This window comes from Denticeps clupeoides, chromosome 18 (genome assembly GCF_900700375.1).
Source record: "Denticeps clupeoides chromosome 18, fDenClu1.1, whole genome shotgun sequence".
Classification (NCBI taxonomy): Eukaryota; Metazoa; Chordata; class Actinopteri; order Clupeiformes; family Denticipitidae; genus Denticeps; species Denticeps clupeoides.
In genome coordinates, this window is record NC_041724.1 from 2,775,572 (window position 1) to 2,845,888 (window position 70,317).

At 43.8% G+C, this 70,317-nt stretch overlaps 5 protein-coding genes across 7 annotated transcripts in view; 2 read left to right on the top strand and 3 right to left on the bottom strand.

Annotated features, from left to right (window-relative positions):
* Window positions 1–6,274: 6,274 nt before the first annotated feature.
* On the bottom strand, window positions 6,275–9,963 carry LOC114768320 (myozenin-2-like). 2 transcript variants are annotated; one of them, XM_028960538.1, is made up of 6 exons: window positions 9,852–9,963; window positions 9,612–9,708; window positions 8,587–8,747; window positions 7,965–8,115; window positions 7,716–7,899; window positions 6,275–6,754 (listed from the first exon to the last, which is right to left on the bottom strand). In XM_028960538.1, the coding sequence occupies exons 2-6, from the start codon at window positions 9,700–9,702 to the stop codon at window positions 6,571–6,573; spliced, it is 771 nt and encodes a 256-aa protein (XP_028816371.1). In that variant the 5' UTR covers window positions 9,703–9,708; window positions 9,852–9,963; the 3' UTR covers window positions 6,275–6,570. The 2 variants fall into 2 exon arrangements, with proteins under 2 accessions (XP_028816371.1, XP_028816372.1); XM_028960539.1 differs by having other exon boundaries at window positions 9,612–9,711; window positions 9,852–9,933.
* A 925-nt stretch (window positions 9,964–10,888) lies between these two features.
* LOC114768361 (soluble guanylate cyclase 88E-like) lies at window positions 10,889–18,182 on the top strand. Its single transcript, XM_028960589.1, has 18 exons — window positions 10,889–11,008; window positions 11,151–11,291; window positions 11,667–11,806; window positions 12,350–12,484; window positions 12,577–12,700; window positions 12,817–12,936; window positions 13,063–13,147; window positions 13,231–13,317; window positions 13,465–13,582; window positions 13,942–14,071; window positions 15,540–15,686; window positions 15,983–16,129; window positions 16,213–16,369; window positions 16,530–16,639; window positions 16,745–16,834; window positions 17,435–17,581; window positions 17,694–17,834; window positions 17,952–18,182. The coding sequence occupies exons 1-18, from the start codon at window positions 10,889–10,891 to the stop codon at window positions 18,099–18,101; spliced, it is 2,289 nt and encodes a 762-aa protein (XP_028816422.1). The 3' UTR covers window positions 18,102–18,182.
* Window positions 18,183–18,674: 492 nt separating this feature from the next.
* On the bottom strand, window positions 18,675–22,793 carry LOC114768135 (ADP-ribosylation factor-like protein 3). Its single transcript, XM_028960261.1, has 7 exons — window positions 22,666–22,793; window positions 22,238–22,381; window positions 21,590–21,706; window positions 21,445–21,495; window positions 20,893–21,078; window positions 19,411–20,628; window positions 18,675–19,087 (listed from the first exon to the last, which is right to left on the bottom strand). Exons 1-6 carry the CDS (start codon window positions 22,681–22,683, stop codon window positions 20,581–20,583), a joined length of 564 nt encoding a protein of 187 aa, XP_028816094.1. The 5' UTR covers window positions 22,684–22,793; the 3' UTR covers window positions 18,675–19,087; window positions 19,411–20,580.
* A 5,868-nt stretch (window positions 22,794–28,661) lies between these two features.
* Window positions 28,662–37,627, top strand: LOC114768624 (regulator of G-protein signaling 14-like). Of its 2 annotated transcripts, none has more exons than XM_028961001.1 (14): window positions 28,662–28,856; window positions 29,452–29,473; window positions 29,552–29,706; window positions 30,770–30,862; window positions 31,518–31,661; window positions 31,747–31,908; window positions 32,682–32,745; window positions 34,261–34,364; window positions 34,750–34,977; window positions 35,508–35,581; window positions 35,663–35,789; window positions 35,876–35,957; window positions 36,342–36,410; window positions 36,516–37,627. In XM_028961001.1, exons 1-14 carry the CDS (start codon window positions 28,812–28,814, stop codon window positions 36,917–36,919), a joined length of 1,773 nt encoding a protein of 590 aa, XP_028816834.1. In that variant the 5' UTR covers window positions 28,662–28,811; the 3' UTR covers window positions 36,920–37,627. The 2 variants fall into 2 exon arrangements, with proteins under 2 accessions (XP_028816834.1, XP_028816835.1); XM_028961002.1 differs by having other exon boundaries at window positions 34,264–34,364.
* Window positions 37,628–70,167: 32,540 nt separating this feature from the next.
* Window positions 70,168–70,317, bottom strand: part of LOC114768155 (alpha-2Da adrenergic receptor-like) — a 1,699-nt gene continuing 1,549 nt past the window's right edge. Inside the window, exon 1 of the mRNA XM_028960296.1 lies at window positions 70,168–70,317. This exon is cut by the window's right edge and continues 1,549 nt beyond it. The gene's annotated coding sequence lies outside the window, so the exon portion shown is untranslated.

Below are 70,317 nucleotides of genomic sequence, written 5' to 3' on the forward strand. Positions count from 1 at the left end.
GCGTGGCTGTGAGCAAAAAAGGCGGTCGGCCGCTCACTTTTTCTTTCTTATCTTGCTCCATGCAGACGCATGTGTCCGCGTGTGCAGGCGTTGGCAGTGCCTCTGGATTAAGCATTTCGGTGGCTTGCGCCGCAATTCCGGACCTGAGCCTTTCACACCCGCGAAGGAGAGATGCAGTGGCTGGTGAGGAGCAACAGGGCTTTCACTGCGTTCGGCCTTTTTCTTTTTTAAATCTGGCAACGTGTATTTCTGGAGATAAAAACTTGATGAAGCATTGCCGTGCCCAACCTAGAGAATAAACGTGTTATTTGTGAGGCAGACGAAATTCGGTCTGACAACAACAACAACAACATTTATTTCTTATATAGCCCAAAATCACATACAGTACGTCTCAATGGGCTTTGACAGGCCCTACAGTTGACACCCCCCACACTTGACCCTTCTGCACACAAGGAAAAACTCCACACAATAAAACTCTGTGATAGAGAGAGGGACCCCCTTCCAGGGTAGAGTGAGCCTGCAAATGGTGTCAGTGCAGGGTTGGGGATGATATAATAATAAGTCCTACAGTTGTAGGGTTGGAGAAGTCCAGGATGTAGTCAGTGTCATGGTCTAGATTACGTGTCCATAATGATGTTACTGGTCCATGTGAAGATCCCTGAAGCTGTAGTTGGTGGTGGTGGTGGCTGTGGTGACCCTCTGGTTTGTTTCATTGTATGTCCTTGTTTAGCAGTTGTCAGGAACCAGGATTTATTTGCTGGTCTCTTCACTTACGTCTTCTTTAAACAGACCTAAGGATTCGTTCAGATCCAAATTTATAAATCCAAAAATCTCAAATTTCAGAATGACTACACATCCCTGCTAAATACGCCTTCGTACGTTCCCCATTTTCTGGTCTGTTTGGCATCGTCTACATCCCAGAAGAGCGGGTTTAATATAGCCATTGGCCAGAAAATTGTGAAACTCAGCTGTCCAGCACAAGTATAATGACTTCCTCGCACCTCATCTCGGGCCAGATTGACTTTGGCTCAGCGTGCAGCCTGGCAGCACCAAAAGAAAAGAACCCCAATGGCAGAGCATTTTACTTTTCATTCATCATCACTCATTATGTGCCTAACAGCTGGTGACATGAGGAATGTGTCCTCATGGTGACGGATCTCTTCATCCACGTCCGTCTGCTTCGGCCCATTAGCCCTGGAGATGGGACAACGTCTGCAGCAAATGCCTTCCCGGGGTTTCGGTAATCCTGCCCGTCTTCCATCCCCGTTCGCTCCGCCTTCTCTCGGCGCAACACTTGCGTACGTTTCCGACGGCCATTCAAACAGATGCGAAGCCGAGCCATGAAATGTGGAATCATCGCCTCTCTGGTGGAAATAAAAATGCATATTAAATCCACATGAATGTTCCTCATTTCATGCTGGACTTCGGGACTTCTGGCACATTAAAAGGCTGAGGGCCCATAGATGGTAAAATATTGGTTTTCTAGCAGCAGCATTGGCAGTCTTTGCCGTACGGACTGCTACAGATCTCAATGGTTGATTTAACATCCTATATCGCATATCGCCCCCCCCCCCTACTAATTTATTCATGGCCTCACCAGGAAAGCATCCTCCGAAATGCGCAATTGACCTTTAAATCAACTCTTGAGTTAGACGCTGAAAGGAATCCCGGTTGGTGGCAGCACGGGTGAGCTGCTGGGTAAATGTGCCTTTCGGCTCTCTTTAAAAAGCCAAAAAAAATTGCAGTGAAAAAAGGAACAAAGAATGAGGTCCAATTCTGATGACTAGATGTGTTTTATTTGGAGGTGCACGGCAGTGGAAGATTCCACGGATCTGGGGAATCAAATCCTGCCTGTGAGTTAGATCCAGAGAAAGAAGGCCGAGGGCTGCTGAACCGCGGGACGCTTTTTTGGACCGGGGACAAAAACAACACAATGCGTTCACAGCGCATTTGCCAAAATATTTCAAATCTTTCGTCAAATCTGAATACAGAACAAGTATATCGCCAGTTTGGTCTTGTGCATGCACATATTGTCAGGCGTACTAACTACATTAACATGTTTTTACAGAAAATCGGAATTACCGTGTCCTTCTACGTCCAGTCGCGACGTAGCTTTAACTTTAAAGTTTTAATAACCTGACAGGGATTTACGGATCTCACCATTTAAGGTTCACAAGGTCAGACGAGAGAACAGCAACACTTTGAAGGATCTAGTTCCGTCAGAGTTTCTTCTTGCAGCAACATCTGCAGCAGGATCCGTGAAATGAGTCTTCAGTCTTCAGCACGTGCGGTGTGGTCCATCTTGAGTGCACTTCACTTCCTGTCACTAGGACTGTTGGTCTAACGGTTAACGCGACGGACTTGTAAGTGGACGGCTGCGGGTTCGAGTTCGGTAGCCGGCACTGAGTCAACGTCTGAGTCAAAAAAAGGTCGCCGGTTCGAATCCCGATCCGCCAAGGTGCCACTGAGCAAAGCTGCTCACTCAGGTGACGGGTCAAAAGCAGAAGACATGTTTCTCAGTGTTTCACAATGACAATCACTTTCCTGGTAAATCTGCCGCGTGAAAAGCAGGACACGGGTTTCTACTCTCTTCTACAGCGTAGCTTTTCCATCCGAAGGAGCCTCATCAGCGAATCTCCACCAGTTTGGACCCCTCGATCCCCCCGTGCCTGAGGGCTTGCGCGCCAGCCAAGCGGCTCAGAACCCTCCAGTAAAGTCAGCAGAAACGGAAGAGACTTGGGGCCCGGCTGCGCTCCGGTGTTGAAAGCGCGCTGGAAAAGTGGCACGTTTCGGGCGACCCGGCGGCCCGGGTTCGGCGTCTGCATATAAAGCACAATCGCGGTCCCTGCGGTGAGCGGAATGTTCTGCGGCCACTTGGCTTTTCGTGAGCCGGAAACTGCGGCGAGAAAAAATTTGCATTTCCATTAACGGGCAGTGGCAGGGCGCAGAGCGCCAGAGTCCGAGCATGAAAGGCCGCGCGAGATGTTCCTCTGGGACTCATTAGCATCCTGGGCCTGAGAAGCACCCGCGTGGCGCGGAGACGGTGAACGGCGCATAATCACCTCTGATTATGAAAGCCTTGTTGACCTTGCGCCGCTCGTCTGACAGGCCTTCGGCGATACCGCACACTCCGGCAGAAGTGCGAGGCTATTTTTTGATGGGCGGCAGATGGTTTGATGAATGCGCTCGGCTGCATCGGGGGGGGGGGTGGCGGCACGACATCGGCAGGACGGCATGTTTCCTCGCCGTTCTCGCACCTACTGCTTCAGTGTCAGAGGTTCTGCAGATGGAGCGCTGAGCATTGGGAGGATGGGGTGCGGATGAAACAGCAGCAGGGTCGTGGAACGGGGCGGCGGAGAAGTTATTAGCTCGGTGGAATGGGATGGGCGACGCCCGCCACGCTGTTTGGTAACATACGCCGCAAGGAGCCATCCTGTCATGAATGATGGCTGCCTGGGTCTGCATATTCACTCTGAAGTCTTGTCTACTAGGTTTAATATGAATTTGAATAAAAAAATATCGCCCCGTACAATTCAGCGATCAACTCATAACTAATCAGCATTCATCAATAAAACACTGTCTCTGCTTAACGAGGTCTATTTAAATACTTGCAGAAGGAATTATGGCCGATAATTAGAGTGCTTTATGGGCGTCACTCCTCAGGGGTTTTATGGGAGCAGGAACGCTATATGGACCTGGACGTTAACCGTAGCGCCCTCTGGTGGCCGAAACTCATCTACAGCTCCATCGGGGTAATTTATCAACAAAGAAAAAAAAATTGCGCTGCAAGCATGAACATTCATAAGTCATCCATCTCAGTGGGGTTTTACCTTTTTACACAAAGCACATCAGGGTATGTAATTTATCATTATACAAAACCAGCTGTGACGTTAAAAAATACACACAAAGACGTTTTTAATATACTATTGTGAATACCAACACTGGGATTATATAATTTTTTTTTTCATATAATATTTTTGGATTATTGCCCAGCCCTAGTATGAAATCAGTGTTTAGATGATATATGCACTCATTGTTTGGTGATAATTAGCATTTTTAATGGACTCCATGGCCCATGATGACCCTTCTAACGTAGTTCTGGAGCAAATGGATCTTGACCTTGTGCAGTCAGCAGGCTCCTGTGTTCCTGCTTCACAGAGTTACACTGCGAATCAAAGACAAATGGAGGCTGGCGAGGGACAGAGCGTCTCCCGCTGACAGACAGACAGACGTGGATCTACGCAGATGCACACTGCAGCAGAACCTCCCCTCGTACATCAGCCATTTCATGTACCTCGCTGCTTTCCCAGGAGCGGCTTCACTGTTTTCATTTCCGCCTGCGCGCCACATCAAACATGAGCACAAACGCTGGGAATTGCAGTCTGGGGATTTCATTTTTAATTTTTTTTTTTTTTCATATGTTGCTCCTTTTTTTTTTTTCTCTCCCAGCAGAACATCACAACATCACAGTTTCCAAGCGTATACTTTAAACCGAATTTCCTCCAGAAACCACAGTAGGCCAGATATACTGTGTATAAAAAAAATGCAGAGCTTAACCCAAAACCTGGAATTCATCTTTAATATACGGCACCCTTACTTAATAATAGGCATCTTTCTGATTTTAACTTTTTTTAATCAGCAGCAGTAATGGAGATGATGAGAACAGAACAACATCTGCTCGTAGGATGGCGAAATGACATTCAGAAAGCATGTTCATTCGGAACCAGCAGGGGGGAATTTAAACCGAATGAGAGAGAAGCGCTTCACTTTCAACAGATGTTGTCCACGATTGCCCTGAAATCGCGATATTGTTGATTCTGCGAAGAAGAAGAAGAATATCAGTAGCCTTCTGTATAGCTTTTAAATTATATATCCATAAATCATGTATCGCTAGACGAAGCACCACTATTTATTACTTTCTCAGCTATCAGAAAATCAAGCATTACATGTTTGGTATATTAATCATGTAATTTAAAATATTAATAGTCATTAATAGTCATGTAAATTAATAGCAGAGCAGACCATAGGTGTTTTTTTTTTTTTTTTTTTTTTTTTTTTTTAATAATAATTGGCCCATATTTGGTCCAGTGTGAACGGAATCAAGCACCATCAGGTAAATTGGAAGAAAATTAAACTGAAGCTTGTTCATCTGCAACGGACCATTATCCAGCATGTAATGAGAGTGGCGTTGTTTCGTTGCAGGCCGTGTGTTTTAACCAAAACAGCTGATTCTACACAACTTTATACCGAAATGACGCCACATGTCCACCAAAGCTCAGTTGAGATGCCACCATTTAACAAAGTCATTCTCATTTATTGAAGTAAAACCTCATGTTAGCAAGACAGCTCCAACTTAGAAAGCCTTTTTGAAAGATCTTTTGTGCGAAATGTCTCTGGCCTTGTGAGCCTAGCGGAGCGCCATCTGCTGAACAGCCCTAGAGCGGCAGTAAAGAATGGGCTGGGGAATTGGGGATGGTAGTAGCCTAGGGGTAACACACTCGCCTATGAACCAGAAGACCCGGGTTCAAGTCCCGCTTACTACCATTGTGTCCCTGAGCAAGACACTTAACCCTAAGTTGCTCCAGCGGGACTGTCCCTGTAACTACTGATTGTAAGTCGCTCTGGATAAGGGCGTCTGATAAATGCCGTAAATGTAAATGTAAATGTTTATTAGTGCAGATTTTAACATCAAGTGTGGAAATGAATGTGGAATTGTAACATTTCACTTTTTTTTCTAATAGGTAGATATTCAATGAACTTAAGTTATTTTACATTTGGAGGTGAGGGCCACTTGAGTGTGAGGGCCTCTTCATTTGAATTATTTTGGTAATTCCTGAAGCCTCCTTTATTTCCTTCGGAATCGTTACATCATGTAAATTAATCACAGTTTTTGTGTCCCTTTAATGTTAAGTAAGAATTTTGATCTGTTTTGATTCTTTGTACTGGTTAGGCATAATTGATAGTAATCAATTAATGATATTTAAATTGTAAAAAATGTACATGGGGAACATCAATACATTTAATTTTTTATGTAAATCTGGATCCACTCGTTAAAAATACACCATGCTATTGTTCATTAGTGGGATTTTGAAAAAATGATAGAAATCTTTGCAGTGTTTAACATTAGACCATAGGTGGTGCTGTTTGTGAGGCTAGCTGAAAGGCATTGTCTAATGATTTAATCTCTTTACATTCCTGTATGATTTTATCCGGTCTTGAATCAAATGTGGACATTGTAAGACTTTGTATTATCCATTTCAGGGACACATGAAGGTGGTATGACAGGTCGGCTATTTATTTATGTCACAAATAAATACTGTCATGCTGTTAGGAACATTTCAAATACATTAAATGACCCAAAAAAAACATGCATTTATCGTAAAAACTTTGATGTCAAAAGATGACTCTTGAAGAAAGTTTTATACTTTTTTTTTTTTTTGATGGCAGAAAGATTCATGCCAACAGTGAATAAAATGACAGTTTATGATGGAGCCGTTGGGCTCAAAACACGTCTCCCAATATTTCTGGGTGTTTGTGAGAACCCGGCTGCAGACTCGGCTTCAGTCACAGTCACAGATCGGTGGACTCGGGGTTGTAGTCTGTCCCCCATCCCCGGGGGGCTCTGTTAAAGTTGGGCCGCCGAGCCATGCGGTCCGGTGTGAAGCTGGGGAGGTTCTGAGTGTCCAGCGACTCGAAGGCCATTACTGGGACCACCCTCTTACTGGTCATGGGACCTCCGAAGGGCGTGGCGGCTCTGGGGGGATGAAGAGATGAAGGATAACATTTAGAGCGTTTACCAGACGCCCTTAACCAGAGCGACTTACAATCAGTAGTTACAGGGACAGTCCCCCCCCTGGAGACACTCAGGGTTAAGTGTCTTGCTCAGGGACACAATGCTAGTAAGTGGGATTTGAACCTGGGTCTTCTGGCTCATAGGCGAGTGCGAGTAGGCTAGGCTACTTGAGTAAAACCAGGACAATTGGTGCACTTGCGCTCAGGACAAAACTGAGTGATGACGAAAGACACTCAAGCGATCCCAATTCTCATCGTCAGGAAATATCTTCCAGATTCCGGGCCCATCTTGCAAAGTTTGGAATACCGAGTGGAAATGTGGCCTTGGGTCAGTAGACGCTGGCCGAAGTGCTAATTGTGACGGTAATTTGATAACCTTTCACAGTTCTCATCAAGTCTATTTTCAGCGTATGATGGCAGGCTGCTGAACAGCCCTGAAATCTGGAGAGGTTTTTTTTTTTTTGTTGTATGGAATTCTAACACAACATTCCATCACGATTCAAGATTCATTTGTCACATGAATAGTTCTAGCATTACAACATGAAGTGAAATGCATCCTGAACTGCTCTGCTTTGGCTGTGCATAGTTAAAGTCATATGATCAAAATAATATTTTAATATAAATAAAATAGAATGAATAATGAAAAATATATATATCAAGCTAAAATGCAAGCAAATCTGTTTTTTTTTAAACACAGACATCACTGGCTCCTGGTTATGGACTCTACCAGTGTAGCAGTAACTGATTGAGGGCAGTGACGAGAGAATCAATTCCAAAAATAATTCCATTTGAAAAAAAAAAAAACACGTCCTGTGGTAGTCCCAGTTGCAATCAACCGACAATATTGGGTTGATACAGAGCCCGATTCACCACCAGGGTAGGATCCTGGACGTTCAAGAGGGACGACCGCACTGCCACCTCACCTGTTGAAGCACCTGTAGTTGGCGGCCTGCAGCGCCTGCTGCGCCTGTGGGAGCTGGCCGTTTAGAGGGGACAGCAGCTCCACGTCGTCTCCCAGCGCCTCCTGCCAGGGTGAGCAGTAAGACTTTGGGATGACGGTGGCGTTGAACTTCTCCCGGGGGATTTCCTTCAGAGGCCCTGAATAGCCTGTGAATGAAATGTATGGATTTCATCTCCTTGACGATTCCAGACTGAGACAGGAGCGCTGTTACCTGGAGCGAGGACGTTGGGACTGCCTTTCTTAGCCACCATGTTTTTTAGGGTCGTGACAAGGCAGTGCTTCCCGGGCACGATGTTGGCGAGATTCTCCTTATCCACTCTCAACTCGGGGACGATCTGTGTTGGATTCAGGTTTTGCTGCTCCTGCAAAAGGCATGGAATGTGCTGTTATATATAGTTTAAACGTGAAATTCGAGTTCTTTAAAAAGAAATGGGTCAGCGGTTAAAGTTAAAGTGAAGTGATTGTCACATGTGATACACAACAGCAGAGCACACGAGGCACCTCAGTGGATCGGGATTCGAACAGGCAACCTTCTGATTACGGGGCCGCTTCCTTAACCGCTAGGCCACCCCACTGCCACCACTGCCCCACTGGTGGCCTAGCAGGTAAGGAAGCGGACTCGTAATGGGAATGTTGCGATTCGAATCCTTGACCAAGGCTCCTGGATTGAGTTTAGTCCTAGACTAGAAGCATTTTTAAATGGTAAACACAAACACATGATCCACAAAAACTCCAAAAACGGTCACTTTCTGAAATTTCCCGTCATTTCTGTTCATTTTTTTTGCAACCTTCCATTGCGTCCGTGAGCTGCGTTATGAAGTGCCGTGTCTTACATATATACCAGCGGCTGGGCCCGCTGTGCTTTCCAGGGTGAAGCGCTCCACCCTCCTCTGCCTCTCCTGGAACATCCGGGATCCTCTGTTGGACGACAGGTTCAGCTCTTCCATCTGCAGGTCTTTGGGCGTGCTGACTTTCCTTCCCAGGTCCAGCTTTTCTGATGCACACAGTTGCACAAAAGGCCACTTATTCATAATTCGGGAATAAACGTCACAGCGTTACGAAATAAACCCTGACCTGCACCTTGAACTGGGTATTACCGCGTCTGCAGGGTCTTTTAATTGCAGATGCATCTCTCAGGGATTAGGACATTAAGACGCGCATGATTTAAAATGGCCTCGGCGGATTGTGATGAAAAGCCGCCTCGTGTTTGTTGTGGATGTTCTGTTGCCTGGACGGCCAGCGCGTCTATAAATAGGCCAACGTGGTACAAGAGGAAGTTTGATGGTGGCAGGTTTGGCACATTGGTTCCTGCAGCCTCATCAGCAGCGGCGAGAAAAATGCCACTGCTGTCGCCATCTAAACATCTAAAACTCAGGAGGTCATTTATCAGGAAAAAGAAGGTCTGGAGACACACAGAACGACCGAGGTGACATCATCTACTGGCTCAGGTGGCAGCAGTGAGGGGAACGTTCAGATGTTTCTAGCCAACCTACGTCACCAACAAGAATAGCCACAGTTGACAGGTCAACATAGTGAATTAAATAGAAACCCCTCAAGACGCGTTTGGTGCGTCTACTGCAGAGGCGGGTTGATTTGATTTGAAACTCACACGATGTCAATTATCCAGACTTTTTGAGTTTGGTGGGTTTTATGGTTGAACCCAAAGTCAATCAGTTGGACAGTAGATAATGAGAAATTTACAGGACTGCGCCTAGATGATGGTCATCATGGCCCAGTTTTAAAATCCTTTTCCAAATGGTCGGTGATGCAATGCTGGCAGAAGATATTTGAAATTGCTCTTTTCGGGAACACTGCCTGGAGAAATATAATAGAAATGGCGCGGAGCAGCATGCCTCACCTCCTCGAGCCTCTCTGCTGAGCGCCAGCGCCTGCTGCTGCCTCCGCTTTGCCAGGTCATCGTGCATCCCGTGCATCACCATCGTCGCCATCGGCCGCTGCTGAGGAAGAAACATCTGTAACTGGGCCGAGCAGCTGAAACCGAAGCTTAATGGTGGCGCGACGTGGACGGCACTGCAACAGTTTCCATGCAGCTCTGCTTTGATCATGCTTAATTACCGACCCAAACCCAACTCCGTACCTGTGCCTCCGTCTGGGGTTCGCCTGGCCGGGTTTCTGGTGTCTCCCAGACCTGCCCCTGTCACGCTTTGTATAGTCTTGGCATCTCCTGAGGCTTACATCACCAGGGTAATTTTAGCCTGCAGGGGGGGCGAAGGAGTAGGGGCGGGCCGGGATTTACACCCCTGTAACCCCATATCCCCGAAAATAAAAATCCGATCTGGAGAACAGGTGACGGCGCCTGGGCCCAGTGTAGCCGTGCTTGTTTGTGTGTGAGGGCAGTCAGCCGTAAGTCCAGGTATTGGTGACCTCTGAACCGCTGTCACGCAGGAGGTCGTGACTGAGGTCGCGTATTCGCAAATTCCATTTTGCGGCCCGAGACTCCAGCAGAATTGATGAGAGTGTAGGAACAGACGATGAACCAGACATGGGGGGGGGGGTTCATGCTGCCTGGTGAACAGAGCCGCAATAATGGCTCAGAGTGAATGAGAAGTTTACTAGTTTACAACAACCTTTATTTCTTATATAGTTGGTTGTCTATTGTTACTCCAAGGTTGCAGGCTGTTGTAGATTTCTGATTATTCTTGACACCCAGAAGATGACATTTAATGATGTTCTTTGTGAAAGTTTAACGCTTAGAAAGGTTGCTGTGTTCTGTACTCACCTGGTTCTGACCTGCACTGACTGTAGGAAAGTTTTCTCCAGAGAGCAGGTGCTTCTGAGACCTGGTCAGAGACCAAGTCTGCTCCTGTCAGCTGGGGGTGGAGCACTCAGCCACCAGGCCGTGGCAGGTGACAGCGGGGACAATGCCCCACCGCTGACGCTCAAGTGCTCATGTCAGTAGGTTGGCTTTTAAGGAAAAACCTCTGTGTCTGAGTGAAGCTGAAGCACTGATTCTATTGAGGAGCCGCTGGGACCGACCGAAGCCGAGGTATCTCTCGTAAAAAAAAAACACGACAGCATGTTTCACACGTCTGCTTTCCCTCCTGACCGTTCACGATCGTGGCTAAACTCCGGAGACCCCTGTCAGGTATTACATGTGGCTTCGCTCCCCTCAGGATGTACGGGCTGCTGTGCGAGAGCTTGCACGACTTCATCAAGGAGTCGTATGGGGACGACGTCTGGAAGCTGGTGAGGGAGAGGGCCGACGTCCGGCTCCACTCCTTCGTCACCCACCAGGTGAGGGACTTCCATGCCACCGCGCCCAGGATTTAATTTTATCCCACCCAGATCGGTATCCATCGCTGTCGTCAGTGGACACTTCAACAGTTACTCACATGTCTCCTATTTATGTGACATAATTGGGTTTATTTGCGTGCAGGTCTACAGTGAGAGCGTGATCCCCCGCATTGCCAAAGCTGCGAGTGGCGTGACGGGGACGCCGTACAACGAGCTCATGAACTCCTGGGGCGTTTACTTCCTGGGCTTCGTGGGGAAGTACGGCTATGACAGGATCCTCAAGGTGGGCCGAGAACAGATCGGATGTTCACACACACCAACAGTAAAAAAGAACGGGTTCAATTCGTTTCAGACCGTTTCTTGTCCCTCAGGGGGCAAGTTTACAATAAATGTTCCTGATAATAAGTCCGATAATAAGTTATTAAAGAACATTACAAAAACGACAAAAGTGCAGGCCATTCTTGCAGTTGTGTTTTGATGTCAAAGTTAAAGTTCTAGGCCACGTTGGGTGTACTCTTAGCAACAGTTAGAACAATTGAATGGGAGGTTTTCTGAAAGTCAATGGCCAAATCTTTCAGACGTGCAGATTCTGATTGGTGGTTAACGTGAAGAGGGCATGTGGGCGCGATTTATTCTGTGTTGTTCCGTCCGGGGGCAGGTGCTGGGTCGACATGTCCGCGACTTTGTGAACGGACTGGACAACCTCCACGAGTACCTGCGGTTCAGCTACCCGAAAGTCCAGCCACCCACATTCTTCTGCCAGGAGGAGTCGGCTACAGGCGTCACGCTTCACTACAGGTCTTGCAGGAGAAAAGAAATAAACTACACAAGACCAATGTGAAATGATGAAAATGGTTGTTTTTGTCATTTCCCTGGTGAACAGTGTGAAAGGCGCCCGGGGAGCAGTGTGTGGGGACGGTACCTTGATCAAGGGGGTTCAGGATTTGAATGCTTAAAGCTGTTGAGAAGATTTATTTCCTCCGACATTGTTGATTTTTTCTGTAATTTGTTCTGTCTATCGATGAACATGATTGCTTTAGGGTGGTAGAAGCCTAGCGGGTAACAGACTCTCCTATGAACCAGAAGACCCAGGTTCAAACCCCACTTACTACCATTGTGTCCCTGAGCAGGACACTTAACCCTGAGTGTCTCCAGGGGGGGACTGTCCCTGTCACTACTGATTGTAAGCCGCTCTGGATAAGGGCGTCTGGTAATGCTGTAAATGTAAATGCTTTGCACCACCATGGTAATTTATCTCTAGCGGTTGTGTGGTGACTGTAGCAAGTTTGCAGTTAACGCAGGAGCATGATTGGTTGACTGATCAATGACGAATGTTGGCAGGAGTAAGAGGAAGGGCTACCTGCACTACGCCATGGGGCAGCTGCGGCAGATGGGCAAGCAGTTCTACGACACGGACATCCACGTGGAGGTCCTGTCCGAGCAGCTGGTGGGAGACTACTCCCACGTCACCATGAGGTCGGTTCTCCTGCACCGCGCATCGCTGGCAGACGCTGACCGACAGCAGCATGTGTCAGACAGTGAACCCTGCGCCGATTCTCCATTCGTAGATTAAACTTTGACAACTCCGCCTACCGCTACATTCTGAAAGAGGATGAGGAGGAGCAGGAGATCCTGCCAATCACCAGTGATTTCTTCTTTGAAGTTTTTCCTTTCAACATTGTCTTCAGACAGGTATGGTTGCTCTCTGATCTCTCCATTTTCCTCCAGTTGTTTTTATATATATATACCATATATATCCATATATATATATATATATATATATATATATATATATATTGACTCTGCAGGACATGGTGGTTCACAACGTTGGCTCAGGTCTAGCAACGGTCTTCCCGGATCTTGATGGAAAGAAGATTAACGATGCCTTTCTGCTGGCTCGGCCACTGGTGGAATTTACCTGGAACATGGTGAGGAAATGCTGGCCCTGGCAAGAGCGTTTTATGTTGAAACATTTCAACAGATTTCTCATTGGTTATTTGCTTTTTTCAAGTTGGAACAACATTTAACAGAAATGTGTTTTTTTTTTCAAACAGATTATCTCCCATCCCAACAACCTGTTTGAGATCATGTCCAAGGAACCAGTGAAAAGGGAAAGAAACCTTCACAACCGAGTCCAGAGTGAGTTCAGACAATTTGAAAAGCTTTAGAACTTGCAGACGATGCAAGGATAACAGGGGTGGTTTTTTTCTCCCATGCTGAAGACTCTGATTACGAGAACGCCAACCGCACAGCAGACGTGGATGTGGAGCTCATGGCTTTCCAGTCCATCATTGGCGACGACTACAAAGGTAGCTCCTGTACTGGGAAGAAACCAGTCAGTGGCTCTGTTTAAAGCTACAGCAGCATGCTTTAGTTGTGCCAGTAGGACCAGGAATAGAGATGGAGTGGAAAGTTATGTATCTCAGGTCGTATTTTCCTGACTCTCCGCTTGTCAGATGGGAACAGTGCCAACGCCATGGAGAGCTGGGGAGATGGGAGCCGCTGTCTGAAGTTGAAGGGTCAGATGAGATACATGCCTGAATGGGAGTCCATTATTTTCCTCGGGACCCCTGTGTAAGAGAGAATCATCCTTGCCTGTTGACTGATCACAACTGCTTTGGATTAAAGTTCCCATGACACCGCAAATACCCCCTCAACTTCTATAGGCCGCTCTCCTCCTCGTCCCACCTCTCTCCTCCTCATTAGCATTTAAGGCTAATGGAAATCTTGTTGTGGGACTGGATCAAAGTTGCTGTAATTCTGCACCACGCCTGAATTTCGGAAAGAGCCTTCAGATACAGTGTTAGGGGACACTAAAGCCGATATAAAAACATAAAAAAGAAATGGTTTATGTCATGGGACCTTTAAGAGTCTCCGAAATGTGCGTTAACAGGAAAGTGAACATGTGTATATGTGTATATTTGTGTATATAGGATGGAGAGCCTGAGCGCCATGTTTAAGACGGGGCTCTACATTAATGACCTCAGCATGCACGACTCCAGCAGGGACCTGGTTCTCGCTGGCACTCAGCAGTCGGAGGAGCTGAAGAGGGCCCTGATCCAGGTGTGGTTCCTGAGGTCTCCAACAATTGCACACTGCACTTTGATACATCTCTCACCACCTCACACTGTGCTGCTGTGTTATTATCATTATCACACTATCATATGACATATTACTATTACTACTACTTTTATTATCATATAATATTATATACTGTATATACTAAATATACACAGTGTTGGGGAGTAACTGAATACATGTGCCAGCGTTATATATTTAGAATACAAAATATGAGTAACTGTATTTCGTTACAGTTACCGCTTAAATGAGTGATAATCAGAATACAGTAACTTTGCTGAAATAAATGGATTACACGGCGGTCTGATCCGCTGCCACCAGAATGACCCGGCGTAGGCAAAAGCCATCTGCCCGTTCCAGAGCAAGCACAAGTGTGCGTAATAGTTCACGTAATAGTGCCAAACGTTTTTGCAAAATGTTCAATTTTCTCCAAGTACACATAGTATGAATGCGAGGAATAATTAATTCATGCATTTTTATAATCATTTTTATAATAAACATCTTGGTATTGTTCACTGCTAATGCTCGTAACCTCATTCTTTTGTAAACTTAGTGTTTGTTTTTTGCAAGCATTAGAAAAGCAGCACCTCATATGTTTATGGCAATTGTTAGCCAATTATTGCATTTTGGGGGGGGATTTCAGTTTTTCAACAAAACAGTTCAGCACTGACACCTTAGATGGATCTTGCTGCCTTTGTTAAATGGCCATGAAGTAATGTTGCTGGGTTGGGTTGAAACATATATTGTCTTGTGTTTAAAATTATATCTGGTGGCAAAGTTTAAAGTGCATTTTGTCATTGTCAAGTTTAAAATATCTGATTTGTATTGAAGGATCTTTAGTATTTTTTTTTTAATTATTTGTGGAAAAATAATATTGACAGTAAATGCCAAAAATGTAGATTTTTAATTTTTGAGAATTGTTTTATATATTACCTTTTTTGTCCTAATCAGGAAGAGGGTCATTGAAAATGCTGATTTTTTTTTAGTGACCATAACTGTAAATACTTTTCAATGGCCAATTTTATGTTTGTCTAATACTCTTCCACTTTTCAGCTTTATAAATAAAGAAATGTTTTTTTTTTAACTGTGATTGCTACATTTATGTAGTTGGAAAAAGCATGACAATATACTAAGTAATCCAAAGTATTCAGAATACGTTACAAACTACATTCTGGGGTGTGTATTCTGTAATCTTTAGTGGAATACATTTTAAAAGTAACCTTCCCAACACTGAATATACACCATACACTGTTATATTATGATATTGCTGATTCTTTTTCGTCTGGTTTGTCTTGACCTGCATTATGTCTTTTGTCTCTCTATGTACTTGGTGAGATGATAGTAAAGTTCACTTAGCGGAAAAATCTTTAGTTCAGCCGGTTTTCGTTTGAGGTCAAAAAATGTTTTTGGACGAATCCATACCAGAGACGACTGTTTTGGCCTTGCTCCACAGGAACAAAAGAAGTCCAGTAAGCTTGAGGAAAGCATGAAGATGCTGGACTACGAGATGAAGAAGACAGACGACCTCTTGTACAGGATGATCCCCAAACCGGTGGCCAAGAGGCTTCGTAAAGGCGAGCCGGCCGTCAACACGTGTGAAGTGAGTGAGTGCACGAGATTACCTATAACTGAACTCTGATGGGGGTGGTAGTAGCTTGGCAAGTAAAAAAAACTCTCCTATGAACCAGAAGACTACAAAGTCACAGGTTCAAACCTCGCTTACTACCATCGTGTCCCCAAGGAAGACACTTAACCCTGGGGTCTGTCCCTGTAACTACTGATTGTGAGGTGTTCTGGATAAGGGTCGTCTGCCAAATGCTCGAAATGTCAAAAAAGTTAAATATCGCATGGTGGCTTGTGAGGAGAATTTGCATGTTGCTGTGTCTCGTCGCGAAGGTGTTTCCCGACGTGACCATCCTCTTCAGCGATGTGGTGGGCTTCACGCGCATCTGCAGCCACATCACGCCCATGCAGGTGGTGTCCATGCTCAACACCATGTACACCCTCTTTGACACGCTCAGCGAGAAGCACCGCGTGTTTAAGGTCAGCTGTGTGCACATGGCCATTTTCATCTGGGTGCCGGGCTTGAATCAGGTCAGTTTGCATGACCCCACATCCTGTTTCAGGTGGAGACCATTGGTGATGCCTACATGGTGGTGGCTGGAGCCCCTGAGAAGACTAAATACCACGCCCATAACATATGTGACATGGCCCTGGACATGGTGCGCTCCATCGATCACCTTAAGGACCCTTCCAATGGCAATAACATCCAGATTAGAGTGGGTTAGTGTTGGGCAGTTTGTCTTTTGGTGAAAAGCTCTGCAGCATTCTTCAGAATTTATAACAATTGGCCTGAACAACTCCAGGAATAGATGCATTAGAACACGACCAATGGTGGAACTGTAGACATTGTTCAGTGTGTTTAAGTTGGAGTCTATTTCAGGCATCCATTCTGGCATGGTCGTTGCTGGGGTTGTCGGGCACAAGATGCCACGCTACGGCCTCCATGGTGACACGGTTCACACAGCATCAGCCATGGAATCCAATGGCAAGGTGAGCGATTCATTGAAACCACCAGGACCACCCTCAGACGTTAATCATCTTTAAATCCGTCTGAATGGTAGCAGGTTGTCATTTTTTTCCTTCATGCGTCAACAGGAGATGCACATTCAGCTCAGCAGCGCCACCTATGAGCACCTGAAGGGCAGCCACTTCATATTTGAAAGACGAGGCACCATCACAATCAAGGTCAGTCTTCGTCACCATCTAACACAGTTTAAATTGCCCTCATGTACCAGAATAACGACAAATGTAATATGTGTAATATGTACATTGATCACAGTATATCATAAAAAAACAAACCTGGTTGTAACAACCTTTGTTTTATTTATTACTGTGATTTAAAAAAAAATTAGGTTATCTGTGGCAAGGTAGATGCAAGAAACCAAATAAAAATCTCACACGTGCGCGTTTCATATTCATCACATGTCTAAACTCAAAGTCACAACAATAATTATAAGCGTCTCTGTCAAGGCTCAGCAGATTCTGATTAACACGCCGATTATTTCCCTGCCTCCGCAAATTCCATTACCCACCGTCCGTGTAACAATGGGTTTAATTCTGCATAACAAAGGGTTTAATCAGCCGAGCTGCAGGAAACGGCCGGGCTACAGGCAGTCTGATTCACTGCCGTTCTTACGTGCAGTATGATGTGATTCAATAACGATTTCACTACGACGCAGAACAGAATCCTAACTTGAAATTTTCCCAGTAGGGGGTCTGAATGCAGACAAGATGTAAACATCTATCTATCTAACTATCTGTCTGTTTGTCTGTCTGTCTGTCTAGGGTAACGTGGAAATAGAGACATACTGGTTGAAGGGGAAGAGGGATAAGGATGGGAACGCCCAGGCTGCCTGTCCCCAGTTCGAAGCCCAGACCATTAGCAAGGCCACCATCTCAGCCCCAGAGCCCCCCACTGATGAAGAAGTGCTGGCATGTTTCATTTCACTCCTTTGTCTCTGGACGTCCCTTCCATTTAAAAAAATGTCCTTTGAAGTGGAAATGGGTTTGAAGTTCCATTGACCCGTTGGACGTTTTGTCTTAGGTTTTCCCCTCCGTGGCCGGGGAGGATGAGGATGATGTGAAGTCCATCCGCTCACACCGCATTAAGTTGGAGCCTTCTGGAAACTCATTGGAAGAGTCCATGGAGGAATGCCGGGTGGAGGAGATGTCTGTCAACAAACAGGTGAACAGATGTCTGGAACCAGGCTTTGCACGATGTCCACCTGCAGTAATTGTTTCCAGGAGACGATAGAAAAGTGTAGATGCTCCTTTATCTGGTCTTTCCTCCTCCCACCTTCAGTCTCATGGCCTCCAGGACAGCAGCCTGCAGGATCCTCACGCCGAGCTGGACTCCCCTGAGTTCAACGGCAGGCACTCGATCTTGGAGTCTCCGGACGGGTCATGTGACTCCCGCAGCTCAGACAAGAGTGCCATGTGTTCCGTGTCATGAAGTCACCCGTCTGCTGACCCCGAATTGTACACCGAACAGCGGGTGCAGCTGTGTGTTAAAAAATAAAGCACGTTTCAGATGTTTCTTTTCCTCCGTGTCTAAATGGTGGCGTTTGGTCTGCAGGAGGAGATTAAGAGCACTCATTTAGTCCGGCACAGTGCTGTGCCCTGGAACGCTGATTTATCGGCGTAATGCTGGGTTTTTAAAAACAGAGAGATGTGAATGGCCTGGAGCTGCGTGATGAGATGACAGAAGCAACGATTTGCTGCTTTCATTTCTGGGTTCCGTGGTTGGTTCTACATGCCTGCGTACAGATAAATAAGCAATAATAATACCAAACATATGAGATGTCTTTTCCAGAGGTTTATTTTCATCATGACGCAAAGAATATTGAAAATGTAAACATGGGTGGATAAAAACCCGATAATTCCCCAACCCATACGAAATCCATGGCCAGATACAGATCTTCCATAATCTGGTTCTTTTTCATGAACTAAATCGCTACGGTTTCATTTATTTTAGTGCTTTTTTTTGGTGCTATAGTAGGTATATGAGGTAAAAGTTGCTACACTCTTCTTCCATTGGGCAGGAAGAAGGAGATGGATTTTTTTTTTTTTATCCAGACTCGGGTTGCGCTTGGTGCGGTTGTGAGAGCGTTCCAGCCCTGGGGTCAGATGGCATTGCCCAGCGATGTGCATGACGAGCTGCGGTGGTAGGTGGCTTCCTCCTGCTCCAGGCTGAGGGTGGGGTTCGGGCAGCCTCGCTTCGGGGTGGGACTCAGGCTGCAGCGGAAGTAGAAGGTGTAAAAGAAGGTGGCCAGCAGCAGGACGCAGACCGCACAGAAGATGACGACAATGATGATGGTGTGCACTCGCAGGAAGCCATCGTCCGGGGAGAAGCCGGTGTGGTAGGTTGGGGTGGGAGGGGCAGGGGCGAGATCCACTGCACTGGTGGAGAGGTGTGGCATGATCGTCATGGCCTGTTACCTGAAGTAGGGTGAAAGTAAGATGGCTGTCATGTCCTCCTCCTCTTCTCCTGACCCTCAACAATCCGTTCTATGAGACCTCATTCAGCAACAAAATATATGTTTTTTTTCTATGACATTACATAAAACAAACTGTTTTTATTTAAGCATCGGCTCAACTGCAAATCGCATTTTGTCAATTAGACACAACAACTGTGACACAGCAAGTGAACAAGCCAGACAGCATCACATCTTTAATCTCATAACCCCTGAAGCATGCAAGAATTATTAAACAGTTGATGATGAAAGGAACATTAAAAAACACCAGCTCTCAGCCTCACCCACCTCAGATCTCCGGAACGAGGATCCAGCGTCTTGCCTTTGTTCTCTGCACTGGAAGGGGAAAAGGGGATGGAGAGCGGGACGGAGAGAACGCAACAGGCTAGGTTTCCATGGCGATGCTCACGGAGTAGCAGAGAAGATGAGAGCGACATCAGCACTATTGGGTCAACGGAGATACAAGGTTTAATAAAAGGTTGAGACTGCGAATCACACTTGAGGCTGTGCGGGTAAAACCATGTTTTAGCTGGAAGAGGTAACTTCGGCGGCATGGGGACGAAATTAATGCATGATTAGGGTGAAGAGATTACAGTCGATTAGATCATTTGCATCTGAACAATGATATCCTCATCAGGAAAATGACAGTCATTTTTTGGTTTTACTGCCACCTGCTGGTTTTATGTGGAAATGTTCTAATGGCTGAATGAAACTCTCAGTCTGTGATAATTTAAATTAGACTAATTTAATTTAGCAAACTGCAGATCATAAAAAATCCCCAAAACTTTAGTGCAATACCAGTGTTTTTTTTTTATCTCTTTTACTGTGTCACTAATTTCTTAATAAGCAGTAGATCTGAATACAAGAACATAATATTGCCTATTTAGTTGCTCTCAGGTTATTTCCTTTCTTAATTGGGCATGATGATTAAATTACAGGCCTCTCACCAGCAGGTCAGTGTTTTCTAGGTATTTCTTCCAGAAAGGACGTATTTGTGCTTTTAGGCATTTGAATGTGCAGTGTGTGAAGTTGCATAATAACCAGTTTATGGAATTGCATCTTAGTTTGTGAAACTAACCAAGTTGGATTATTTTAATAGTATTTTTCTTCTCAAGCTCAGTTCATTAGACAAAAAAAATATGTTCCAACATGCAAAAACGTGCAAAAGCAAAATAAAATAGGCTAATGTATTATTACAACTACTTTAAATGCAATTGCTTTATTTTTTATTAGTAAATTGTATTGGGTCATTTAATATGAAACACCTCACTGCAGATCAATGTATAATTAAGGTGCCAAATTATAGATCAAAATAAACCATTATAAAAAAAATAAACCCAGCTATATTGACTATTGAGATGCAGTTTAATGTGTATAACAATAAAAATACAGCAAAAAAAACAAAAACAATATCAAATGATGGCGCATCAGAGAGGCTTTTATTTTGAAATGTCCCACTCATTTCTTCTGATTTACTAGGGTGCTGCATATCCAGTTCATCCCATCCTGCGGAGGTGAGAAGAAGAAATAGCAGGGTTACTGTAGACATCACCATCAGATCACCATCATATTACTCACACCAATGTGATAAATTCATTTAATGTTCCATCCTCTCACTTCCATTGACAAATTGTAGATATTTCATTAAAATCAGTTTGTTCTGCGATGGTACCCTGACACTTGTTACTGAGATGACACTTGGTAGTTAAGTGTGATAGTGTCATGTTTCTCATGTGACAGGAGAGATTCCACCAAAGTCCCATTTTATACCTGCACTCCTTCTCCTGAAACGGCTGAACACGCCTGTATTTGCCAGATGCGGTCCCGGTACGTGTGCAGGTTCAGACCTTCTGCAATCTCACTGGCCGGAGATGCTGCTGCCAGGTCCTGCTTGTTCGCAAAGATGAGCACTGGAACACCTTTGAGGTTTTCCATGTCAATCAATTCTGCTAGTTCCTTTATAGACACACACACACACAAATCCATATAAATTGATATATGTATATATGAAAAAATCCATAGCCATATACTGATATTCTTTGCACAGTGTGTTTTTTACATTTACGCCATTTGTGAGACGCCCTAATCCAGAGTGCTTTACAACCAGTATTTACAGGGACAGTACCCCTGGAGACACTCAGGTGACACTCACTCAAGTGTCTTGCTCAGGGACACAGTGGTTTGAATTTGTGGTCTTCTGGTTTATAGATGAGTGCCACTACTACCCCACAACGATGGCCAGAGCCCATAAACTGACCATCTACGCTGTCTCTCTGCTACAGACAGCAGCATGCTAATGCTACATGGATGTTAATACATTACCAGCCCAGTTTCTTCAAACCTCTTCTTGTCTGCACTGTCTATGACGTAGATCTGAATACAAGAACATAATATCACCTGTTTAGGTGCTTTCAGGTTATTTAATTTTTTTTTATTGGGCTCGACGATTAAATTACAAGCCTCTCACCAGCAGGTCAGTGTTTTCTAGGTATTTCTTCCAGAAAGGACGTATTTGTCTCTGTCCTCCTATATCCCACACGTTGAGTTTCATACCATGAGAAGCTACGCTCTTTATATTGAAGCCCTGGAAAGAATTAAGCAACCCACAATTTAACACACAGAATGTGCAATTATCATTCTAATTCTATATTTTGTCCATTGTTGAAACTGTGGTTTATTGAACCAAAAGTATTTTGTAAGCGTGCAGTGCCGCATTTGACCACGTGGTGGGCCATCCATTAGGGGGCAGTTTATTCTATTGGTTTCTACTTCTATTGTCAGAAACAAGGAAATGCACAGAAACCCCTTGATTTTCTGACAACTTTTTAACACATGGGTGTCAGAATCTTCAAGATGACAAAGAGGAGGTCATAATAGAATTGTAGACATCTCATCTTTACACTACTTTACACACCAACAACTCACTATGACCTCTAGAGGCCCGCGGTGGTATTACAAGGCAGGGCATGGAGATGCTAGCTGATTAGCATGAGAAAAACTCAAAATGTTTCTGCAACGCATTTCTTCACATTGGTTTTAATATTACCTGTTCTGAAATCCATACACACAGCACCTGAAGGCATCGGAAGGCGTACATTACTGCCATTTCCCTCACCTGTGTTGGCATAATGGTGTTGACATCCTCCGAAGCTAAACTCTTCAGTAACGTGGTTTTGCCAGCGTTGTCCAAGCCCAGCAGGACGATCCTCAGCTCCTGTTCTGTTAATCCCTTTAATTTATTAATAATTGACAGCAAACCCTAAAAAAAAAAGGGGAACAGCCACGGGTTAGACTGGCCATTATTACATTTATAATTACTTTCACCTAAACCAGGGTTACATGAAATGGCTCCTTAAAACAGATTAAGAATCTATTTTGCAAATTCAGACATCTTTAAAGAGAAACTGTTCCTCTGAAAGTAGCCGTACGAGACAAAGTGGACCATTGCCGCCAGACCTTTAGCATTTCCGTCTGAGCGTGATGTCGGCATATGGCCCTTACCGCATTATAAGTGGGTCTAATCTGAACGGGCGAAGGACCTACCTTCTGAGTTTCCCCCATTGCGCCGCAGGTCAAAGCTGCATTCTCCAGTAAAAATGAAAGAGGGGACCTCCGGATGAGGAGTATGTGACGTGTGAAAAAAAAAAAAAGAAAAGAAAAGTGAAACGCGGTGTTCTGTTAGCTGTTCTGCTGGAGAGTGGGGTTGGGCCGGCGAGGGGTTTTGGGATTAGCGGGCCAGAATTAGCTGCTGTCTGCCTCCTCCTCCTCTGCACTCTCCTGGATGAAGTTTTAACCTGGATTATCCTCCCACCAGCTGCTACGCCGAGCATCCAGCCCAACGGGGCCGGCCTCCAGGTTCCTCAAGCAACGCGAAGCAACACCAGTTTCCTTTTTGTACATTTGTTGCACTTGAGAGTCTGAGTTTACCCAAAGTTTTTTTCCCCAGTTTCTTCCCATAGACCACCATTGCACTTAATACACACAAACCCATATCATTACCAGTCTCAGACGACTGATGCTGTTTGCCACAATCTCAGAGCAATGTGCAATAATCTCAACTACTTACAATACGTGCATCTATTTATTCCCCTGCTGAGTCTTTTATGTACAAGAGTGATTGTAATGCGCGTTATTGCAGTCCATAACTTCATTTCTGGTGTTTACCAGATATACTTTGTTTGTCCACAGTCTGTATTTGTTGTTTTGCACCGTTACATCGCCCGTTGTGTAATATTTGTAGTATCCTGCTTATTTAGTTAGTTAGCTATTTTTTTCTGGGTTTCGGAACCTAACCTGGGTTTCAAACTGCCTGTGTGCTTGTGTTAACTAAGCAGATTATGACCCCATGACCTCCCACACCTTTGTAATATTGCTAAGGTGGAAAGATAGGGAGAAGAAAACAAGCTTTGCTAAACAAAATGGTGAGACATAGAATATTCTGACCTTTTAAACGGATGAAATGAAAATTGACATTATTGTCTGCAAACCTGCTGTTCAATAACCACTGAAACGAAGGTCATGAATGAGATGATTGACTCTCAACAACATTTTCTTATATTCATTTTCTTATACGACTGGATCCAAGCACCACTGGTTAAAAGCCGCCTTATCACAAAATACTGTAGCACAATTCTGACTAAAAGCAAGATAATAAGGAAATGAGCCAGGCACGTAAATAATGCAGGGTGTTTACGTGAATTATTGCTGGGTGATAATATCTTTTGCTTGAATTTTTTTACGCCTAGCCCAAAATCATGAAAGTGAAAGTGATCGTCATTGTGAAACACTGCACAGCACACAGTGACACAACAAAATGTGTCCTCTGCTTTTAATAATCACCCTTGGTGGGCAGTGGGCAGCCATGACAGTGGTGGCACCTCAGCGACTCGGGATCCGAATTGGCAACCTTCTGGCAACCCACTGCCCCAATCATACCTGCCATGTGTGTATGTGAGTGTGTGTGTGTGTGTGTGTGTGTGTGTGTGTATAAAATGCTCTATCAGGAAGGGGAATGTTATGTGGGAATAGAGGGAAATCCCATATTATCTTCTTCTGTTTCTTGCCCCGTCTGGCCATGGTGTCAGCTCCTTTTGTGCTGTCTGTTGGCTGAAGAAGGGATTTGCACTCAGGATTACAGCAGGAAAATGCAAAAATCATTCAAATCTCTGTGGATGCAGATTATTTTTATATATCAAGGTGTGTGAACCACATGGGCCTAACTGACATGTTTTTTTTTTTAACTCCATAACTGTGTTTATGTGTTCATTCATAGTTTTGATGCCTTCAGTGAGAATCTACCAATGTAAATGGTCATGAACATAAAGAAAACACACTGAATGAGAAGGTGTGTCCAAACTTTTGGCCTGTAATGTATATATTTCCTAAATTTCTTTAAACTTAGTCACATGTGCCTTTTGGCACCAACTGCTCCCGTGTGTTCAGTGTTAATCGTTTGGTTTTTGCTTAATAACCCTTTTACCAAGAGATCAGGAGTTTTCATTTGATATGAACTGTATTCACTCACAGTTTCACCCAAAATTTCACTTACGCCTATTTAGGTCTCACCCCATTATGTTATTTTTCAAATGAATGTCTGACATTGTTGTCCTTTTCACGATCTTTGTCCTTTTCTTAATCTTAATTGTAATGATATTATTATCCGGCGTGCAGATTTTAGAGGAACTTCTCACCACACTCTCAGATTTAGGAGTTACAGGAACCGTACTAAATTGGTTCACCTCTTATCTTCACGACAGGTCTTTCAAGGTATCATGGGGAGGTGAGACATCTGTCCTCTCTAGGGTAACCACAGGGGTTCCACAAGGCTCTGTCCTTGGCCCCCTTCTATTTTCAATATACACTCGCTCCCTTGGTCACATCATCCAATCACATGGCTTCTCTTATCACTCTTACGCTGATGACACCCAGGTCTATTTGTTTTTTCCCACCAGAAGATGCCACTATTGCAACAAAAATTTCGGCCTGTCTCTCAGACATATCGGCATGGATGTCTGAGCGACACCTCCAACTGAACCTATCCAAAACTGAGATCTTTCCGGGTAACAACTACCCTCAGCAAAACCTCTCAATTCAAATTGACTCGTTACTGTTAACACCCACGGCGTCTGCAAAAAACCTTGGAGTTTGGATTGACGGCAAACTGAGTCTGAACCATCATGTTGCTGCGATCTCCAGATCCTGCAGGTTCACTCTCTACAACATTCGCAAGATTAGGCCTTTTCTCTCACAACAGGCTACACAGCTCCTCGTCCAGGCAACGGTCATCTCTAAACTGGACTATTGTAACTCTCTCCTGGCTGGAGCCTCTGCAGTCACCATAAAACCACTCCAGATGATCCAAAATATGGCAGTCCGTCTCATCTTCAATCAGACAAAATACACCCATGTTACGCCTCTTCTCACCTCTCTCCACTGGCTCCGGGTAGCCACTTGCATTGAGTTCAAATGCTGCCTACAGGGCTGTTAATGGAACTGCACCCTCCTATATCAATACAATACACTACTAGCTGCACGCTCTCTCAGATCTACAAATGAAATGAGACTGAAAATTCCCTCTTCATGGGGTCTCCAATTCCAATCAATTCTCCGTTGTTGTCCCTGGCTGGTGGAACAACCTGCCCTCCTCCATTCGACTAGCCCAGACTACCACCACCTTTAAGAAGCAGTTGAAAACCCGCTTATTCAAAAAGTATTTCAGACAAAAACTAACAGTTACACACGCACATGCACACACACTGCACAAAACAATACACAAAAAAAATGTTTTCTTCGTCTAGCACTTAACAATCTCCGAGCATGTTCTTTGCTGACAAGTTCGGCCTTATCAGGGCTCTTAGTTTTTGTAAACTCAAAATCTATAGATGTCAGGATCCGGTCCGAAATGGGGTTACTCCGGTCCGGAACAGGATTCATTGTTGTCATGTGTAATTGTCATGTGAATTGCTGGTGTCTTCCTCCTGTAAGTTGTTTTGGATAAAAGCGTCTGCAACATAAAGTAAAGTAAAAGGAACTTCCAACTCACCGACGTCTCTCTTCAGGATCATTTTCATGACTACTATGAAAATTAAGATGAGAGCCCCTGCAGACCCCAAGCACACCAGAACGACCAGGATACCTTTCTCTATAGGTTCCCAAAGAAAGGAAAAGCCTGAATGGTAGAACTTTTACTGCTTTTACTTCTCGGTGGGCTGTCGCTTTTGCCCGGAATGGACACGTTGTTCTTCAGTCAGGTGAAGGTGTCGACCTGCAGCAGGTCGTGCACGCAGCTCACGTTAATGACGTCCCCCCCATTAGCAACCAAGTCAGCAGGGTGCAGGCTGACTTGGCCCCCTGAAGGCCAGCAAGCATCAGATTAGGAGCTGCTGTTTGTTAGACGTGATTTGATGGGATCTACTTGCCTACAGTGCAGTTCGCTCGCGCAGGAAAAAATAAATAAATTATATAACAGCTCTGTCTGTCGACACAGTACATTCTTGTGGAGAGAAAGGTCAAATGGGCTTTAGAAGAAGCTGAGAATACATGATGTCGCCGACCTGTGGTGTTATCTGCCAAAGAACTGGTGGTGCACAGCAGAGGAAGACAGGAGAGGGCGCCTGAAATCTCTCAATGCTTTGAAGAAATATTGCAAGAAATATTTTTAAAAAATAATTGTCACCCGTTCCTGCACTTCTGAAAGTTATGATGAGGGTAGATCAATTTTCAGTGTGAAAATATAGATTAAGTACATTTATGAAACGTAGCAGGCAATGAAATCATGCTGAAACTAAATGAATACAACAATTATTACAAACCCTCCATTGGAGAGAATAAAACTTACATGTAGAAGCACATATCTTCCTACCGAGCAGATACAAGCAAAAAGCCAATGTGTTATTTCATTTAATTTACCGGTTAAAGTAAGTAATTTACCAGGCTAAAGTAAGATGTATGGCTTTACCTTTCTTTTGGGAGCTTCAACTACTTTTAAATTGGAGAGCGACTTGTACACTGGTGTGCATGCAAATCAAGCTCGGTGGAGCCTCTGACATCACACAATATCTTATGCCCATGTCGTGAAACCGGGACCAGCAAAACACAGAGGGCCACTGTGCACGAGGCCATACATTTACATTTACAGTTTCATTTACGGCATTTCCCAGACGCACTTATCCACAGGAACTTGAAATTGGTAGTTAAGTGTCCTGCTCAGGGACACAATGGTAGTAAGTGGGGACTTTGGGGTCATCTGGTTCAGAGGTGGGCGTTTTACTACCACGCTACACTTCAACAATTGTTTTCTGAATTAAAAAGATATTGGGTGGCTAAGAAGTCCTGACATTGTTCATGTTGTACATGAGGCTGGAAGCTGGGAATGTATGATAATGTTGGGACATTTGAATACGTGTAAAAAGGACATTTATCAGCAACAATTAATTTTGAGATACAGTGGAGTGCTGTGTTCAGTTACCGAATGTCTCTTTAAAAGCTTCACTCATTATTAGAAAATCCTTTTAAATTATTTTAGTACGGCTGAAAACAGTTGCGTGGATAAAAAAAAAAAAGGAATTACACCGGACAAGTTCAGCATTCATCATTATTTCAAACAAAATTGTAATTTATTATATGTAATTTAAAATTGCGTTGTGTAATTTATTTGTAACTTGTGCTGTTCATTCTGCAATTTTACTATTCATGGAAAAACAGGGGAAAAAATCTTATATATTATTGATACATATTACCCCAAACTTTGCACGTTCACATCAAGAAATATTTACGAACCTAATCGCGACATGAACCATTCATTTTTCATCCTTAACTATCACGCAAGAAGATGACCGCCTGAGGGCGCTGTTCAGTCACAAAAGCCCAATCGACACGAAATGCTTTCGAAATTTAATCAAATATAGACCACAAAGAGAAATTGTATATTTTAATCTGTCTCTGCGCACTAGTAGTGTTGAAGCGGTTAATAGTTTAATAGGTAAATATATTTCCACCGCGTTAACCAGCCGCGGACATTGATTCAATCAGGACAGGCGACGCGCGTCCGCCGCGGGAACAGGGTGGCGCGCACGGCGCCCGAAGCCCCTGTATTTTAGAAGAAGGAGAAAAAAACATGTCTCTATGCACATATGCCTGTGTTTGTTAATGTTTTGCAGAGAATGGTCGCTCTTCGGGCTTTAACCGGGCGCGTCTTCGGTCTGCCCGCGTTGGCTTTCCAAAAGCTGGCCAGACGCAAGGAGCCCAAGTCGGTCGCCCGCAAACCTGCACGCACCTTCCGGGTAGGCCTTCCGTCCTTTTCTTTTAAGGTTTTATTTTGCATTTAACCACTTGATCTTGATTTGGTGTGAGAGGGACTGTGGCTGAGGTTTCCTCCTGCTTTTGGGATAAAAAAAAAAAAGAGGAACGAGTCTGGGCCTGCAGGTGGAATGGCTGTCAGGATGAGCCTGGCTGCAGGTCACACCTGGTGTCACACGTTCAGGGCGCGGTCATGGAGCGTTTGGGTTGCGTAACCTCACATTACTCAAGAGAAAGAAAGAAAGAAAGAAAGACAGAGAGAGAGAGAGAGAGTCAGAGTAACCACACTTCCCTCTTGCGGTGTGTTGCCATGGCGTGACTTCCCTCTGACACAGGAAGTGAGCGTAAGACCTAAGTGAAGAGGGTGGTGAGTGTCTGTCAGTCCAGCCGTCATGTCGGACACGATGAAGACTCTCCGCGTCCCTGCCGGGCACATGGTACGTTTGTGGCCTTCCGTTCCGCTTCTATCCAGCATGCGGGTGGTCCATCAACAGAAGCTCGGATCAACTTTTTGTGACTTTTGACTGGATCTTGGCTGTTTAACCCGGCCACAAATCTGTCATCAGACAGATTTAGATGATATGCATTGTTTCTTAAAATGGAAAGTTAACATCATTCTTTCAGTAGACAGGTTTCGTATCGTTCATAATGTTCTTTTTTTTTTGTTGTTTGACACGATCATGGATGGATCATAATTAAAGTTCTCTGTATCTGAGTGTGGGAGCATCATCACACCGCATATTGGACTCAAACCCCTGAGGGGTCGAGCAAGAGACGGAGAAATTATTATAATTTTTTTTTTTACGGTCTTGCGAACATGGCGAGTGCAGAAAATGAAAGTGTGCGTTTGTGAGACTACACAGCTGGAAAGATGGAGACGTTGCTATGTTTATTAAAGGAAAAATACAGGAAGTTTACGTTTCTGTTCTTATTTTCTGTGTATGCCATATCCCAACGTTAGGTGGCGCTGTTGCTGCAGATATTTTTGTGAAGATTTATTAAATACTTAATTTTTTTTCCGTATTCTAACAGAGTCAGGCGGTGTCAGATGGAGGTAAGGCTGATTTTCTGGTCATGGACATTGTTGTCCCCGCCCGAGAACGTGTCACTCAGGAGCCCCGTGTGTCCGCAGTGCTCAACTCTTCAAGCCTCTCGGCCGGAGGCAGCAGCCGCAGTCTGGGCGGGAGCTCCGCTTCCGTGGCGGAGGGTGGTGCCAGCAGGGTGGTCGGCTGGGCCGTGGGCATCGAGAGACTCCTGGAGGACCCTGTCGGGGTGGAGCACTTCACGGTGAGGAGGAGACGTCGTGAAGTGTTTTAGTCGAGCTCTTCTGTGTTGAATATCATTTACAGCATTTACCAGACGCCCTTATCCAGAGCGACTTACAGTCAGGAGTTACAGGGACAGTCCCCCCCTGGAGCAACTTAGGGGTTAAGTGTCTTGCTCAGGGACACAATTGTAGTAATGGTAGTGGGGTTTGAACCTGGGTCTTCTGGTTCATAGGCGAGTGCATTACCCACAAGGCTACTACCACCCTATATCCCTATATCGTCATGCCTCTGCACTGGAGGTGTGTCCATCTGTCCATGCAACGTTCCACAAAGCACTGTCCCAATTGTAGATGCTGTAGAACCCTCCTTTACCTGAAGACAGCACGATCCTCGAATAGTCACCAAAAAAATGCAGAACCGAGAACGAGGAGACCGCTCATGTATGACGATTTATTTTTACATGGGACCGGTAAGAATAGAGTAGGTCAACTTGCAGAAGCAGCGGTGCAACATTCATGTCCGCTCTGCACGCTCATGCCTATTTATTTTTAGATTCCATACGATTTTTATTGCGCATCCAAATGTACTTTGATCCGGCGCCTTGGGCGCATTGAGCAATGCTGTCCTTTAATCTTCGGCATCTCCGCTGTTGTGTTGAGTTTAACGTGTGGGAGCAGACTAGTTCTGTGCAGTACTGTGGTACCATAGTGCATCATGGGAGGATGGAGGAAACCAAAAAAAAAATTTTCTTTCAGCCGGTCTTCGCGGTAAAAGGGTGGTAGTAGCCTAGTGGGTAACACACTCGCCTATGAACCAGAAGACCCAGGTTCAAACCCCACTTACTACCATTGTGTCCCTGAGCAAGACACTTAACCCTAAATTGCTCCAGGGAGACTGTCCCTGTAATACTGATTGTAAGTCGCTCTGGATAAGGGCGTCTGATAAATGCTGTAAATGTAAATGTAAAAGGCCGTGGTGGCGCGGCACAATTCTTCACCCGGCCGGCGCCTGTAGCGAAATGGGGAGTCCAGACGGCCGCCGACTCCTCGAACGACGTCTCATTTGACTCCTTTGCCCTCCAGGCGTTTCTGAAGTCCGAGGTGAGCGCCGAGAACATCCTGTTTTGGCAGGCCTGCGAGAGGTTCCGGCAGATCCCGGCCAGCCAGGTGACCAAGGTGCGTCCCGGGTCGGGGTTTCTTCACTTCTCCGTATGACTTCACGCCTCCGGACCCGCAGACGCTTATTTATCATTTTGGGCATGCTGATGATTCATTAGCAGTCGTCAGCCAAATTTCCACGGAAGCTTGTTACGACTTCTTCCAGGAATATTAAACCGTAACACTTCCTGTTCCTACCCTCATGTTTTATACCATCCCATCATGCAAGTTTTATTAAAACAGGAACTACAGTACATTTACATTTACACTATTTACCAGACGCCCTTATCCAGAGCGACTTACAATCAGTAGTTACAGGGACAGTCCCCCCCTGGAGACACTCAGGGTTAAGCGTCTTGCTCAGGGACACAATGGTAGTAAGTGGGACTTGAACCTGGGCCTTCCGGTTCATAGTCGAGTGTGTTACCCACTACGATACTACCACCGTCAAACAGTACATTTGGGACCGACTTGTTTCGTCTTGTTCCTTCCTTGCGTTACGAAGTAACTGCAGTGATTTGGAGGTGAACGGCGGGGTTTATGGATTTGTGTGTATTTGTGCTCTTTTGGTGGTTGTGTGTATTTTTATTTTTTTTTTATTTTTGGTGCTCGATGGTCGTGCGTATTTTTTTTGCGTATTTGTATCGTGTGTGTGGTTCTACTTTTTCCGCAGCTGAAGGAAGAAGCGCGCTGCATCTTCGACACGTACCTCTCAGACAGTTCGCTTAGTGCCGTGAACATCGACGACGCGGCTCGCACACAGGAGGAGGACCTGGAGAACCCGACGCCGGAGATGTTCCAGAAGGCCCAGCAGCAGGTCCGTGGGATCCAGGTCCCCCTCCTCATTCGTGTGTTGTGGCAATTTTTTTATTTTTTTTTTTAATTCTGCTTCTTCCTTTTAGATCTTTAAGCTGATGAAGTTCGACAGCTATGCGCGCTTCGTCCGCTCTCCCGTTTACCAGAGCTGCATGTTGGCCTGCGTGGAAGGACGATCTCTGCCTGGAGTTGGCGACGACTCGAAGACTCTGTGGCGCGGTGCAGCGTCAGCAGGCGACGGCAAGAAGGTACAGCGCTTTTATCTCATGGCCAGCGGATGATGTGGAGGTGGAAACTCTCTGAGCCTCGGGTTCCCTTGCATGGATTAAAGCTGGTCCTAGACCAGAAGACTAGGCTTAATCCATGAACGCGATACTGACCACAAGTTGCTGGACAAAGAGTGGTGCTTAATAATAAATAATAATAAAGTGAAGTGATGCACACAGTGAAATTTGTGCTCTGCATTTAACCCATCACCCTGAGTGAGCAGTGGGCGGCCATGGCAGGCGCCCGGGGAGCAGTGTGTGGGGACGGTGCTTTGCTCAGTGGCACCTCAGTGGCACCTTGACGGCCCGGGATTCGAACCGGCAACCTTCTGATTACAGGGCCGCTTCCTTAACCGCTAGGCCACCTCTGCCCCAGCACTTCAGTCTGATGGAGTGACGATCAGATGTCCCTTGGTGCATCTGATCGTCACGTAATACGTGAACTGCAGGACACTTCACGTATTACGTGCAGATAACTGGCCGAACATAAAATGTGTGAAGTGTCCTGCAGTGATTTCAACAAGCTCTGTCTCAAAAATTGCACCAGATTGCACCATTGCTCATAATATTTTCAAACTGACACATTATTTCTTTTCTTTTCTTTTTTACTTGGTTGAATTGGATTGTGCTGAATCACAATTCATTAATTCATGTCTTAAGTTCAATAATGAATGAACTGTATTTATGAGAAGAGTTGTGCTGACCGTTAATTTGAATGAGAAACATTTTGTCCTTTCTTTTTTTTTTTTGAGCAGACTTCCACTCCAGACAATAAAAGTATGAGGAAGAAGAAGCTTGAGAACCGAGGCTCCTGGGGAGGTACTGGAAATGCATGTCGTGATGTACCAGATCAGCCATTATAATTTTCATTCACTGTATAGTGCAGAACACGATGGCCATTAGTGACCGAAAAGTAGCATAAAGAAGCTGTACCCCGTGTCGGTCGACCTAGACCATCATGCATTGTGGTCGGTTTTGTGCAGAAAAAAAAGAAGAGCCGTCAGACACTTGGCTGTATGTTGAAACTGTGGGTGTGAAACTGCTGAGAGATCCTGGTGTGAGAAGGACCATCACCCGTGCAGCACTTTGTCTCCTCCTCCCGCCTGAGAGAAGTTATTGTGTTTTTCGTTGAGAAACTCTTAAAATGCTTGTGTGAAAGCTATAAAAAAAAAATTCCGGACTACGCTACCTAAAATAAAAAGTGATGCGTGTAGACATATATATTTTAATAATTATTATTATTATATAATTATTTTTTTCCAAATATCATGAAAATGTCACTTTGTTTAGATTATTTTAAGATTACTACGAGTTCCCCCAGCCTGTCTATGGTCCTGCAGTGGCTAGACATGGCGATAGGTGTAAAGAGTACTTTCGGCTTCACCAATCATAGAGCGGCAGCTCAGACAGTCGGGTCTGGAATTTTTCCCTTTATGATGAAAGGTTACCTGCCATTTCTCACGCTTTTTCCGTCCAGAGACTCTCCAGCCTCTCCCCTCCCCTAAAACATTAACTCCACCGACCATCACGGCTTCCAAACGAGCAAAGAATTGCAGTTACTCGGTGATTGGATGTAAAAATGAGCACAAATGTATTTTTCTTCAGTTCCATCACACGAGCTTCTGAAGAATTGTGGGACTGGATCAAAGTAATTCTGCACCTTGGATGAATTTCGGAAAGAGACTTCAGATACAGTGTTACAAAACCACTAATACTTACATTAAAGCACAAAAAAGTCAATATCAAGGGATATGAATTATGTAACTTTCACTTATCCAAAATTAGCCATGTTTGGTGCTTCCTCTGTGCATATGTTTCTCCGGGACTGTGACGGATTAAAAAAAAAAAGTAGTCTGGTTGCATGTGGTTTGTTTCTGTTTTTAACAGAGGAAACACAGGCAGGAATTGTTAGTGCTGTTCTCTCGTGAAGGCATTTCTTTATCTGAAGAATATACCACGAGGGTTAACACCAGTGTTGCCCAATGTAGCTCATTCCCTGTGTGCACGCAAAAGAGATAGAATAAAATACAAAAAAACCTTTTTGAAATTATGACCAAGCGTTTGTGCGCGTCACTCATACTCAGTGGAGAAACGTGAAAAACGTAGTAATTCGGGACATATCATGACATATAGATTATGCTTTTTGTGTGTTTGCTCCCCCTTTTCCATAAAGCGTGCATCACATGAGCTGCAACATCATGCAGTTTTTTTACATCCAAATAGTGTCATGTTTTTTTTTTTTTTTTTTTTCAGCTGTCTGCCCCTATTCCCCCATATTCTGAGTGCATGTGTTTATTAATTCATGATATAACGTTTTATTTGTTTCTTTTAAAGCAGACTTGTCATACCAGCGTGTTGCCGTCACTCGAAAAGAATCTCAGATTTCTGTGAAATCGACCAGCAGCATGGAGCTGGGATCCATTTCCGGCAGGTCAGAGGTAGGTGTTCCCTTTCAAGAGCATCCGTAACGTTAGGCAGGCAGGCGTTAATGCACTTGTCCACGTTATCTTGAAAAAGCACGATTCATCAGACCAGGACAGCTTTTCCCATTTGCCCGTGGTGCAGCTCTTATATTTTTTTGGTAGGAGCCTTGTAGGAGCCATCCGCATTATTCACTTCATGTTGTGGATGATCAGCGACTGTTTATGATGTGCAAATATGTACTTGTGCAGCTCAAATCTAATTGAAATATTCATTACACATACACTGAACTAGTGTTGTTTTATGTTGATTATTGATCTCAAATGTCCAAATCCTGAAAAGCGTCCTGTTATTTGAAAAACTATGAAAACAAAAAGTCATCTTCCAACTGCCTTTTTTAAGAACGGCCGTTCCAGCATGTGTGACCCCGGTCAGGGTTCGGGCGGCGGGGGTCAGGGTCTGGTCTCGGGCCCAGCAGAGGGGTACTGCTGCGTGTACCTCCCCGACGGCACCGCCAGCCTGGCCCCGGCGAGGAGCGGCCTGCTGCTGCGCGACCTGCTGAGTGGGCTGTGCGAGAAACGAGGTCTTCCTCTCAAAGACGTCATCATCTACCTGCAGGGCAAGGACAAGGTATGGTGGAATAAAAAAAAAAAAAAAAAAAAGCTTTATACGTATAAAATATTTACACACAATGCTCTTTCATCTCGAAGTCTCACATCTTTGAAGTCTCAATATATAAAAATTCCACATACATTTTTCATGGACTGTGTGTTCATATGATGCTGCAGTAGCCTGATATGGAATGAATACAGTGAATGTGCTTGACTGTATTAATAAAACAATGCATGATATGATGCACGTATCATAACAATTTATATTGAGCCCAGAAAAACACAGGCTGTAATGAAACTCTATAGAATTCTTGACGGGAAAATGAAATTCTTTGGATCAAGCATTCTAAATTAGAAGACCACAAAGTCCCAGGTTCAAATCCCACTTACTACCACTGTGTCCCTGAGCAAGACACTTAACCCAGAGTGTCTCCAGGGGGGGGGACTGTCCCTGTAACTACTGATTGGATAAGGCCGTCTGATAAATGCCGTAAATGTAAAATGCTTGTCACGTAATGCAAAGTTGGCTAACGTTCGATGCTGCTGCAGCCCCTGTCCCTGGATCAGGACAGCTCAGTGCTGAGGGATCAGCAGGTCTGTCTGGAGCTCCGAGTGACAGTCGTGTAAGAGCCAAATACATGAGATGAATATTCACCACACACACACACTTTCATTGCTGAAATGTGCATCGTTTTTGTGTTAAGTGTGGAAGTGGTCTTCACTGGTAACACTGTGGGCATCATGGCGAAGTCCGGCAAGACGTTACAAGACGCTGTCGCTGCTATTTTGCAGAAGCATCAGCTGCGCCCACAAGACTCCATTATCACTGTGGTGAGCGAACGTGTTTGTTGGTGTGGACTGCTTCTCAGGCGAGCTTTTCTACTAGTGTACAAAGTTTTTCCTTTTGCTGTTTCCAGAAAGGCTCAAAGGATCCCCTGAAAATGGACACCAATGTCTTCCACCTGGCCAACAAAACCCTGTGCCTTGACCGAGTCAGAGGTGAAATTTTCTGTTTCGTTATTAATACTCTGTGTGTGTGTGTGTGTGTGTATTATGGCAAGAACCATAATACAAGGTCAAGATTATTGTGGATTTAGCAACGAGAAGCAGCGGGTGCAACTCCAGGGCGCCCTGCGTCTAATGCGTAAATGAACTGAAGTGATGGTGTCATTCGTTTTGATGAATAACAATATACTACAAATATACAGCAGTGCAGTAGTGACTGTGGGTCAGGGTGATGGAGCTGTCTGAAGGCTGGTTCTGCTATGAATAACTGATAATAAATGAAGTGATACCAGCTGAACGTTGCCGTAATGTGGCTGATGTAAAGCTCGGCTCTCTAGGTTTAGTTTTGTGTGTTTGACTTGGTTGTTTTTCCTGCAGTTCAAAGTGTCCCACAGGAAACCCGATCGAAACCCCTCCCCAGAGCTGGAAGGCCTAATGAAATGGACGGTGAGACCAGAATAATGATGTTTCCTTTGTAGGTCGGTCGTCTTCTGATGCCTCTTTTTCTTTTTTTTTTTTATGTTTGTGTTCTCGCCGCCTCTGAACCCCCAGATCTAATGGAGATGCTGTCGAGAGCCCAGTGCAGTCGGGTGGACGACCAGCGGGGCCTGTTGAAGAAGGAGCACCTGGTTCTGCCTGCCTTCTTGAAGGTTCCGGACCACCACACAGATGAAGATCCTGAGATGAAGGGGGAGAAGCACAGCTCCGTTGAAAGACCAGTCCAGCCCACTTCTGAACTCAAGTCCCGCACGGTTATGAGTGACCCCAGCACTATGGCCCAATCCACCCTGCACAGACAGGGGTCGGGGCCAATCACAGTCCAGAACTCTCCACAACGACACCTACCCAACTTGGTCTCAGCCTTCTCTGGCGCTGGAGCCCAAGCAGGAACGGCAGCAGGAATTGGAAGAAATTCACAAAGTTCTGAGTATAGAGTGTCTATAAAAAATACATGACGGAAGAACATTTGAGTAGAACATTAACTTCTATATATTAATTCTATGTTTTGTTTTTTTTACAAGAATGATTTTTAGGTAAATTCTGTATAACTGAAAGGAATCACTTTTTTTTTTTGTATCTTGACAGTTAAGAATATCAGGTGTACTTTAACCAAGATTATTATTTACATTTTTCTTTATTTGCACTTTTCTCTCTTGCACTTTTTTTTTATAAGCACCTCACTAACCACACAAACCAAATAAGGTAAAACTAAAATTTATAGCTATACGTTTCAATCTGAAGCTTTCCATACGCCATCTGGAGAGAGAGAGAGGGAGATTCCTGATTTCTTCACCAATAAGTCTGTTTTTGAAGAGTGATGCTGGGTTTTGTATATTTGAAAACTAATTTATTTGAATTCTTATTGTGTGTGTGCGCGTGTGATGAGGATCACTCTCTCCCTTTCAGCAAGGCATGGGAGTTTGAGGATGAATTTTCGGCCCTGTCACTTTGGCCTTGGCTGCCCAAAGCACTGGGAGGTTTTGTTTTTTTTTGGGCGGGTGGGGGTGAGTTATTCTGCAGGCCCTGTTCACACGCATGCGCCTGCGCTGATGGCATTTTACATCTGAGATGTTGTTATGGACCCATGATGAACAGGTATCTCATTTCATTGGATGCATGTTTGTATGAAGATAAGTGAAAAAATATATGTACATGTTTCTGTATAAGCTGTTGCTCTTCTGTGTTTATTATGGATGGTTAATGAAGAGAGAGTTTGTGTGTGTGTGTGTTCGTGCCCCATCACAGCGCATTTAACCTGGATGAAAGGACCTAAAGCAGGTACGGTACCAGCCTTCCTCCTTCATCGCCCATTTGATGAAGATGCTGTGTTTAGGGAGTGGCTGGAGAATAATTCTTTGCTGTGATTTTAACTGGTAATACTGCTGCAGTGCTGAATGCTCTTTGGCTGTGTGTCACAATGTTGATTCACTGAATCCGGGGCTCTTTAGATATGTATGGCTATACTGCCTCAGGATCATGTACAGAGGAATAAGTGCGTGTGTGTGTGTGTGCAATGACAGAACATTGGACACATACCTAACTAATGAACAAATTTAAATGATTTTTTTTTCATGTTTCCTCCAGCTCTGGGAAAATTAGACTGCTTTAGAAGGTTTTAAAAAGGCTGACTGGGCCCTTAATCTTTGTATCTGTTACCCAAGCAGCTTCTTCCGCTCTGAAGAAATGCAGTTGTGCACTTGCACAACTCCCATTGCATCTTGGAATTGTCATTATTAACGCACAGGATTATACTAAACCAAACATTAAAAGCAACCACTGCGTCAAGACCTCTGAATGAGTGTTGAGGTACCTGGTGCCGAACCATCAACAGGGATCCAGTTTATCCCAGTGCATTCTCCAGATCTCTACGTTTATCTGTTCGGTGTGAACAGCTTTTTCCTTTGCTCCATGGTCCAGTTTTGATGGTCATCTGGCCAACGTGGGAACTTGGACTAGTTTTAGTCTGTACTAACCGTTGCTCTCAAGCTCTCACCTAATCTTAACCCGACACACTTGTCCATTTTCCCAGCTTCATTGCTTCAAGGTTTCACATCAATAGTATGGTTACAATGCACCTTGGTTGTCATGCAAGTAGGGGCTGGTGTACGCGTGTGTGTGTGTGTGTGTGTGTCCGTTTCACTCATCCCTATGCAGGTCGTCCATGTGTTTCCATGGTGACAATCTCTGTGCCGTGTCTTGCACGGATCCTTACCATGCAAGGTCCTCTCCCTCTCTGCGCTCAGCTCTGCAGGGGGTCACACTGAACTCTGGCCTGCAATGACATCAGGGCCCTGGGGGGAATTTTGTAAACCTCGCTGTGAGAGGAAGCCTGGGTTCATGACCCCCTGTCTCCACCCCCTCTGGCATGGTTCACATATGGACCCATGAATAATGTATAAACCCTTGCTGTGAGGAACCTCTGTTGCTCTGACGCTGACTTTCCTTAAAATGTCAGTTATAAGAAACCAACTTGCAGACCCCGTAGTGCATTCTCCCTAGATGCCGACCTCAGAGATCACATGACACACACAGAGGACACATGGTCTTAACCCAGCGGTTTTAACTAGTCCAGGAAGTGCCAGTTATGCCTACAGACCCAGCCCCTAAATACATTACATTTCATCTTCATCTGTCAGAAATAATTACACTCCATCAATGGGGCTGGAGGGCTAGTTCGTTCCTCCTCCAACATACATATAGCTATTGCTTTATTTCTGCAAACCCAGGAGGCATAAACATTGATCCATTCATTTAATCTCTTCATAAACCTCCTCTTCTCACCCCTTCTCACAATAGGCGGAATCCATCATGGATAAGAGTGTAAGTGCATGTGGAGAACATTTCTGTTTCCGTGTTGGGCTGGATGTCCATTTTAAACTGACTGCTGCTGTTGCCCGACGGTCCCCCTCTCCTCAGAAGACTCCGGTAAAGAAACGGTCCAAATCTACCGACAAGCTCCAAAGAGACGAGAAGGTGAGGACCAGATCTTCACCCACATGACTCATTCAGAAGTCCTTAAACATCAAATTATTCTATCAAATTATGCTCAGGCCTTCATCACAGCCCAGAAATCCTTCCCTGGTCCTTTAGGCATGGATTCCATCTCACTCATGAATATTTGAGGGAAGAGGAGGCAAAAGGGGGTTTGTAATGATGTCGTCTCTGTGCATCTCAGTGCAGGAAGGTCCCAGAAGTTCCTGAGGAGTTAAAGTGACTAGGAGAATTTCGTTGGACCATAAAAAAATACATGAACTTTTTAAATAAAGTTGCAATGTGATAAAGTGCCCCTGTGTTTATTTCTTTTATTATTAAACAGTTGAGTGATGAAAATATCTTGCACCTCAACATTAAAATTTTATTAAGTGTTTCATAGTGTTTCGCTGTTTAAATATTTAACTTTATGGACAATGGAAACATGAAATAATGACTGTTTATGTAGCGGCAAATGTAGCTCACAAATGTGTGTTCACAACTTAAAAAAAAAAAAATCTGATGTTATAAGCTGTGTTCATGTTCAGTGTTAATTTTTTCTCTCTTCAATTCTTTGTAGTTTTTTTGGCACCAACTGCTACTGTGTTTAGTCATTTTTGTTCACTAACTACTATCATGGCCCGATTGGCAGGTGCCATGACAACGCAGTGGAGGCCGTGCCGAGCTCTTCGTCATTAGGGACGCTGTTGTGGCGGAAGGGTTATTTATTTATGTATTTATTTATTTTATTCATCGATGTGGATGCCGAAAAGTTGACGCACCCATGCAGATGCAGACCGGAATCTGGGGAGAAGCCACATGGCGGTACTGACGTGTAGCCAGCCGTGGTAGTGGCTCTCGTGGCGAGTGAAAGACTTGTTTCTTCTCCCGGGAAGGGGGTTTGCGTGCTCATTGTACTGTTCTTTTTTTAGGAGTAGGCAGACAGCGAACAGAGCCGGTGGCTGAGGCGAGGATGCGACCCAAAGCTTCCCTATAGTTAAAAGGAAGTGTCCGTGCTATTTGGTATAACGTGTGGACCATGCAAGAGCTGTGGAAATGGGTCACTGAGCTTCAGGACACCCTTGTGTAAGAGGTTCGACTGAGCCGAGCAGAGCAAGAGAGACGTCATTCCCCCCGCAGTGCTGAGTTCCCTGACCCGCCGGGGAAAACGTGTCCCCAGCAATTCAATGAAACTGAGGGGGACAAAGGCCAGTTCATATGGTGAGGGCTTACCCTGGTGGCCTGGTGTGGGTCTGGAAGCAGCCCTGACCTCGAGGTGCTGGTAGCGGGGAAGCTGGTCCCATGTACTGTAGACACTGGCTCACCAGCTGTTCATGCACTGGGTTGGAGGGGGGAAATTGAACGGGACCATAGAGATCCCATGCCTAAACCTTCATGTGGGGAACAGGTTGTCCCTGCCACACATGGGTGCTGGACTTCCGAGTAGCAGGAGAGATCCCTCAGCATGGGCTTGTGATCGTGGAGGACCAGCACCCACCAGCCCTGTATGGTATTTTGGAGATTAATGTGATCAGATATTGCTGGGAGGTGCTACAAGCATGTTCATTTAACCCCCTCTAGGAGTGGTCGGTGAGTCTGGGACCAGACCTTCTCCACTTCGAGAGACGGCTCCAACGAACAGATATTCTTGTAGCTCATATTTTTACTTTTTATTTGTGGGCAGTTGACGATGGTTGAATTTAGTCTCTGGCCGATGGGAAAAGGAGGGAGTTTGGCCAGCGATGGAGAATTTTCTGTTCTTTTTGTTCTTTGTCTGATTGATTGTCTGTCAGTACAGGTTTTGTGGAAGAGCAGCTCCGTGGGACAGGGTTTATTCCCCCGACATTGTTTCATTGCTGTGTTAGGTTTTTCTTATTAATGTGTGTGTTTCTAATTTTGCTCTGTGTGCTGTGTACATTACCAGTGTGATCACCAGGTTTGCTCCCTGGGCACGTGCGGGTGGGGAGGGAAGTTCTGCATCTGTGGGAAATCTCTTAAGAACCATGTAGACCCCTGGGAAACAACAAAAGTAATTTGGCTGTGATAATTGCTTTAGCTGCCAGTGTGTGCGCGCTTCGTCCTTGGTCCATTTCACCAGGAGCTCTTGAGCTTGTTAGTGGCCAGTGCCACAAAGAACCACAAAGGGAAACTCTGGTTGGTAATTGCCTGGGGTGACATGGGGGAGACAGCACAACATATCTGAATGTCACTTACACCCATATGGTTCTCACCAATCAATATTGCAGAACATAGGAACATGCAAGTCAGAACGTTATAGCTGATCAGTGTAGAGATGCGTTCTTTTATTTTATTCTATTCTTTATACTCATGCAAGTAAAACGAATGCACCTTTGCTGTTGTAAAACGTTTGGCCTCATTGTGTGTCCAATTTAGATTTTTTTTTTTTAGATGTACTCTGCACCCAGGAACAGACAGAAGAGTTTCTGTGCATTCTGGGTGGCGCACAGCTGGGTGGAATTAGCAGCCAGAGCGCAGGCGATAAGAGGGATTTTCCGTGGTGTGTGTGTGTGTGTGTAAATGAGATGACGGTGCATTGTCCTGGTATCTCCGCTGTACCGACCTCCTCATTTCGCCCAGCTGACATCACACGTTCTCCGCCCTCAAATCCTCCAGAGGGAGAAGAGCCAGACACACACGCACACACACACACACACACACACACAGCTATTTACCAGCTATTAGTTATGTAACAGTGTGTGTCAACATTAATCTGACATGCTCAGGCTTGAGCGTGCCGACTGTAGATGAAACTTCAACAGCGCGGCACATAGGTGTGAGTGACTTCTCTAATGTTGAAACATCTAGCACGAAACGCCTATCTAACCAGGAGAGCGAGTACTACACTTTAAAATCCATGCACGTGATGATGTAACACTTTTTTCATGTTTAGAAGTGGTACTGTGGACTAAACCCGGGCACTGGGGACACATGTGACCATTCGTTTCCTGGCGCCGGTCCCAAGCCTGAGTAAATGGGGAAGTTTTGTGTTTGGAAGGGCATCTGGTGTCCTTTTGCAGACAACCAGACTGGTTGATCCAGTCTGATACAAAATGCAGCAGCACGACTGATCTTCAACCTTCCCAAATTCTCCCACACCGCCCCTCTGCTACGTTCCCTTCACTGGCTCCCAGTAGCTGCACGCATCAGGTTCAAAATACTGATGCTGGCCTACAAAGCCAAACATGGAGCAGCACCATCCTACCTCACAGCCCTTATTACACCCCGCACTGCACCTCGTTTACTCCGAGCCTCCAGTACTGCTCGCCTGGTCCCTCCATCTCTGAAGGTAAAAGGAAAACATTCATCTAGACTCTTCTCCATCTTGGCCCCTCGGTGGTGGAATGAACTTCCCCTCGAGGTCAGAACAGCTCAGTCACTGAGCACCTTCAAACGACAGCTCAAGACCTTCCTCTTTAAAGAATATTTAGATTAAATTGTAATTTTCTTGTTGTCGAACTTTGTGTACAGAATCTACAACAGAGTGAATTAAATAGATGTATTCATAGTTGGGGTCCTAGTGAACCGGAATTGATCTCTTCATCGATGGTAACTTGAAAGCACGTTGTAAGTCGCTCTGGATAAGGGCGTCTGCCAAATGCCGTAAATGTAAATGTAAATGTAAATGATCCACTACGGCGACCCCTAACAGGAGGACCCAAAAAGGGACAAGAACTCTCCTATAAACCACATGAACCCAAAGCTGAAGATTCAAACACCACATATTTATCTATTATGCCTCTGAGCAAGACAATTAACCCAGAGTTCCTCTAATGATTAAACTCGCTCTTTTTTCACTTTTTATTTTTTGTTTGATAAAACATTTATTTGCAGATTTGTCACTCATCAGCTGCAAGTCGCGCGATGCTGTTCATGTAAACAATGTCATCAATTTGAATAAATTGGACATGCAGTGAATGAGATATCATCGCTCCCAGAAATCTTCTCAGCCAATCAGAATGAACTTCTGTATATAACCTCATTCAACCACAACCAACATCATCGCTGACCAACATGCAGAAAAATAGAACTTTCTCACAAAAGTGTTCACTCAAATATTAACCATTTGGGCTCCAGAGACATCAGACGTTATGAGGGAATAAAATGTGGTGAAGCTGTGGTTCAAAATGGAATGGGAACTGATTGTGGGAGTATGCAGTGAGGTATTTTCACTTTGCTTCATATTAATTTTTACTGCTCAGCGTAGTTTGGCTGTTGGCAGGATGTCTTTGGGCTCTGAGTTCTCGATTCTGTGTTTTAACCATGCAATATTCATCTAGCGGTGCTCCTGTATACTCTCTCTTACCACAAGATGTCAGATTTGCATGCTCCTCCACAAGCCTGCAGTGGATCCTTCCTGTGCGCTGAACTGGTAGCGACTGGTCCTAGACACATGCATGAGATCCAGCCCAAGACCAGGCTTGGTATTCAGAGCCTGCCTCACTCTGTGCTTTGTTTCTGTAACAATGCATCCGTCCCGTGCCTCTGTATGAAGAACACGCCTCAGCTCTTGAAGCTATAGGTGAATTCTGAAGGCCCTGGCTTCTTATTTCCCATGAATATTAGATTGTTTTGCGATGAAATAAAATGATGATGACTGCTCTGCATTTGTCTGACGAGCAAGGATATATTATCATACAGAGCAATTTCACTGACATTTAGGCTTATTTGCTTTTTTAGAGTGCATTAGCAAATCCTTTATTGCCAGCATATATTATCTATATTTTTTGTTTGACACCAAGTAAAACATCAACCTTGGCATGAAAAATGCATTTTCAGTTGTCAGAGCACAACACCCCAGAATTGCTTTTAATGACAGAATTGGGAGCAATTAGCAGACGGACCAGTTCTTTTTTTTTACTGCCACTTGGGAACAACGCTGTCTGCTCCGCTGCCAGACAAGCGTTTTACTGCCAAGGTCGTAAAGAGCAAGTGAATTCGCAAACAAATCATTACTTACGACACGATGCTATTATTCCGCTGATATTGGGGGAAAAAGCACTTTAATCTGTCTGTACATGCATTATTGTCTTTATGTAAAAAGGGATTTAAATAAGTTAAGGATTTTGTCCGGTTTTTATTCCAGTTTTAATTATAGCCACGGGATATAGAACAATTCAGGTCACGTTGTCTTTGGGGATGTAAAGGGTTTTTTTTTTTTAGTAAAGCTCTCTTTCAGAATTCCCCTCTTCAGTCCAATTGACAATCTTTCCAATTCAGTCACACAGATTTTTCTCATTACAGCAAGTGCTGTCGTGTACATCTGAGAATGTTACTTGCTATAACCTATATTACGAAGTATTGCAGCATTATAATGCTGCAAATAATCCAGGGTGGTAGTAGCCTAGTGGGTAACACACTCGCCCATGAACCAGAAGACCCGGGTTCGAATCCCACTTACTACCATTGTGTCCCTGAGCAAGACACCTAACCCTGAGTTGCTCCAGGGGGGGACTGTCCCTGTAAATACTGATTGTAAGTCGCTCTGGATAAGGGCGTCTGATAAATGCTGTAAATGGAAATAATTTGCTTCGAGTTGTGATTTTACTTGAGAATCCATGTGTTTGGTTCTCAGCATGCAAACAACCATCTTTGTGCAGGAGCGTTGTGTCGGTGTGGAGTCGGCCTGCACAGTTTTACGGAAACGCATTGCTTTACGGCGCCATCCTGTCACAGCTCTGCAGTGGTGCAGGCGGTGGGCGTCCAGGTGGCTGTTCTGCTCGTCACCTCCTCCGCCACCGCCATCATCCTCCTGTCATGCATGTGTCAAAAAAAGTGGGCTTTCGGCGCGTGTGAGAGTGTGACTCATGGAGTAATCCACCGCGTTGCAGTTGCCGGTGGGAAAATAAGATAAAAACGCGCCACCTCTTTTCATTCATTGTTTGAAGTTGTAGGACTGGAGTGAAAGTGACGCATTTCGTAACGAAAAAACAAATACGAGGGCTGTGAACTTCTTTTAAATTGTACAAGCAACACAATAGGTGCTTCGGCACACATCCCATCAGCCTCCATAACTGCCTACACCTTCCTGAGGTTTCCTCTGATGCGCCGAGGTCACGACCCGGGGTCGGTCGGATCTGACAGTTTCACCAGATCCACGTTGAAACGATGCCTCTATTTCCATGGGTAATTTCAGGGAGAATGAGTTATAATTATGGGTAATTAACAAGCAGAACGGATCCTCCGACACATTCAGGCTTTTCTGAAAACAAATCCACTGCAGTTAGAATTTTACACCACAAATCATCTCCTCGCTTGATATTTTGGCAGACAGGAGGCTGTCATCATCCCGTCCATCACAAGCGGCTCAATTGTGTTTAATTTGAATTAAAATATTTTTTTCTGGCGAAATGCAGTGGAGAGATGGACGCGATTTTAGTAATATTAATGAGTCACCAAACTGCAGTCAAAATTGAGATCAGATCTGAAAATAATGAGTTGTCACAGCATTTATAACAATCACTTACAGACTGAACAAAGACCTCATTGTTACCCTGTCATTTGCGTTTTTTTTTTAATGTAGATTCAAGACGTCTGCAAATGCGAATGACACATTCAAACGTAAGGTGGTAGCAGCCTAGTGGGCAGCACACTCACCAATGAACCAGAAGACCAGAAAGTCGCAGGTTCAGACCCCACTACCATTGTGATTTTCCCTTGAACTGCTGAGTGATAAATGGTGTAAATGTCAATGTACGGATGTAAAACTCAATATGTAGTCAGGTGCAAAATAATTCTGCAAACTCGGAATGCTTTGAAAAATCTTCATTAACCATCTTCAAAATGCAAAGTGACCAAACCAGAGGGAAATCTGAATCAAATAGTTTCTAGCCTTTGCCTACCATCATTTCTTATAGGTACTGAAACAGAAGCAGTTGAGCAGAAGGCTTACAACTTGGTGGGGAACAGACCAACTCTGTTACCAAGGTGAGGTTGTGGAAGAACCATGGCAAGACAGAACACGGCAACAAGACACGAGGTTGTTATACTACGCCCAGCCAAAGAGCTCAAAGCAGACTGCCGTTTAATGGTCTGCGGTTCAAGCTCTTCTGAACAAGCACAACAAATCAGGCAATGTTGAGGATCGTAGATGGTGCTAGTAGCCTAGTGGGTAACACACTCGCCTATGAACCAGAAGACCTGGGTTCAAATCCCACTTACTACCATCGTGTCCCTGAGCAAGACACTTAACCCTAAGTTGCTCCAGGGGGACTGTCCATCTAACTACTGATTGTAAGTCGCTCTGGATAAGGGCGTCTGATAAATGCCTTAAATGTAAATGTAGATGCTTAAAATTTACCCTACCAGTCAAAAGTCTGGACGCACCTACTCTGGTTATGTTGGGGTCATTTTGAAGAATCCAAAATAAGAAGCCTGTTTAGAATTTGTTGTGTGAGGAGGAAGTGAAGTATGTTTGATGAATCTGTTTTTCCCTGTTTTACCATCATGGCTGCTTTGTTCACCATTGTCAACATCAAAAGCTGCTTGATGAGGTTCTCAGTAACACGAGTGAATGATAAAGTGTTGAGGATCCCCGTTGTCCAACTTAGGGTGGTGGAGAGAAGACAAGAGTGTGAAATTGCCTGCAGCTGGGCTCCACACCGGAACCCAATCCTGACGCCCCATAAATGCCGGAAGTTTCCGCCCGTTCGGGGTCGCTGGCATTTTCGTGAACTTTAGTTGGTAACACTGTTCGTAATTTGAGTTCTGGCAATCGCCACACGCCTACGGGTTAGTTTTAGTTTGTCTGTATTTAAGTTAAATCGTTTTCGGCCACCGCGCCATTGTTTATTTGTATTTCTTTATTGTTTATTTGTTAATAAAATCCCCTTCCCAACATGTCAGACCTCTGCGCTTCCTTCCCCCGTAAGTCCGTAGTCGTGACAAGTGTTTAAGGTATGTGTATGTGTGTGTATAAAATAAATACATTTAGATGTTCTATTTAGATACAAATATATTGTAAACATTTAACTTCAATTGTTCAACATAGAAAACTATGATCGCAATCTATGTACAGAGATGCGTTCCTATATGAAAAAGGATAGAAGTCATATCTATATGATAATTATTTTTTCTTTCTTCAGCAAATGCAGTCATTCATTCATGTGGAAATTGTGTCCAGTTTCCTCCCTGATGGTCGGGCCCTATGCCCTCGATCACATCCTGTCAGTACGCGTTGTTTCATAGTTCTGAGTTCTGTCTGCTTTGTCCAGGGGGCTCTGAAGTCTCGTGTGAATCAGGGCGGACCGGTTCCGCCGTTCATCTGTGGATCTCCCGTCTGTCACGTCTGGCCCCGGGGCTGATCCTTCTGCTCAAGTTCCTGGCTGGGCTCCTCACCTCGCAGGTGCTCCCTGTCAAAATGTTCAATTCCGTTCTCGAAGGTCAAGTGGCAAAGGTCAAATAGGACAGCGTCGGACCCACGTCTGATGTAACAGAGCATTTGCATTTTAACCTGGAATAAAAAGCGAAGTCTGCAGTGCTGATTCAGCTTTTCAGTGTCAAATACGTCTTTGAAACACTCTTATTTAAACAAATTTAATCAATTCTACAGACTATGTACGGCCCATCCTCCGTGACCTAGAACACGGCTGGCTTGGCACCATTCTGGTGAGCAAATGAAATGAAAGCTGAACGTGACCTCTGCACTGACCCCAATCACACATTAATTTCATTTGGACGCGTTTTGTTAATCACAAGGTCAGTGAAGTTATGCGCCTCCATCATCAGGGACACAGTCTCTGAATTCATTGAGGTCATTTATGCCCCTAAAGCACCAGCCAGTCCAGTGCATCCACGAGTTCTCATTACTGGGCACAATCAATTAAATTAACAATTTTACAAAAAGCGCTTTAACCTTAGCATCATCAAGATGATGGAATACAGAACACATTTCATTTATTAATGAACTCACCTGCTGCCAAGCAGTATACTATCAGTTAAACCTGTCAGTTAATTTGTCATTACACCAACAATTTTACTACAGTTTAATGTTTTTTTACACTGCTCATTTATTACATTATAGAAGTGTATGTGTATCCAAAATCATCCTAAATGTGCTCACCAACAAAACAGAATAATTCTCAGTACGTTAACTCGATTCCATAAAACAGAGTAAATTTTGTGAATCCCTGTGAATAAGTGCATGCCGTGGAGTGGATAACTGCACTGCAATGCATGATCAAATATAAAGTGTTCTCATTTAGGTGAACTTGGTTTGAACTATTTATGCACACCACCACACAGTTATGTAAGTTCCTAGCACATATAATGGTTTATTTTACTTTTGCTTCTCTGGCTATGAAAAAAATACTCCACATATGCACACAGGGGTATATTGGAGAAGTGTTGAAAAATGGATCGACGATTTAATTATCAATATTGTGATTTTTCCTATGTGTGTGACATGCAATGGATTTCTGGATTATTTAGATTTTAAATGTAATTACCATATAAATTAGTCATGAATTGAACAGCCCAACAGATACATCAGTCAAAACCCAGAGAGTGTCTGGCCTTTGCATAAATGTCAATTTTCTGTTCAATTTTGATAAATCCTCCAGCACAACATAAGGTTTCTAAAAAGCAATCACTTAATTCTTAGAAAAAAATAGCTCTATGTTTTAAAACAATTTTTAAATAGCAGATATCAATAACAATATTTGTAGTGAAAAGTGAAGTTTTTTTTGTTATACACAGCAGCACAGCACATCGTTACACACCAAAATGTGTCCTCTGTATTTAACCATCACCCTTGGTGAGCAGTGGGCAGCCACGACAGGCGCCCGGGAAGCAGTGTGTGGGGACGGTGCTTTGCTCAGTAGCACCTCAGTGGTACCTTGGCGGATCGGGATTCGAACCGGCAACCTTCCGATTACGGGGCCACTTCCTTAACCGCTAGGCCACCACTGCCCTATTTTCTCCAATACTCAACCAGGAGACTTAAAGCAATTTATTTAGTTTAAACATCTCAGGTCTCCATTTTATCCTCTCTGCCTCTATCTTGATGATCTTTAAAAAAAAAAAAAACATTTTGCAAACTATATGTGGCTGCATTTCATTTTGTAGCGCTGATGTGAAACTGATGCAGGCTGTCGCCACTTCCATTTACTTCAATTATTAATGGAGGGGAAACATATAAACCAAATATGCATTAAATTGTGCATTTTTCAGTGTGGATCATGAGAAATCTTAACCTCCATTGCCCTTGTTTGCTATTTTTCAGCCTGTGCAGTAATGCGTGCTGATAGCCTGTGCCTTCTGACTCACAAATCCAATGTGGGTGCTGCCACTGCCACGGAGCGTGCCAGCCTGCTGTCTGCCAGCTCAAGGGGCAGAGGAGGCGCAAAGCGGGGAGATGGAGGTTGGGGTGTGATGTAGTGAAGCTGAGCGCTTCTAGCAGTACTTGCACATTACCACAGTAGCATTTGCAATGTGGTGATGCACGGTGGTCTGAGCACCATGAGTGATAGTCCCAGTTTCTGCAAAGGACAAAAAGCAGATCTCTTTATTGAATTACTGGAATATATTTCATTTTCATTGGAACATAGTTACGTTGCCCCATTTTAGTAGAAACCGTGTGTCACATTATAAGTCATGGTAAAACCTGTATTGATTACTGTGATTAAGAAACATACCATTTATTTTTAAATGAGCACACATCTTCTACCATAATAATGGATGAAATGGTACATTAAATATCAAAAATATTTACTATTCTATCCTCCTCGATCTGCTATATCCACAAAATTAATTTTACTGTTTATACTCTTATGCATTATGTTTAACCACTTATAAATGCACAGCTAGGTTTCTTACTGTAGAACATTAAATGCTTCATTACTCCAACAAAGCATCGGCCTTGCAGATTTTCTTTCCTCCATAACAAACATGGATATGACCCCTCGGTCAACATCCTTGTTTCCAAACTAGGAGGGGGTAGAAGGCAGGGGGTGATTCTTGTTATTATTGTTATGTAATATTCATATTATTATTATTATTACTGTTGTGTGTGTGTGTGTATGTGTATGTCAGATCAGATTTGTTCGGAGGAGTAGCACCTGCCTGTCTGTCAGCTGTGACCATGACAAGGCTTCATCTACACCCTCCCTTAAGTAGGCTTAAATGAATAATTAAGCACAAAAATGACTGAATCACGTTTACTGGAAATGAGTATCCATGCCGTATATCATTTATACAGCCACTTGTGGAAACCTTTAGATATTATTTATGGCTTGTGGCCTGCAGCCATTTTCAGTGAAGATGCTCAATAACACTTTGCTTATGTTCTAAATCCTCCTGATAAAATTTAATGAAGAGCAGTGGAACGTGGAGCAGATGGCTGTAAGTCTTTTCCTAGAACGGCCGCCTGAAAACGGCCCAGGGCCTTCAAAAACAGAATTGTCTCTGTTTCATGCTGGAATCAGTGGGGTTTCACTATACTCGTGTGAATTTATGAAGCATGCTTCAGGCAATCGCAGACTAGGGTAAACGTACTGTTCTATACAATATCCCCCATTGCACTGTAAAAACAGGAAATTCATCCCATAATGCACTATTCTCTGAGGTACTTTAATATTTAAAACCACCCACACAGAACAGCTTCAATCTGAACAATAAGTGGTGCATAATATCATAAGCGTGCAGCAGCTACATGAAAGTGACTGATTGAGACAAAAAGTGTGCGTGGAAAGTGAAGGTTAAATTCAGTTTTGGGGATGGTTCGAGTTGCAATTAAATGATGCTTTTTCAGATGAGGACATTGTTGCAACGACTCTGCATTGAACCCTTTTAATGATGTTTAGCCTCATTTTTAGCAATATTTGTATGCAAATGCACACTTTACATATGGCAGACACCTTTAACCAGTGCTGACTTTCAATGTTGCATTCAAGTTTTTTTATTAAAGTTAGTTTGTTTATTTGTTTATTTACTGTATTATCACACATTCAGAGAAATCGATCTATGTTCTGCAGCTTTTCATGGAACTCTTCCGCTACATTTCACATTCTGCCCGTGTGAACATTGTAAAGCTGAGGTCAGGCCTTCCTTCCTGCTGCCGTGTCAGTGGGTCACGGATGAATGTTCCTCCGTAAATAGTGTCCCTCCCTAATTTCCATGTTCACTTTTGCTCTGCTAATGAAGCATTACATGCCATCCAGGAGCCGGTGTGTTTACACCCGGGACTGGAAAAAGAAATAAATGCCCCTTTAAAACAGTCTGCTGCACACATTGTGAGACAGTACCTCCAGCATAATACTTTTTGTCTCCCATTGAGTGCTCTGCATGCAAAACCCACACTGAACATAATCCTGCGTTTACAGGCAGGCAACTGTGGAATATGCAGGAGCTTTTAAAGGAAGGAATAAGCGGATTTCCTCATAGCGTCACCCTTGTGACGCTATGTGATGGCATGACGGGTCCAGCAAATGTAACACATCGGTTTTCCAAAAAATTCTGGATGCTGATGCTCAATATCTAAAAAATGTAATAAGAATTCCTGACCTTAAACAATTGTTTTAATAGATATATAGTTATATACAGATCAATCCATCCTTTATTGTCATCCTTATTGATGACAATAATGATCCACATTTTGGTTTTGATTTAAACTAATTTAACTAGTTAACAAAGAACAGAACAGTTTTTTCGAATTTCACAAAATAATCACATGGCACAGGGAGGCGGAGCAGGACTTACAAGGCAAACATGGTGTCGGAATAACATGCTTTAATGAAACTGTGCTTATGAAATGTCATTATTTGCTCGTGTGTATTTGCACAAGACCTGCATCCCTGTAGCTTTTCAAGTATTCATGTGAGGAGAATGTTCTGTTGTGAATAAGAACTTGGCTCATGAGATGTGCAGATCATCGAATTCTGTTTTATTCTGTAGGAACTCTGCGTTTGGTCTTTAGAGTCGTCCCACACCTCTCCCACTCTTTTCCCACCGAGATGATTTATCGAGGAATAAAGGAGTTAAAACGGTCCCACGAGGGGCAAATACACTAGAGGAAGGATGTGGCATGCTGAGGAGTTATAAAGGTCAGGGGGCAGCAGTTTGTCTTGAACTTTTAAAGCCTCTCTCTCTCCCTCACTATGAACATATTTACACAAGGGAGGAGCACCGGGCGAGCAGCTCCAGCGTGGAAGTTGATTTCAGTCGAGTCCTGGCTTTCGTAACCCCCCCCCGGATCCACCAAGCCCTCAGCCTGGCATCTTTCCAGAGGGAGAACGCGCGGAATGATGCACGAGTGGCGTAATTACAGCGCCAACGTCTGCACACTGTCATGTCCAGTTCCAAAGTGATTACCATTAGCGTCGAGAATCTGCGATGCTGAATTTCAATAAGTCGCCTCAACTCTCCTCTCCTCCCTTGTCATCTTCCATCCGCTCGCTGTAAGCGATGACTTGTCGGTGACAGTTCCCGTGGCCCCGGCGGCTCCGGCAGGGTGTCGTGGGTTATGCATCAGAGCTGTACACCTGATATGCATTTCCAATGAGCTCATGCACTGACCAGAGTCCCTCAACGCGAGGCCCGAGTGTCACGCTGCCACCGTGACTTCATCTCGGCCTCATTTAGTGTCCCAATCTGCCAGGGCGGCTATTAGCACATCGGATTACGGCGGACGGGCTGGCACCGGCTTCCTGTCACGTTTGTCTGCCTAAATTAGACCATCTGACTTCTGCTCGGGTGCAGAGCCAGAGTGAGAAGGCGTACAGCAAGCACCACGCAGGCATGTGACGGACGCCACATACACAAACTGCCAGTCCTCTGGAGAAATTCACAGAACACGTACTGCAATTGTGCCAGCTATTTTCTAAATAATTAAAAATGTGACAGAGCGTTTGTAAATGTGCCACTAAATAGGCCACGCCCAGAAGTAAAAACTGATTGTTTTTATCTGATGATGAACAGCACACGGTGACACAAAACAAAAATGTCCTTTGCATTGAACCATCACCCTTGGTGAGCAGTTGGCAGCCATGACAGGCGCCCAGGGAGAAGTGTGTGGTGCTTTGGACGGTGCTTTGATCAAGGGGACCTCAGTGGCACCTTCATGGTTCAGTTGAACCCACAACCCTTTGGTTATGAGTCCGGTTCCTTACCCGCCTCGCACAACTGCCCACAGAGCTCCTCCACGGAATGTCACCCGCCATCGCAGACCATACAAACAAGGCTCTCATCTGGGGGTCCCAGAGAATGAAATGAGTTTCCGACCATCATCAGAGCAGAATATCTCGAAATCTCATCACGACAGCACCTGCTAGACTTGTACTTGCTCACACTGTTTGTATTTGCTCTTCTAAGACACTGCATGCACTTTAAGTGCAGATCATATTTGACCAACCGATATCAGTTTGTGGACATCAATGGTGTTTCGTCTTCACATAGTAAAGTAGAGTTTGGAGTTCCACAAGGTTCTGTCCTAGGTCCGTTACTTTTTTCTCTATACATGTTACCTTTAGGCGACGTCATCCGCAAACACGGTATTAGCTTTCATTGCTACGCTGACGACACACAGCTGTATCTGTCAGCAATGCCAGATCAGAGGCAGCAGCTGAACAAAATAGAGAATTGTCTGAAGGACATTAGACAGTGGATGCTCACCAACTTTCTCCTGTTAAACCCTGACAAGACAGAAGCGCTTGTACTTGGGCCTCAAGCAGCCAGGCATAAACTGGCTGACTACACAATAACCCTGGATAGCCTTTCTATCTCACCGAGTATTGACGTTGTAAGTCGCTCTGGATAAGGGCGTCTGCCAAATGCCATAAATGTAAAATGTAAATGTAAATGAAGTAAAGGATCTAGGTGTCATCATTGATGCAGGTCTCTCATTCAGTTCGCATGTAGATAATGTCACTAGAATAGCATTCTTTCACCTTAAAAATATTGTGAAAATAAGAAATATCATTTCAATGCATGATGCAGAAAAGTTGGTCCATGCATTTATTACATCAAGGTTAGATTACTGCAATGCATTATTGTCTGGATGCTCTAGTAGGTGCATGAGTAAACTCCAGCTAGTACAGAATGCTGCAGCCAGAGTTCTAACCAGAACCAGGAAATTTGACCACATCACCCCAGTCTTAAAATCACTGCACTGGTTACCCATCAAATTTAGGGTGACTACAAAATCCTACTTTTAACCTATAAAGCTCTAAATGGTCTCGCCCCACAGTACCTGAGTGAACTTTTGGTTCTTTACGAACCGCCACGCCCCCTTCGATCAATGGGTGCGGGGTCACTACTGGTACCAAAGGTGCAGAAGGTCACAGCTGGGAGCAGATCCTTCTCCTATAGAGCTCCGCAGTTGTGGAACAGCTTGCCTGTCAGTGTCCGGGATTCAGACACAGTCTCAGTGTTTTCTCTGGCTTTTTGCTAAAGTCCTAGACCCTCATTTCACTTGATTTTGATGCAGTGTCAATTATAAAGTCCAGTTTATCACAGAGTCCCCCTGTTAGACACAGACAAAGTTAAATTCACCAGTTAGGCTGTCCTAGTTAGGGTACCGGGCCACTGTAGCACCAATATACCACTATAACCACATATTTCAGTATCGGTCGTACAGTGAAACCGTCTGCCGCTGCTTCTGTTTGTTTTTCTCCGAGACACGGAATCAAGCGCCCAGACTACTGGCAGACCCCAGTGATCAGACCAGCAAACAAATCCTGGTTCCTGACATGCTTTACAAGGACAAAACATGAAACAAACCAGAGGGTCACCACAGCCACCACCACCACTACAGCTACAGCTTCAGGGATCTTCAAATGGACCAGTAACATCATTATGGACACGTAATCTAGACCATGACACTGACTACATCCTGGACTTCTCCAACCCTACAACCGTAGGACTTATCAATATATCATATCCAACCCTGCACTGACACCATTTGCAGGCTCACTCTACCCTGGAAGGGGGTCCCTCTCTCTATCACTCCTTCCCAACGTTTCTTCCTTTTTTTTTTTGTGGAGTTTTTCCTTGTGTGCAGAAGGGTCAAGTGTGGGGGGTGTGAACTGTAGGGCCTGTCAAAGCCCATTGAGACATACTGTATGTGATTTTGGGCTATATAAGAAATAAATGTTGTTGTTGTTGTTGTTTAAGTTGAGTGGCGCTCTATGTCTTGTCCTAAGTCTGGAAGTCACTGTAGATCATCGGCATGATTTGGAATAGAACAACATCCAGATCCTCCTGGATCTCAAGAAGATATTTCAAGGAGGATGAGAAGACAAGGGTGGGTGGGAGGGGTGTTGAGGTGTGTTTCGTTGGATGGGAATGTAGGTTTAAAACTGATGTACTTACCTTCCAACTGGGTTCTTCTGTGTATTTACAATCTAGCAGCTAAGTTGCTGCTGTGCTGCGAAGGAAATTAAATTGCTTCCTTTGTCGCCCTTTGCTGTGTTCAAGGGTCTTCGTGATCCAGCAAGAGGAAAGAAAATTGGTTTGCTAGGTGTCTATTAAATCCAACTCTGCCTAAAAAAAGCTGGGGAGGTTTTTCCCTTGATTTACTCCTCTGAGCAGATGTTTCTGCTTCACAGGGACCGTTTAGGTCCATAAAAGATTCAGCGGGGTGCGAGGGAGGATCTCACACTTATCTCTGGTATGAAGGGAAGCCTCTGTGTATTTATACGAATTGCTCTGCTCCCTGTTCTGTGACCTCGAACGTGGCTCAGGAGGAAGTGCCGTTGCATTCACGCCAGGACAAAGTCTCCACTCTGCAGAATGCTCCTTTGGTTTTACATTTACAGCATTTGGTAGAGACTCTTATCCAGAGCGACTTACATAAGTGCTTTAAAATGTCCATCCTTAAATCCCTCATTTGGTTCATTAGGATTCGATATGTAAATGTCATTAGCTTTCGAGTGCAAGTATTTCCTGAAAAGGAAGGTTGTTTTAACATTTTTAGTGACTGTTGTTCAGACATCTTGTGGAATTTCATTCTACCAAGACAGAGAAGAGTCTAGATGAATGCTTTCCTAGTACCTTGAGAGATGGAGGAGGATTGGAGAGATCGAGGTGCAAAGTGAGGAGTGATTAGAGATCTGAGGTAGGGGGGTGTGACACTTATTTCTATTGGTGTGCATAGTTCTAATGGATGGACTGAACATCATGCACAAAAACAAATATTTTTGCACAAAGTAAAGAACAAATCCATGTGTAATAGAAAATCGACCTCTGAAAGGTCCCTGTTAAGACCTCTGTTTAGACCTCTGTGATACTTGTTGCCTCTTGGGAGATCTCTCGCTTCTGTGGAACGGCCGAGTCTGCGCTTCGATCCTCTGAGACGTGGCTTTGTTTCAGCCTCCGTGGTTATTTGTCATGGACGTCAATGGCTGTACACACGCTCTACTTATCATGCACCTCAGCTTTGATTATGTGGACTAAGGTAAATGTGTCGATAAATTGATTTCTTCTAATTAACAGGGTCATTAAATGCCAGGAATAATTAAAGATGGTTACACAACTTTGTTTCCTGCTCTTAGTCCTCAGAGGCACGAGATAAGCAAAATTACTAATGTAGGCACACAAAGTGTCAAAATAATTGTTCTATAATATTTTATAATAATATAATATTCAGTGTTTTATGTTTTTCATATTTATACAGTTTATGGCCATTTATCGTTACACTAATATTATCATACTCACTGCATTATGTCCATTGTGTCTTTTTTAGGTCAGCTTAAGTATATTTATTATCCCCATTGTTTTAATGTGCTGGTTTTCTGCAGTTTGGTCCCGGACAATATAGCTAAATTTTTCTTGAGCGTTGGCCTAGGCAGAGCTCCACCCGGTGCTCCACCTGCCCCACTAGCACCAAAGATTCCACATAGCGGCTGGAGAAATCTATGCTGACACCCAACCCCTCACTGGACACCGTTTAGAAGAGACCAGGGGTTGCTGGTTTGTGGATGGACTTAAAACAGCCAATAAGATAACGGTCATTATTTGACCTCATAACCAAGCCACTGGGGATGCATGTGAAAGTGAAGCCTGTGAAAAGTCTTAGTTACCGTACTTCTTGTAACTTTCCACTCTCTTGGGTGGTCAGATGTTTAAGATTCACTCTAAAACACAATAGAGCCATATGGCAGCTTAGATTGGATTAATCTTTTTTAATGAAAAAATAAACATTTGTTAAATGGAACGTCCCTATCTTCTCATTTGAATACATTAGTGTGGGACTAAAAATTGCAAGAATTTCATGGTCGTCCTCATAGAGCCGTGAAGGAGCTGCTGAGGGAATGCAGATGGACAACTGATTGAATGCTAATTTCTGAGTTTGGGGGGAAAAAATGTTCTGCTTTCCCAATTCTGCATGTTGTATACAACATGGGGATGAAATGATGAAACTGAATGTTGTTCTGATGCAAATTCTCCTTGTAATGAGGAGAAAATAAGTAACAAAAGTTTAGGTTTCGTTGTCTACTGTCTATGTGACAGAATTTTTACTCTTGAGATTTCACTACAAACTGTCAAATTAAGTCATGTAGCATGAAGTTGAAGGAAATCCATTTGTCACCTTTGAAAAAGGTGGTACAATTCTGACTGGTACAATTCTGTGATGATAATTTATTCTCACAAAATGTGACATGATTTTACCTAAAAAAAGAAAACATTTTGCAACATGAATCTCTATCCTCTCTGTCAGTGTTTACTGATTAAAAGTGAAGATACTGGACATGACTGTCCAGTGAAATTTGTACATTCTGGTGGTATTTTCTGATGAAAAGTGCTGGAGAAGAATGAGGGTGACGTCTCAGCGCCTCTCTGTGACCAGCAGCGTTGGTCCAATTCCATTCGGGCCCACGTTCACATAATGAGGCTGCACTTGTTGCATGAAAAGATCCGGGCAGAGATTAGTGATTATAAAAAAAAAAATATGGCCGCATCAAGGTCCTGGCTGAGCCGTTTCGCCAAATGACTGCTGCCACAGACGAGAGTTACGGAGCACAAAACTTGTTTGCTTTTACTGATTTTTTTTTACTCTTACAGCTCCAGTTGGTTAAAATACAATGTACATTAACGTTCAAATAATTCATATTATAAATCAATCAGTGTGGTTCACCGCTGGATAATTTATGTGAAAACAGAACATCTCTGACAATAATTCTGAGAAGAAAAGCATCACAATGTACTGTATTTTCTAATATGGTTGTCCATTAGCTATTATTATGTTGTGATGCCTAATAGTGTTTAATGTAAAAAGGAAAAGAAACATAAACTGAGATTTTTCCATCCTGTGTTCAGCACCCAGACGTCTGGTCACATGAACCCTTAGTCACGACCTTCTTCTGCACTGGCGACAGGACAGGAATCGCCTCTCAATGGCAGGCTTTTTGATGGATTTATCATCCTCCACTTGAGATTAAGAGCTGATGAGCTCTGCCTGGCGGTCATAGGTGCTCAACATTTGGTAGATGTTTCGAGAGATGGTGGGTAAAAAAATTTAGATAAGTCATCAGTGTGAGGCGTCATTGCGGTCTCTCTCCTCAAATGGGGTTGTGGTGACGATGACCCTCTGCGCCGCAAAGTCCAGATCCACCTGAGAGGGATCAGTTCTGTGCCAGAGAGACGGTTCCAGTTTCCAAAGTGCCATCTGTTGTCCATCACAGTTCACCAATGGATTATGCACAGACCAACCAGCCACATTTCACCTATCTATCCATCAATCTACAGTCCAGTAATACATAGGTAATAATAGCTTCTAAAATGGAAAAGGTTTTGAAAACTGCATATTTCAATCTTTCTCTGCGTTTGGTGTATCTCACCTTTGGTTTCATGGAACTGGGATCAGTCCAGGTTCACCCAGCACGATCAGACTGTTCCGGAGTGTCATGTTGTGACGTTCCTGAAATTTCAGCAGTGTCTGGTCAGTGTCCAGTCTACAATTGCTCAAAGGTGATTAGTAGCCCAGAAGTATTTACTTCTTCTTAAATGTGACCTTTTTTTTTGTGACATGCTGCTGTGGACAGGAGACGGTCTCTTCTGCCCCCCTCCCACTGGCCAAACTGGGATTCCTCCAAGAGGGTAAACCATCTGACAGAAGAACTCATCTGCACCCAGCCATGTTGAGAGCCGTGTGCAGCATTTAAATCAGAGGGAAACACATTTACATTCCTACATTTTAGACCTAGGAAATGCATCTTTAACACTTTAGACTTCATTTCTCAAACTTCAATTTTCTACCATGGCTCCTTTCTTACTCGCGGACTTTTAATACATTATCCACTGGATTCAATAAAAAGTGCTCCTCATTTTCCCCTGGCATTTATATTCAAAATCCCTTCGTTACATGGATCTCCAGGGGATAAAAATTAGATTCAGAGCTGCATTCAGAACTCAATGGGACATCTTTCATGTCATTGTGTTACAAATGCGCTCAGTAATATGCTGCACTTTCAGATGTGATGATTCATGTTCTGATTTAGGCTGATCTGCAAGGTTGGAGATAGTGTTGGAATACTGTTGGTATTCCTTAATGCCAAGACTCTGTGCGCTGCAGTCCATTTTCTGTTTTCTGCCTCGAAAAAGGACAGTTCTGGTATCGTTTCGCTTGATTTTCTCCACCACGTAGCAGTAAGACTGAAAGAAAGAAAAACTGCGCCGCTGCAGTAAATTGAATTTCTTGTTGTCACAGGTACCCGCCAGGTAAGAAAGTGCAAGAGTTCACTTTGATGTAGGGCACCAAAAAAGTAGGTTATTTGAAGCTCTACCATTTGTGCTTTCACACGTCGCTACAACCTGCTCTGTCCAGGTGTCGGAATGACGGGCTTTTTGATGCTTACAGACTCTGAAACCCCCGAACGTCATTAGAAGCAGAGCGTTGTGACACTCAGCCGCTCGGATGTCAGGCCAGCCCTCTTCACGCCTTCCACACCGTGAGAAATGTCGGCTTTTCTGAAAAAGGAAAAAGGTATACATGGCCGGACGTTACACGTCTTCACTTTTAATCCATATTGGCCTTTAGGGTCTCAGCCCATTGGACGGTTTGCAACTGTTCAATATTCAAATTCGGCATGTATCTCCCCGTCATCACAGGGCACCAGTGCAGCCACCTGAGTCTTGCATAATTCATGCGTGTGCCAGGCTCGTTTTCCTAATGTATTCTGACTGCACACAGCCCAGTTCTTTCCTGCACACACACGAACGCAAGCTTAAATACACAATGTTGCTGCCATTCGAAGACATGTTGCCACCACAGTGCTGCATAATTCATGGCAGTGGTGCACATATTGGGAACGTCATCGACGGCTGTGTTACTGGGACGTTAATAAGGCGTCACAGAGGCTTTCTTTGGCTTCTCAGCCTTTGTAATGTCGGTGAGTGTTGTGTAACAGCTCATTAGCCCGTCACTCAGCAGCAGAACGCAGGACATTAGGTCACACAGGGACCTTCGGAGGAAACTTGAGAGGCTGAGAGGCTTTTTAAAAATAATTATTTTGATCTCAAGCATGGTGCAAATGTGTCACAAATCATAAATCATAATAAATTCTTGTTGTCATAATTAATTAGGAGAATTTTTCCTGATGTGGAAATTATTAATCTTCAGTATATATATATTTTTAATAGAAAAGCCAACAGGCATTAGCACATATTTAAAGAAAGTAGTTTAAATCTCATATTAACGGCGAAAACTATAGTTACATAAAAGTAATAAAACATGAGTTATGCAGTTCAGCACTAGGCTGGAAATCATCATAGTCTGAAACTGTGTTATTATTGTTATTATTAACATCAAATTATTTCCCTAAAATCAAATATATGGTTTCACCAACCCTTCAACTCACCCTCAAAAAAGGTTCATTTTCATGACTTTTAGTCCTTTAACTTCACAGATCCATGCAGAACAACTTGACTTCCTGTATCCACAGTGTGCATCTACTAAGACTGTGTGTCTTCAAGAAGCCTTGAGACATGTGATAATTCCAAATATATGAATTTTACAGTGATTACTAAAGTTAAGCTGCTAATCCAAATAAAGCTTCTTACGTTTCAGGTTAATTAGATGCAGAGTATGATCTAAGGTTCTGAAATTTTCATGCAGTGCGTGTGTGTGGGTGTGTATATACGTGTGTGTTGTGATGAGTCAATAACTTCACTGCTTCCAGGCCTCTAACCTGGCTCACGCTGGGTGGCTGCTTGGCTCCGAAAGCCTCCTCCGTTCTGAGCCGCAACTCCAACCATCTGCTCCTGTCACAGCAGACAGCAGGCCACACCTCAGTCCAGGGATGAAAAACAGAACAGGAGCATCCCGGGGTTCTGACACCAGTGCCCATCGTCAGTTACTGTGAAGAAGCAGTCGTTGCAAAACAGCATGATGCCTCGTCAAATCTGAAAAGAATCCGGTTCTGAAACGTCCAAACCATGAAAAGTTTGTATACCAGTTGTCAGGTTGTAATCAAGAATTTTAGCAACACCATAAAAAAATTAATGCAAACACATGTTCGAACAGGTAGAAGTCGAGAATAAATGCTAGGTGTAAAGAATTGCAGCGTAAACTTATCCATAGTTCTGGACTAAGGAAGAAAGTGGGTGTGGTTCATCGGACATGATGAACATCTCTGGCCTTTCTCAATTTGCCACAAACCGTAATTCAAAAGGAAAGTTGCCTCTTTAGTGCATCCACATTGCAGGTCATGTGTAGCTAAGAGTGAATAAGTGAGGCCTGATTTATTAAACATTCTTCGAGGAGAATGTCTGAAATGAAAATACCAAAGTGCTTCGTCACTCTAGCACTTGTTAGCCATGCAACAATTGATTGCTTTCCTGACATGATGGGGTCAGCGGAATGTAAATGTTAACACAGGGAAGCAATTTGGAAGGAAATTGAGAAAAGTAAATAAAAAAAAAGTAAAATAAATGCAGTTTGTGATGCGTTAACAGTGAACTTTTACGATAGACTTACAGATGGGTGAAGATTTGTTTTTCGGTTTAACAAAGTGACAGGCCCGGAACAAAACATGACTTCTTGTTGGACCACTGAGGTCGGGTGGATGGCCTGCAGGGGCTGGGCGAAGCTTGGGAAAGGAAAAGTCCAACGGGTTTTGAAGTAAACACTGCAGGGAGAGGTGGCCTGTGCTTTTATTAGAGGCAGAGACATTGTCAAACCAGGGGTCATTCTCGGGTCAGACTAAATAAATGAACGAATGAATCAATTAAAGCATGTTTTTGTTCAATTGCTTGCGCCAGACACAGTTGTGGTTACGCAAAAAAAAAAAAAAATGCTGACCTCCTCGGATTTTCTCAGAAGTATGAAGATGACAGAGCAGGTTATGAGAAGGCTCTGGCCTTGTTTTCAGTTTTACCAGGTAGTTGCTGATTCTACAAGGGGCTTCACGTGCTAACTTTACAAAGCAAGGCAAACAACAACAAAAAAATGACCAGAGGTGGGTAGAGTAGCTAAAACTTTTACTCAATAATATTGTTTACTCAATAATAATCAAGTACGAGTAAAAAGTAGTCATGCAACTCAAGTCAAATGACTCAAGAAAATGTGCAAAAGTATGTAGTTATAAAACTACTGAAGTACTAAGTAACTGTTTGATTTTAATATCTCATTAGTTTTTCAGAAACAATTTATTGATACAGAAAAAATAGAAATGTGATAATTGTGGTATTGTAGAAAATAATGGACTAAATGTTCATTCTTAATTATGCTGATTATATGTGTTAGGATTGGTATATTACATAAAACAGGTAAATGATAATTAATCTGACAATTTGTTTTGTGCATGTTCTCCTCCAGGAAGCAACATAGCAACCCAGACCAGGGAACCGCTGTGGAATTGTAAGAAATACACAGTAACATGTGATAAAAAAAATGATATTCTCAACAATTCCACGCTTGTTTTCTCCACAAATCCTAGCAAAGATGTTTATGCCAGAATCTGAGCGTTTAAAGATCTGAGTGTTTTTGCTACTGTCATCCTCACATGCCTCCCAGCTTCTACTATTACACACCTGCAGATGGTCCAAGATGTGGCAGCGTGTCTGATTTTCAATCACGTGTCACTTGAATCAAATTCACCTACAGAGGAACTTCCAGGTCTGCACCCACAATTATAAATTCCCATGGAATGTGGCCATGCTTTTCAGAAAGCACAAACAAAGCAATTCCTGTCCAGACTGCTCTCATCTGCCACTCGCAGATGGTAGAATGGGCTACCAAACGCCAACAGGGCAACTCCATCACGCTCTGTCTTCGAGAGTCTCTTGAAGGCTCATCTATTCAGAGAGCACCTCCTCTCCTAAAACTGAATACCTATCTGGAGACCTCACACACCTTTGAATGGAGCAGCATTTGAAATGGTATGAATCTTAGGTTATAGGGCCCCGAGGAATGGCCAACAAGTCAAAGAAAAGTAAAGTGTTCTTCATTATCCTGTAGTGGCTTGTTTGCTGTGCATGATTCCAATTTATCTGTTTTTTAGTCATTTTTACACAAACACGCATGAAGCATACCACACGTCAGCAGCTGTGAAGATCCACAGCAGTGCAGAACCACAGCTGCAGTATTTTACTGTCCATGTCGCAGCAGTAAATCGCCTTAAAGCTACTGTTACTGGATTCTTATTTATACGGAAACGTTCTACCAGCCAAAGCTGACGGTATTTCATCATAAAGCTAACAGTTTTTTTTACAGAAAGTACCGCTGGCTCAGCGTTGCATATCCAAGAGGAGGAAAGGCACATTCCTGAGACGAGATCGAAAAAAAGATGCCCTAACCTGAGGACATGCACCAAAGTAGAATTTAATAAAGTGTCAGCAGAGGACATGGGTGGGGGTCCGCGTGAGGAAATGCCTCTTCCTAGTGGCAAATGTCACCGTCATGTCAACTGGAGTGAAACGTGTAGTTAAATTGTGGCACAATTATCTGTTAATCCACTGAATTTAGAAAAGAAGAGGGTGGTCTGACTGGTGGTCGGTGTCAAACACAACACATTCCCTTGAATAATGGAAGTACTTGATATAATTTGACTGTCTCATGTGTAGATTGAAATGATATTCTCCACTGAATTGTGGAGAAATTCTGTTGGTTGGAGGGGGGGGGTGCATAAAACTAGAACCAGGTGTTGTGGATGAAGTGCCGGTGATCTGATGCTTCTGCAGGTGGAGCTTGTCTTATTTAAACCTGCCTGCTAAGATCTGCTGTTCTTTTTCTTACTGACACTGTGTGTGTGTCATCACACTGAGATCTAAAGAACACTGAGGCCCTCTGAACAAGGTGGTTGATGTCTGTGCGTCTGGCAAGCGATTTAAGAAGTTTTATAAATTAGTTTGATACTGAGAGAATGCTGAACATTTCTTTTGATTTCATGATCTGCAGGCAATTCCTTGGGTGAAGGTGTAAACGTCCACAATCAGAAAGAGACTGGACAAATTGGACCTGCATTGGAGATGTGCCAGGAAAAAGCCTTTGCTCTCCAAAAAGAATATTAGAACCAGACCACAGATTCCCAATTTGCCATTTTGAAATAATGGCCTCTGGGCAGAGATGTATTTCACGCTGCTGCTACATGCCATATGAGGAGAAATGTTAAAGTTTAGATGTACTATGAAGTTTGGTGTTCCTTCATTGTCTTGGTGACCAGGCACCTTGCAGTGCTTCAGTTCTAAATTCTTCATCATGACAGAGTTGAGAGGCCATCGCAGTAGACCTTTTAACAGGATACCCATCCAATGGGAGGGGGACGTTGGTGGCCTAGCGGGTCAGGAAACGTACCTGTAATCAAGTACCTGGCCCATAAGTGCCCTGATTTCAACCCCATTGAGATGCTGAAGGAACTTGAGATCAAAATGAATTTTACAAGCGAGGTCAAACATTTCAGGCAATCTTCCAAAACTGAATTTCCATCTAGAAGCTATCAAAGAAAACACCAGACGGCAGAGAGATTTTCTACTCAAGAACCTGATGGATTTCAAAAATGACGAACAACTTTTGACTTTTGAGATTTGCTCCAGTGCACCTCACTGGCTGATTTCCTTCTGCTTGTCAAACTGGACCGAGCAAAAATGAGAAGAAACAGACTCAGACCCACAGCCATAACTAATGAAAGGTTGAAAAGCACACTTTCCTTGTTAATGTATATCGTCATTATCAATCCTCCAAACAACTTGAGAAAAATATAAACCATACAAAGTGTTTCATGATATGCTCGTCACTTTGGGACATTATTTCTTCACTTGTTTCTTACACTGCATTTCTGTCTTTTGACGACTCTAAAGAGGGCGATTAATGGTATTATTTAAGAGCTACTTCTACAGCACAGCTGCCTTGTCAAAGGCGAACTCTCCATCTCCATTGATTGATAACTTATTTGTGTCCCTTAGAGCCCTGTGGGTCTCTGAAGCCGCCTCATGCTTCAGCGTAATCAACCCTGTATTGAGGTGCAAGCTGTGGCGGCGCATGAAATATGCAAGGCAGTGGGCTGGAAGTCTCCCTGGAGAAATTAGAGCCTGAAAATAAATGATTATATCTTTTTCATTGGGATGTCTCTCATGCATCGCGATGTATGGCGCCCGATTCGTTCCGAGCTAATGACAGCACGGCTCCCATCCAGGACGGAATGCTGATGTTCAGACATCACACCGGACGAAGTGGATTAAGTGGCGTACGTGAAAATTGTGCTCGAGTGACGAAGGAAAGTAACCTTTGGGAGAAAAGAATATTTGGCCAGCTTGTGCAAACTCAAGTTATGTAAAAGAAACGGCAGCTTTTTTATTAGTTGGCTACAATGACCGATTTAGGGGGACACGATGTATTCTTCATAAGTTTTTTTATTTGCTAGACTTCTAAAGGACTTTCAACTCATCCTCTTTTGAAGCCTCGGATGTGTTCCACACTTCATTATGTATTTATAGTTATAATATATAATATAGTATTCAGAAGTTTAAATGGAGTTGAATTTTATGTGCATGTTCCTACTTTCAGTCAAGTACAGGATTTGTCCTCATCCAGTAGGGATGAAGTCATTAAAGTAGCTGAGACAGATTTTATTAATCGGTCGTTGGTAGGTCAAAATAAAAACAAATAACAATTGTGAACTGATTTGTTTGAAATTTGAAACGTTTAAGTATGGCCTACGATATGTGGGAGTGGCCTAGTGGGTAAGACACTCACCTATGAACCAGAAGACCTCAAAGTCCCAGGTTCAAACCTCACTTACTACCATTGTGTCCCCGAGCAAGACACTTAACGGAGTGTCCCCTGGGAGGCTGTCCCTGTCACTGACTGTAAGGCCCTCGGGATAAGGGAGTCTGATAAATGCCATAAATGTTGTAACCATTTGGCAATCAGAATATTTTTGTGCACTACGAATTTGGAACACTGCACAAACAATGAAAGTGTTCGCTTGACATTAGCTTTTGGGGTTTTGTGCACAATCTGCTTGACACACACATGGGCCCAATCAGGACAGTGTTATAACCACAGACGCTGTGGTTCCGCCCATTGGGGCTGTGACATTCTTTTGTGGACCCTGCATATATTGTGTGTAACGTTGTTGTGAGATAGTTTTGGTTCTGTCCTTTATTTCCCCTGTTTTCGGCCATCGAGCCTGGTTTTGTTCCTATTATTTAATAAATCTTGTTTCCCATTATGTCCCGCCTCTGCGCTTACTTGAATGACATCTTGAATCACAAAACCTCTAGACACATTCTGTATGTGTCTGTTATGGAAAAATGTTTGATTTAAATTATACACACTTTTAACTCAACCCAATGAGAATTTTTTAATACAAGGTGTTGTATCTCCTTTGACTCTGACGCTCCCTTGCAAGTCATCCCTCATTTTTCATGAGACTATTTGGCTTCCAAACCGGATTTCCATTTCATCGTGTTTATGTTTGCTTGCCATTACTGCTGCACTTTGCCAAAATCTTGACAGCGCTGTCAGATGAGGAGGTGTCTCCTGTTAGGAAGAGAACATTATCTGCTATTTAAAGTAGGAATGGGCTTCATGCAAGTGACAGGCTGTCTGGAAGCCCTGAAGTATGAACGTGGTCATGGTGTGTTCTTTTTTTAATCCTTTTTTTTTTAAGATTAAAAGGACGAATATTTATTTCAGTTGTTGAAAGAACCCGCCTTTGATATTGGGTATATATAACTCTTGATTCCACCTAAACCAAGGTGTGTGTGTGTTGCCAGGTTTTTGCTGTGTTCATACAAAATTAGAAATGATCCAATGACAAGGCTGCATGCTGTAATGTCCAGCTGCCCACCCCACACACACATGCATGTTCTGTTGGAAATATTTGGAAATAAAGAGTTCCCCTCTTTAGAAAATCGCTCGTTCTGCTCTCTTTTCTGTAACCCTAACTCGGCACACTGAGCGGAGCGGCGTGGGATATTAAATAAACAACATTTAGCTCTAATTTGCTGCAGCTTCGTTTTTTCCCCCCGACTGTTTTATCTCCGTCCAACGCTCACTGCACAGCCTCTGGAAACAGCTTCACGAATCGGAGCGATTTTCTAAAGCTGTCGCTGAAAAGCGTCTCCTGCAGATTACCGGGTGAGCCTTCCGCAAACATCCCCCAGGAGACCTCCTTTCTACCTCAACCACTCATGGAGTCCAGTCCAGCTCATGGCTCAGATCGGGCGGTCATTTGTATAAATGCCGTCGTTTACAGTTACGCTGAGATTTGAGTTTGAAAAGGATTTTCAAATGCAATAGTGTACTATGTGTTCTTGCGACAGGTCTTTAAAAGAGTGGCGTTCGACCTTGAACCTCTTCCTGTGGTTCATGTTCGTCCATCCTGTTGTTCTCAAGCTCCTGTGCGCGTACATGCATGTAACGCAGGCCACAGACGTAATTTTAACTCTCCCTCTCCTCCCCCCATGCCGTTATTATCAGATGCCTCTTTGGTCTGGAGCGCTCATTATTTTAGGATGGAGAGTGAGAGAGAGAGAGAGAGAGAGAGGGAGGCCACAGGTCAGCCCCACTCCCCTCATTTCCCGTTGTTTACTGCTGATATGAGAAAGGAGTGCCGCTCCTGAGAAACTTAAATGACAACCTGAAGGAGGCCAGAGCCTTTGGTTTGGGGGGGTTATTAAGATTAAGCTCCCGGGAGGCGAATGCTGTAACAGGAACCGCCTGATTACCTGCCAGATCAGGACAATGCAAACAAAACTAATTGAACGTGTTGCCTTCCATTTTCTTGGCGTGGAGTCGCTGATTGAAAAACGTAATTGAAATGGAGGTAGGAGATTTGACAGGGGACTTTCCTTTTCATGCTTTAGCTGTAACAGAAGGTTGCACAATGCAACCAACACAAAAACATTAACAAATATTTTTATTAACAAATAGAAATAGTTTTGCTGATTCTTTTGGGCCATGCATGTGAGCTTCAAAATGACAAATGTTTTTTTATGTTAATTTTATATCTATTCTTGCACTATTGCATGCATGAAGTTTCAAGTTAACATTAGTGTTGCCCGAAGACGACCTTCATTGGACATCTGCCTAAAATACTGTAATTAGTTTGCATGTCTCCTGGATGGATGGATGGCCTTTCCTTCCAGACTGGAGAGCTTTTGATTACCACGCCTGCTTCTTAAAACCAAAGGCATGCTGAGGTCTTGTGGTTCTCATGCATTGAACCCTGAACCATGAGCACACATCAGCTTCATGTTTCTGGCACTTGGCCGAATCTGGCCACAGGAGGACTTTGGAGAAATTCCTCTGTAGTTAAAAATAGCATTGACCCCCTACAAAGGCTTGGACAATAGCTTCTCATTCTCTCCCGGTCTGCCGCTGGACCTGGTGTTTACCTCGGCCTGTGTTAATTAAACAATAGTGTTACTGATTAACATCCGAAAAACAACACTGACCACTCACACTGGTCCATTTCCACTTCCCACCCCTGGAGCAGAATAGGTTTGTAGTAGCCTACCAGAAGACCCAGGTTCGAACCCCACTTACTACCATTGTGTCCCTGAACAAGACACTTAACCCCGTGTGTCTCCAGAGGGGGACTGTCCTTGACACTACTGATTGTTAGTCGCTCTGGATAAGGGAGTCTGATAAATGCACTAAATGTAAATGTAAATGTTTGCCATGCATTCATCACAGGAAGATTTATGTATAGACTCATAGAACCTTGCAGATCTTTAGATTAAATCTTCTTGTGCCTGAACACTCCATATATGGCACTGCGCAGACGAATACTTCCATGCAAAATCTTAAATCTTTGATATATCGCTGCAATTACTACGGCAGTTACTATTCAGCACCACGGAGAGCCATGGCCCTAAAACACCTGAGAGTTCAATTACTCCTTTCACTCAGTTCATTTCCACTGAATGACACTTGCCAGCAGCATCAGTGAGTAAAACTGACCCGGGTGTTAATAGTTAATTGTTGCTGAAATGTGATCATTTCCGTGTCCACACTGAATAATTAATATCTCTTGAGTCAGTCCACAAGGTGCATACTATTGCCTGCATTCTCCACAGTTCCTTATGGGGCAGTGGTGGCCAATTGGTTAAGGAAGTGGCCCGTAATCAGAAGGTTGCTGGTTTGAATCCTGATCCCGTGCCACTGAGGTGCCACTGAGGAAAGCACCGTCCCCACACACTGCTCCCCGGCTGCCGGTCATGGTTGTCCACTGCTCACTAAGGGTGATGGGTTAAATGCAGAGGACACATTTCATTGTATCACAATGTGCTGCGCTGCTGTGTATCACAATGACAATCACTTCACTTTCAGAAAGAATTGCTTGTCTGAATTGTCTTTATGTAAAAAAATGTTCACATTTTAAAAGCGACTTGTGTACATTAATATATTAATAACCACCACTATCATGTTTACATCCGAATAATCCACATTCACAGAAAACAATCATTATAATAACAAAACGTTGTA

Bases quoted from the DNA above. Each gene is read 5' to 3' on its own strand.
- LOC114768320 (XM_028960538.1), bottom strand. From the start codon at position 9,702: ATGGCGACGATGGTGATGCACGGGATGCACGATGACCTGGCAAAGCGG. The intron at 7,900-7,964 runs GTAACAGCGCTC...TTTCATTCACAG, and splicing joins TCCCAACGTCCTCGCTCCAG to GCTATTCAGGGCCTCTGAAG. The intron at 6,755-7,715 runs GTGAGGTGGCAG...TCATCCCCCCAG, and splicing joins AACTACAGGTGCTTCAACAG to AGCCGCCACGCCCTTCGGAG.
- LOC114768361 (XM_028960589.1), top strand. From the start codon at position 10,889: ATGTACGGGCTGCTGTGCGAGAGCTTGCACGACTTCATCAAGGAGTCG. The intron at 12,701-12,816 runs GTATGGTTGCTC...TTGACTCTGCAG, and splicing joins TCAACATTGTCTTCAGACAG to GACATGGTGGTTCACAACGT. The intron at 13,318-13,464 runs GTAGCTCCTGTA...TCCGCTTGTCAG, and splicing joins CATTGGCGACGACTACAAAG to ATGGGAACAGTGCCAACGCC.
- LOC114768135 (XM_028960261.1), bottom strand. The intron at 21,079-21,444 runs GTAATGTATTAA...GTGTCTATAAAG, and splicing joins GGTTTGAAGAAACTGGGCTG to GAACTAGCAGAATTGATTGA. The intron at 20,629-20,892 runs GTATAAAATGGG...TCACCTCCGCAG, and splicing joins TTTCAGGAGAAGGAGTGCAG to GATGGGATGAACTGGATATG.
- LOC114768624 (XM_028961001.1), top strand. From the start codon at position 28,812: ATGTCGGACACGATGAAGACTCTCCGCGTCCCTGCCGGGCACATG. The intron at 32,746-34,260 runs GTACTGGAAATG...TTTCTTTTAAAG, and splicing joins GAACCGAGGCTCCTGGGGAG to CAGACTTGTCATACCAGCGT. The intron at 35,582-35,662 runs GTAAGAGCCAAA...TTTTGTGTTAAG, and splicing joins GAGCTCCGAGTGACAGTCGT to TGTGGAAGTGGTCTTCACTG.